Source organism: Hibiscus syriacus, unplaced genomic scaffold (assembly GCF_006381635.1).
Source record: "Hibiscus syriacus cultivar Baekdansim isolate YM2019G1 unplaced genomic scaffold, ASM638163v2 tig00116971_pilon, whole genome shotgun sequence".
NCBI lineage: Eukaryota > Viridiplantae > Streptophyta > Magnoliopsida > Malvales > Malvaceae > Hibiscus > Hibiscus syriacus.
The window spans coordinates 4,448,243-4,520,331 of NW_024063495.1; the positions used below are offsets into that span (position 1 = coordinate 4,448,243).

The window sequence follows — 72,089 nt, forward strand, 5'->3', positions numbered from 1 at the left end:
TGGTATGGTTATAAGGTAATTAGAGAGTTATGAAGAAATAGATGGATTTATGATATTGAGTGATGAGATGGATGTTACTGTCAACGTGATGAGTGACATTATATGAAATTTTAGAAAGGTCAAAGGAAAAATGCATAATCGAATGAGAGAAAAGACAATAATGGATTGATATTACTGGTTATTGTTTATATGATAAGCAACATAAGATGAATGTATAAACGAAAAAGATAGTTGGGAAACTAAAGAATTGAAAAGTAAGTTTCTAATGATGACAAGAAAGAATAAGTCAGGGAATCAACATAAGAATATTAGAAGATATGTTCTTATTAAGATGTGCAGTGAAAATTTGAGGATGAATTTTCTTATAAGGAGGGGAGAGTTGTAACATCCCAAACTATGGGTTAGTGACTAAATGGTAAAGTTTCAGAAATTTGGTGATTAAAGTAGAAGAATGGATTAGTTAAATGATTTATCTGGAAATAAATCCTAAAAGTTGTTAGTAATTATCGAATGAAGTAGAGGGCAAAATGGTCATTTGATTAATAAATGAATTAAAAATAGATATGATAAGGATATATATGTTAGAGGGGATAAGGATGAAGAGATATTCTCTTCATCTTCATCTTCTTCTTCTTCTTCTTCTTCTTCTTCTTATTCTTCTTCTTCTTCTTCTTCTTCATGTACGAGAGAGAGAAGAGCCAAGCTTATAAAGGTAAGATTCCTTGTTAGCTGATTATTTGTTAATTTTAAGAGTGAGTTTTTATCATTAGGTAATACTTAAGCTTATGGAAAGCTTAAGTTGTCCTAAAATCAAAAGATAAAGAAGTTATGAAAGATTAAAGAAAATGGGTTTCTTAAGGAAATTCTGGAAAAGTGTTAGTAAGTGAATTTTGAGAAGGAATTTGACTTTTCATCAATCTAATTAAGGAATATGGAGTGTTAGAATTAGATTTAAAACATGTTAAAAATCTGGTATGATTCTTGAAGTTAATAAAGAGGAGAGGATATTAAGGTTAAAGACGAGATAATTGATTATAAATGAGTTTAAACATGTATATGAAAGTTAGGAATATGAAAGGGGATGAAATATGAAGCATTTGAGTGAAGAGTTGATGATTTTCGGGTTCAAAAAGAGGTTCTGGGCAGAGTGCATCGATGCACATTCATAGTGCATCGATGCATCAAGGTTAAAACCCAGAAATTGTTTGAAGGTGTATCGATGCATTGGTAGTGCATCGATGCACTCTTTTAAAATAAAAACATCAAATGCAATTCATACATCGATGCATAAGTAGTGCATCGATGCATACCAATAATAATACAACATCGAATGCATTTTATGCACCGATGCATCAACAGTGCATCGACGCATACTTTTATTGAAAGATGAAATTGTCATTTTTCTTAGTCTAAGTAGTGAACCATTAGAGTATATTAGTTATAATACTAATATAGATCTATGTATGATGATGTAGATATAGAACGTGATCCCGTTCCGAATCAATTGAAGGATTATATTCGAATCAAAGAAAAGCTAAGGTGAGTGCAATTTAATTTGCACTTATATTATTGAATAAATATTTGGCTTGCGATGAGCCAGTGATGGAGTTACTATGGTAAGAAGTAACTCCTAAAATGTTATTTGATTGGTGATCAATGTTATGATTTGTGTGATTATGAGATATATAAGTTATATGGAAAGTATATGTGAAATAAGATATGAGCTTATATGAATATGTGATATGAATAAAGCTATAAGAAATGATTTATGTGAATACATGCATTTGTGATGCGTGTTATATGATATTAGATATATGTTTACATATACATATGGTATGTGACCGAAGAGAATGAACATGTGATTATAAGATCAATGATTACACGTACATTTGGTACGTGACTAAAAAGAAAAGATATATGTTCATAAGAGAAAGGATATGAATAAGTAAATTGAACGGTTATGAATGTTTATGCCCATGTTATGTGATAAGAGAACTAGTGGTATAGTTGGCATGCCAAGGGTCGAGGGTTTACCTATGTTCTTCGGGACATATGAACTGTTTACCTATGTTCTTCGTAACATATGGACTGTTTACCTATGTTCTTCGGGACATATGGACTGTTTACCTAGGTTCTTCGGGATCTATGGACTGGTCCTTCGGGACGAATACAGAACTAAGGTTCGGTGCCCCATGAGGGAATTGATACGAGCTGTGGTGACAACATTAGTGTACAACCTCAATGTACTCACATACCTTAAGTTCTCAAATGTATACATGGGCTAATGCAAGGGATTTAAAGATAATAAATAACTTGTTATGATACTATATATATGCTTTTTCGTGAAATGACATGGATACTCGATGGTGAGTATAGAAAGGTTCAGTATATGCTTACATGATAGAAAAAAATTAGTAATAATGATATGAGTACTGATAAGTATATTAATGATATATGTATAAGTATGCATTATGTTATATGAAATGGTTTGTGGTTTTATTATATGTTTTATATGCCTCACTAAGTCAATGACTTAGCGTGTAAGTGATTTACACGTAGGTATGGAGAGGAGTAAAGAGCGATGTGGAGTAAGACAGGTCAGTTCTCCTTACTCAATGTCAGATCAGAAAAGAGGTGATTAATATGTACTTTAATATATAAAGTTCTAGTTGGCATGTATTCAAAAGAATATATTGTATAAACTCTGAATAGTTTTGTAAACGTTTTGCATAAGTTGAATGTTATAAAAGTTTTTAAATTACTCAATATTTTATACGAATAAATATTTGAAAAGTCAATGTGACACTTTGAACTCGTATCCGGGTCAGATACGGGTTGGGGGTGTTACATTTAATGGTATCAGAGCTACGGTTTAGCCGATTCTAGGCTTAAATCGAAGTCAGAAGTGTTTTAAAAAGTATACATGCCAAATCAAAGTGAAAAATTATGATCTGATAGTGTAAGGAGTATGTTGTCTTGCTAATAAAAATAGATTATTATGTGATAATAGAAGTATGATAATAATAGCTTCGAAAGAAATGAAAGGTAATAAACCTGAAGGTAATAGCATTCACCTGCCCTGGTTAGGCAGGGAGAAGAGCGAACACCTCAGGAAGTGCCCGTATAAAATTTGGAAAATTATTCTTCATGTTGAAGAATGTTCTGATGTGTTTTCAATTTATACTTCTTTAACTCATAGAATGAATGTATCAAATTAGTTGATAAAGTTGCGAGCACCCAAGTTCAAGGGTGGATTTGAGGAAGGTTCTATTGTTATAGACCTTTGGTTGAATGATATGATAGAAGGTTTTCATTTCTTCAAAGTGGAGATGTTGAATTGAGTAGTTTTGTTACTACTTTGGTAAGTTAGAGTATGGTGGACAATTGTCACCATAAGAACGTTAAAAGATTAAATGATGTGATTAGAATTGTATAAGAGTTCAAGAATAACTGCATTGATGACCAGTTTATAAGACAGATGAAACTGGAATACATGAGCTTGAAACAAAGGAATTACACCTTGTATGAGTAATATTATAAGTTTAATAAGCTAAGCAGAATTGCTGCTGAGTTAATTTCGACTGAAAATGATACATGTGATTTGTTGTTTAGGACTTGCGCCTTAAATTAAAAGAGTGTTACTGGTTTTGAATTTGTAATCGTTTCAAGAAATGGTTAATTGTGTTAAAGCTTTAAAGAGAAAGAGCTCAGAATGAAAAGTTTGGAGAATAAAAATCTCATATGATGAAGAGAATTGGTGCTTCATAGAGTTCAGTACCATCAAAGAGAGGTAGAGATTCTGGTTTTTAACTTTAGATAAGGTATGAATTAGTTGTATTCTCTGCCAGAGAATCAAATCTGATGAGAGTCAAACAGACTCAATTAGTATGGTCTGGTACTGAAAGATTAAATATGATAAAGGGTTATAAGGAAGTGCAGATTATAAGTTTGATTAGAAGTAAGAAAAGTATGTAAGGTTATATGAAGAGATTATGTGTATCGTAATACAGACAAGGATGAAAGAAAGAGTAAAAGTTTGGATTGTGGTGAATTAATTATAAAATGAGGAAAGAAATCAATTGATTGATTTTTGATTTTGAGTGATAATAATTTATGTTACTGTCTACAGGATATGTAACATTATATGAATGAAATCAGAGTTATGAATTTGAAACAAAGGGATAGTATTGTGTATAAAAAAGAGTGTGGAGATGATAAGGATTTGTACTTTAGAATGAAAGAGTTAGCGTTGACTAACAAGATTTTGTGATGAAATTGTATTGGATATAGTTGTATATTTTGATTACGTAAATGTGATATAGTGAATGAAGTGAGGATTCGTATGGAAGTGTAAATGATAAGTTCGATATAGAAACACGAAAAGTGTACAAGGTGATGTGAAAATATTGTTTGACTCCTTAAAGTATATGTTTAATCACAATTGAAGAAGATTTAAAGTTGTGTTTTGGTCAAATGATGACGAAATACAAGTTTGGTATGGTTATAAGGTAATTAGAGAGTTATGAAGAAATAGATGGATTTATGATATAGAGTGATGAGATGGATGTTACTGTCAACGTGATGAGTGACATTATATGAAATTTTAGAAAGGTCAAAGGAAAAATGCATAATCGAATGAGAGAAAAGACAACAATGGATTGGTATTACTGGTTATTGTTTATATGATAAGCAACAGAAGATGAATGTATAAACGAAAAAGATAGTTGGAAAACTAAAGGATTGAAAAGTAAATTTCTGATGATGACAAGAAAGAATAAGTCAGGGAAGCAACATAAGAACATTAGAAGTTATGTTCTTATTAAGATGTGTAGTGAAAATTCGAGGACGAATTTTCTTATAAGGAGGGGAGAGTTGTAACATCTCAAACTATGGGTTAGTGACTAAATGGTAAAGTTTCAGAAATTTGGTGATTAAAGTAGAAGAATGGATTAGTTCAATGTTTTATCTGGAAATAAATCCTAAAATTTATTAGTAATTATCAAATGAAGTAGAGGGCAAAATGGTCATTTGACTAATAAATGAATTAAAAATAGATATGATAAGGATATATACGTTAGAGGGGATAAGGATGAAGATATATTCTCTTCATCTTCTTCTTCTTCTTCTTCTTCTTCTTCATGTACGAGAGAGAGAAGAGCCAAGCTTGCAAAGGTAAGATTCCTTGTTAGCTGATTATTTGTTAATTTTAAGAGTGGGTTTTGATCATTAGGTAATACTTAAGCTTATGGAAAGCTTAAGTTGTCCTAAAATCAAAAGATAAAGAAGTTATGAAAGATTAAAGAAAATGAGTTTCTTAAGGAAATTCTGGAAAAGAGTTAGTAAGTGAATTTTGAGAAGGAATTTGACTTGTCATCAATCTAATTAAGGAATATAGAGTGTTAGAATTAGATTTAAAACATGTTAAAAATCTGGTATGATTCTTGAAGTTAATAAAGAGGAGATGATATTAAGGTTAAAGACGAGATAATTGATTATAAATGAGTTTAAACATGTATATGAAAGTTAGGAATATGAAAGGGGATGAAATATGAAGCATTTGAGTGAAGAGTTGATGAGTTTTGGGTTCAAAAAGAGGTTCTGGGAAGAGTGCATCGATGCACATTCATAGTGCATCGATGTATCAAGGTTAAAACCCAGAAATTGTTTGAAGGTGTATCGATGCATTGGTAGTGCATCGATGCACTCTTTTAAAATAAAAACATCGAATGCAATTCATGCATCGATGCATAAGTAGTGCATCGATGCATACCAGTAATAATACAACATCGAATGCATTTTATGCACCGATGCATCAGTAGTGCATCGATGCATACTTTCATTGAAAGATGAAATTGTCATTTTTCTTAGTCTAAGGAGTAAACCATTAGAGTATATTAGTTATAATACTAATATAGATCTATGTATGATGATGTAGATATAGAACATGATCCCGTTCCGGATCAATTGAAGGATTATAATCGAATCAAAGCAAAGCTAAGGTGAGTGCAATTTAATTTGTACTTATATTATTGAATAAACATTTGGCTTGCGATGAGACAGTGATGGAGTTACTATGGTAAGAAGTAACTCCTAAAATATTATTTGATTGGTGATCAATGTTATGATTTGTGTGATTATGAGATATATAAGTTATATGGAAAGTATATGTGAAATAAGATATGAGCTTATATGAATATGTGATATGAATAAAGCTATAAGAAATGATTTATGTGAATACATACATTTGTGATCCGTGTTATATGATATTAGATATATGTTTACACATATATATGGTATGTGACCGAAGAGAATGAACATGTGATTATAAGATCAATGATTACACGTACATTTGGTACGTGACTGAAAAGAAAAGATATATGTTCATAAGAGAAAGGATATGAATAAGTAAATTGAACTGTTATGAATGTTAATGTCCATGTTATATGATAAGAGAGCTAGTGGTATAGTGTGCATGCCAAGGGTCGAGGGTTTACCTATGTTCTTCGGGACATATGGACTGTTTACCTATGTTCTTCGGGATATATGGACTGTTTACCTATGTTCTTCGGGACATATGGACTGTTTACCTAGGTTCTTCGGGATCTATGGACTGGTCATTCGGGACGAATACTGAACTAAGGTTTGGTGCCCCATGAGGGAATTGATACGAGCTGTGGTGACAGCATTAGTGCACAACCTCAATGTACTCACATACCTTAAGTTCTCAAATGTATACATGGGCTAATGCAAGGGCTTTAAAGATAATAAATAACTTGTTATGATACTATATATATACTTTGTTGTGAAATGACATGGATACTCGATGGTGAGTATAGAAAGGTTAAATATATGCTTACATGATAGAAAGAAATTAGTAATAATGATATGAGTACTGATAAGTATATTAATGATATATGTATAAGTATGCATTATGTTATATGAAATGGTTTGTGGTTTTATTATATGTTTTATATGCCTCACTAAGTCAACGACTTAGCATGTAAGTGATTTACACGTAGGTATGGAGAAGAGTAAAGAGAGATGTGGAGTAAGACATGTCAGTTCTCCTTACTCAATGTCAGATCAGAAAAGAGGTGATTAATATGTACTTTAATATATAAAGTTCTAGTTGGCATGTATTCAAAAGAATATATTGTATAAACTCTGAATAGTTTTGTAAACATTTTGAATAAGTTGAATGTTATAAAAGTTTTTAAATTACTCAATATTTTATACGAATAAATTGTTTGAAAAGTCAATGTGACACTTCGGACTCGTATCCTAGTCGGATACGGGTTGGGGGTGTTACAGTTTAGGCATCTGATAAATGCCTTAAAATTTATATTTATGTAGATATTGAGCCTAAACGAGTTCCGAAACAATTGACAAGTAAGATCGATCGAGGAAAATATAAGAGATCCGTATTGAATATTGAGGCCAGATGAGTGCATATGCATTGATACATGATGTGTATGTAAAAAGACTCGCTATGAGTTTATTTCCAATATTTGATTGCAAGATTTTATGAATGTTAATATGGTGATATGATTATTATGTATGCATGAATACATGAATATAGTCATAGGTGTTATATGTTATTTCATGTGTATTGGGTATAGATAATGGTGTGATGATACTATAAGAATATGAAATAAATTATATGAAAGAGATTGAACACGTGACATATGAATATGAGAATTGACATGAACTACGTGAAAAGAAACTACGTGATTACATGTATATGTGAACGAAACTATGAGCTTATATGAATATGTGATATGCTTATATGAATATGTTATATGTTTATATGAGTATGTGAAATGATAAATAATAATGCCCATGTTATATGTCATGCGGGCTAGAGGTATAGTTAGCATGCCAAGAGTCGAGGGTTCTACGTGGTCCTTCGGGACATTTCATAGTGGTCTTTCGGGACAAATTCATATGCCCCTAGTGGGAACCCATATGAGCTGTGGTGACAACATAGTGTACAACCTCAATAGACCCACATACCTACAATTCTCACATGTGTACATGGGCTAATAAAGAGATAACTTTGAATACAATGTAATATATATATATATATATATATATATATATATATATATATATATATATAGGATGTGTAATATGAATTGTATGGTATGATATATGTGTTATGGGTTATTGAATCTGTTACATGATACACATGAATGTATGTTAATGTATATATGAATGAATATAAATGACTTATATGATGATATAAGAATTTGTTATGATATATATAATATGAATGTAAGAGATCATATGAAGAAGATATAATAGATATAAAGGATAATAATATAAGAGGATGGTAAAAACATAACCGATGACATTTGTGTGTGTGTAATGGTTATATGAGAATGTATACGAGTTGTATGATATGATAGCATGAAGCATGCATTCATTGTAGAAGTTATAGTTGTATTATATGTTTTATATGCCTCATAAGTCATAGACTTAGCGTGTGAGTTTTTCACACGTAGGTTCTAGAAAACAAGAAAATAAGCTAAGAGGAGCAGGACATGTCAGATTCTCCTTTCCACAGTTCAAATCAGAAATGTGTTTAAATCATATGTATTTTGTTATAGTAAATGTAGTTGGCATGTATTTATAAATTTTAATTGAAGATGCTCTGATAGGTTTTGTAAACCAATTGATTTTAATTAATGTAAGTGAATACTTTCTTAAATTGCAAATTTTACCAATTTGTAAAGAAAAACGTTTTGAAAAGTCAATGTGACACCTCAGACTCGTATCCGGGTCAGATACGGGTTGGGGGTGTTACACCCGTTCTGGTGTAGAAAAGATGAGAGAAATGACATGTGAGAGAAGATATCTCGACACCGTAGCGAATACATTTTGGCTCTTCAAGTATATCAATGATCGTAAGTCGAGGTATATGCAACTCAGTGTACTCAAAGGTAAATCATGATTTTGTATGTTTGGAAGCAACTCAACGTTTTATAGTTAGAGGGAAGAGGTTTCTCCACGTTCAAAGATATCTCAACTATTTCACCCAGTGAGCAAAGGTATCTTAACACTCTATTAGAGAGAGCTCAATGTTCTTGATCAAAAGTAGAGACATCCTCACTATGATAACACAGTGAAGGTATCTCACGCTATGACAACACAACGAAGGATAATAACATACATGGGGACTTGACACTAAAGCGGAGGGTAAAACCTCCAATATCTACATGTATTATTTGTTTAAATATTACATGTTGTTCTAAAAGGAGGATTTATAAGTACATGAACTAGGAGTATATTGGCAGCTTCTCAAGAGTGTATTCTTACCTACACAAGTTAGTGATCTCACGTAATATATCAATGAGGAGTTTTCTTAATACATATGTTAAGAATACTCTTAACAATCTCTAGTCTTTTTTATTCTATAAGAACCAAAATTATTTCGATTGGAAATTTTGCCTTTGTGTGAGGCTACAATATTTGATGTTGTCTGTGCAAGAGGAAGAGGAGACATTGCATGGCTCAAATGAAAATAGTCTTGTTGCATTTTGACCATTTTCCCTTTTGCATGTAGTGTTCCCATCGCAAATACTTTCATTTTATGCTTCTCAATCTACCTTAAAATGTGTGTCTCAACGATTCGAATATTAAGGGTAAGAGCACTTTGCTCCTATTGATCGAATCTTTTGATGTTTGAGGTTAGGGTTGTACATTTGAGTTTTGCACATTAGAATCAAAGTTTAGGTGGTATTATGGTTAGGGAATTTTTTTTGCAAGGGTAATCTTAAACATCATAAAAAAACGAATCGGATTTATAGTCTGTTGGGTCAGAAAAGTCTTGTTGTAACTATTTAGAAAAAATATGTCTAAAGAGTGAATGGTTTGAAAGATTCATCGCGACTTATTCTGTTTTGATTGAGTGTTCTATGCTCATTGCACCAATTATTTATGTGAACAAGGGAATTACGTCGACCTTTGACGATTCACTCCTTATTTGAGTGAAGAGTTGCAACCGTAAAATGATGACTGTTAGCGGATGTTTCTATGATGGAGAAAAGAGAAGAGAGGTCGTGTATAAAGGATAGAAGAGTTTAAGAGAGAGAAATCCCCATAAGTCATAGTTGAGGTGTGTTTATAACGGCTTTGGTAGGCAGTGTTTGGCATAAGATTATCACGAGTACTCGTAATTTAATAGACTAAATAAATTTAATTATTAAATCATGAATTTCACTCTAAGACAGAACGAGTATATATTTATATTTAGATAAAAAAATTTATCCTAAAAACTAAATCAAATCAATTCTTTTTAAATTTATATCAAATCAAATAATAAACAAATATCCAAATAAAATTTAAATAAATCAAAAACTCATAATAAAAGGGTAAACCAATGGCATCATCAATGATAATAAAGAAAGAAAGAAAAAAGGAAACGAAATGGTCCCCATAATCGATGGTTTTAGGGAGGGAGGTGGGTCCCGGGTTAAGTTAAAAAGCAAAGTAAACGACAAAAGAATAATTGGAAAAAGCGAAGGCTAGTGACGTAAAGAGGTTGGAGTTAAAGTGAACCCAAAGGAAGCAGATCGTAACCGTTCGATCTCCTATCTCCCTTTTTACTAAAAAAACAAAGGTTTTTTTTTAAGACGCAAAAAGAGTTTCGAAGGTTTTCTTGGGGGCGAGTTTCTGACGACTCGTACCTGCAATCATGGCGCGTCGGGTGTACATTCTATCTTAATGATTTTAATTTCTACTATTATTAAAATAATAAAGAAAATAATATTTCCATCTTCTACTATTATAGATATGATGAGTTTTTGATCGAGTAATTATTTTTTGAATTCAGTTAAAGAGTTTTATTTTATAGGATAAATTATATTTGAAACTTTTTAGAGGCCAGTTTATGAATTTTAAATTGAATTATAAATATTTATAGTTTTATTGTATTAATTGATTAAAATTTAAACGATATACATATATATATATATATATATATTCATAATTTTTTTTTGATATAGGTATATCATACAAAGTTATAACTCAATTTTGAACTAAAAAATTAATCCACTAAATATCTAAAATTTCTAATTATTTAAATTTTATTTTATAACTCAAATTTTATTAGATATTTTTATGAGTGGATTCAAGATTATGAAATTATAAATTAAATTAATTTAAACTTTTTAACGTTAAATCAAGTTAAAAAAATTAATATTTTCGAGTCTAATCTAATTTTATTCACCCTAACCATAGATAGGTGAACTATTATTGGTTTTATTAAATTAGTTTATTTATGATTGTTTAATGCAAAATTAATCATTATTATCAATATTTATTGGTATAATTTATGCAGTTAATAAATGAATTCTACACATATATGATAATAAAATGTATTAAAAAATCATTAACAAAATAATAATAGATTATATCTTAACCTAATTTTTTATTACTCTAATCTTAACCCATTATTTTATATATCTTATTATGATTTCATTTTAAACTTGACTTAATATAAAAATTTAAAATTACAATTCTATTCTTAAAAGTACATGACTAGACTTAGCTCATAACGTTTGATTAAATAATCATTTTGATATTTTTTTTTAAGTATGTTGCCTAGTAACATTTCGTTTTAGGATAAAAGTATCATATTTTGGAGAGTTAATCATTTGTTAACTAACGACTTCCATTCATGGATGGATATTTTTGCCTCAAAATAAAATATTGGAGGTCAAAATGCTCAAAAAAAAAAATAAGAGTCACAATATCCATTTTAATAAACATTTGAAGCTAATTTTGACATCATACTTAAATAAAATACATCACAATCTTATAACTAAAATATTTAATCAATATATATAGTTAAAATATTATAAAGTCTTCTAAATGTTTAAAAAACTATAACTAAGATATGTAAAATTAATACATTTTATTATTATAATTCCAATAAATTACTAAATTTATTACGAGGAAAATGTAAATTAGTGTGAATTAACAATATTAATAAAATATTTTAATTTATTTTATTATTATAATCTAAGTTTAATTCTTATGTAATGTTTTTAATGTTTTTGGTACGATTTGATTTCTGACACTAATATCATATTTTATAAAAATATATAAAAGATTAAATGAAGATATTATAATAAAATTTAAAAACACAAAAAATAAAATAAATATTCTCTTGCTCCAATTAAGAAATCATTAGAAGTTTAATACAAAAAAAAACTATTATTTTGTAGTACATGTAACGTTTGATTCACTATAATGATATTATTTACTTTCTATTAATTTTAATACATATAAATATATAACTATTGTAACTACATAAATTTTATAAAAAACAATTAAAAAATTCTCATACTTTAATATAATTTTCAAATAAAATATTTTAAAAATATAAAATTAATAATAATTTAAATCAAATTTTTATAAATATATTTTTAACATAAAATAATTTTCCCGTACATCATAAACGGAACATAATGTAATTTTAATATATTAAATTTTATTAAAACTATCTCATTTGAGGTTTTATAATATATAGAATAAAATTTAGGTATTAAATTATGCATTAAAATTAAATTTATACACTAAAAAATTATATTTACATGTAATTATAATTAAAAATTGAAGAAAATGGTAGTTGCTCGTATTTAGTACAACTACTAGTTAGGGGTGTGCAAAATTACCCGACCTGGTTGACCCGACCTGTCGACCCGCCGACCCGGATCTAAAAAACCGGATAATTCTCTAAAAAAAAAATTATCCGACCGGGTCGGGTACCCGGCCTGACATTTCCCGGGTCGAACCCGGGTCACAAAATCTAGTTTTTCCGGGTACTCAAGTACCCGGTTAGTTTTTATTTTTTTATATATAATTATATAAAATATAATGAATTATTTATATTATGAATTATTATATTTTGTATTTTGAACTTTTAAATTTTATGTTCCGATATTAGAGTATGTATTTCGAAATTTCGAACATTTAAATTTGTGTATATTTTTTTTAAATTAATAATTTGAAAATAAAAAATTAAAAACCGGGTATCGGATACCCGATTATCGGATACCCGTAAAATTCGGATATCCGATTATCGAGTACTCATAACATCTGAATTAGGACACGAACCGAAAAATTATCGACTCGAAAATTCCTAGTACCTGAAAATCGGGTACCCGATTTGCACACCCCTACTATTACTATTAGTACTGGTCTTTGGAGAGACCCACCAAAATGTACGGTGGGTTCATTTTATGTTAACGCGCTAATGCACGAGCGTGGGGCTTCACCTCATTTATTAACATTAGAATATGGACACCGGAATTTATGGGACTTTTGCGGTTTTTTTAATGATTTATTATTATTAGTCCCCGAATACGACAAGACTTGCCCTTTCCTTCTTTTTCGCCCCCACTTCTTTCCCGAATCACGAAATTGCCATTTCCTCTCCTATATTTCACCATTTAAGAATACAATCAATACAATAGTTTCAAATAAATATAAAAAACACTATTTGCACCATTAGTAGTTTGTTTTGAAATTTTTAGAAATTTATATATTCAACATTAATTAAGCAATGCTATAAAAAGTATTAATTTAAAAATTATTTTGATGTATTGATGATAGATTTGTTTATAAATTATTTTTAATAATTTAAGTAATTACAAGATAATATATGTTTATATATTTTTTAATTGTTGATAAAGTACACATATCATAAAAATATAATTATTCGAATTAAATACCTCTAGAAAGAACAACACCCTTTCTCACCGCTAAAATCACTCAATAAATTCCACTATAATAAATTTAAGGATAAAGTACACAAATGATCCCTAATTATAGGGCACTGCTATGTTAAGTCATCTGATTATTAAAAGTTATAAAATGATCATTCGAGTATTCATATGTTTTGAACTTGACATTTTCTATTAAAAATTTGATTGTCGTCTGAACTGAACGTTAACTTGTTGACTAATATATGATAAAATTTAATCTCATAATCGTTTCAACTGTGCAATCATTTGAGATTATATGATCATATTTTATCATACCCTAGTCAACATGTTAACGTTCAGCTTAGACTGACGTTAATGTTTTAACGAAAAATGATAAGTTTAAAACATATGAATAGTTGAATGATCATTTGTAACTTTTAATGGTCGAAAGACTCAACAAAATAATACCATATAACCATAAGATCATTTTATAACTTTTAATAGTATGGGAATTCAATAAATCAATGTCCTATAATCGATGAACATTTGTGCACTCTACCCTGAATTTTAACTTATGAACAATTCTATCACTAAATATATTAACTAATCATAATAATTTTAATGTGAATTATTGTTATATTAAACCTATTTTTTTCAAAAATGAAAATGAGTCTAAATGAAGGACAAAAATGTCAATGTAAATAATTTGGGACCTGAGGGATGCAGGTATTTCGAGCCAATAGATTCACTAGCACGGATTCTTGAAAACCTGTAGTTGTTTTTATTTATTAATTTAAGTATTTAATTATTTTCTCTCAACAAAGAACAAAGCTTTGAGCTTTTCCCCAACTATAAAATCAACCCACCCACCATTCCTTCACCCCACTCGTCTTCCACCTGCCAACAAAGAACCCTAAAAATCAATCAATCCTTTTTTCCCCAGAAAAAAAGTTCAAAAATGGACTCTTCTGGACGTTCAAGGAGGCGTTGTTTCATTGAAGAAGATCAAGGCTTGGCTTCTATTGCAGTGATGGAGGCTGGATATTCGGGCACCCATTACCAAACCCAGATTCAAAATGGGTGTTTTCAAAGACCTCTTTGTTACTCAAGGAGAACTAGTTTGAGGAATCTATCATCATCATCATCATCATCTTCCTCATGCTCATCTCCAAGATTTGAGGATCAAATCCGTCAACCTCATTTCTTGGATTCCTGTTTCCTTTGCAGGAAGCCTCTTGGGGGAAATAAAGATATCTTCATGTACAGGTTAGTGTTTAAAGAGATCTGTTGAATCTTTTGTTAGTGTTGGAAACAAATATTCGTTTTTTTCATTTGTTTTCTAATTTGGGGGGGGTTTTAAAATTGGTATTTTGATTTGGTTTCTGATTGGGTTTTTTGCTGTTGTTGCAGAGGGGATACTCCTTTTTGCAGTGAAGATTGTAGACAAGAGCAAATAGACATTGATGAGGCTAAGGAGAAAAGCAATAGCCTTGCTTCCTCCATGAAAGCTTTGAGGAAGAAGGATCAAAGGAAAGTCACAACTTCTCCAACAAAAGCTAAGAACTATCCTTTTCGACCAGGCACTGTTGCAGCTGCATAAATATAATCGTTTCACAAACGAAATAAAGAGGGGAAAAGAAACATATATCTACCCTTTTGTATAAATTGTTGAAAAAAAAGGGAACAAAGGACATGGAGATCCAGGAATGAGGAAGGCCAAGGAGAGGAAGAACAGGAACAAGAAAGCATATTTGAGACTTAACTGTGAATGTTATATAAATCTGCTCTGTGATATGGCTCTTTTTTTTGGCGTGCTTTTGGTAGGATAATTAGATTTGGTATTTGTTCTCCCCATGTTAACTAGTGCCAATGAATTAAAAGTTCTTATGGGACTATTTTTGTACTAATTTTCTTCTTAACAGTTTCATTTACCATGAATGATGAAAGAGAAATGAAGAACATGAATGGAACTCTCTGGAAAAGCTGTGTTTTTTTTGGGGTTGATTTTTAGTTTTCATTGTTATTGCCTTTAGGATCTAGGTTTCTTTAATAAGGTACAGAGAGAAGTAAAGGTAGGAATTTTAGGTGGAAAAGAATTGATAGAAGGCAGGGATTTGTAGGTGCGGCTAACACACGGCTAACACACTAGCTCCCACTAGGGAAACAATTGCTGTTTTGTAAGTATAAGGCTTTTGTCATCATCATCATCTCTCCACATCAGTGTACTGTTTGGTATTGAGGAGATAATAAACACACTAGCTTAATGTTCGAACGATTTCTTTCTAGAGACGTCGTGTAATTTAGACATGTTCCAAATTATATTGACAACGTAATTTTATGTATCATCATCGTCTTAAATCCAAATTTATTATTGTGAATCATTAGGTTTAGGCCTAGGTTTTCCTTTGTGAGATCCAAAGTTTGTAGGGGAATAATTTGGATTAGGAAAGTATTCCATTAAAATAGTGTCATTAGACCCTATATTATAGGTTAGTAGTAGATTATACATGCATTCATGTTTGAATGCATAACAAATACTTAAAAAGAAAACCGGAGGTAATATGCAATTGTGAGTGGTGTGAACAAAACTCAAATTTTTAGAAAAAATCCGACAACGTAACATTTCTCATATATCTATGTTTAATTATTGATATCGAACTTGAAAAGAATAATCATTTTTATAATTTTAAAAATATTCATGTCTGAACTAATATCAAACATAAGTACATAAATACGAAGATATCTTCAAATAAATGAAATTTTTTTAGAGAAATTGAACAAATATCCGACACATATCTTTATCCAATATTCACACCCGAATTTAAGTAACAGATTTTTAGAGCATCAAAAGTTATTATAGCTCCAACCTTGATGTCCTCTTCTATCTTAGATAAATAAAGATGATAATGAACTATTATAGGATCAATTTATTATTCATTTATGAATAAAAGGATTTTAAAAATAATTTATTTTTGAATTAGTTAAATAAAAATATTACTATTAAATAGCAATTTATGTTAAAATGAGGCAAACCCGAATTTATTAATTTTTTTTTCGAAATATGCGTATGGATAGTCCACGGCCCATGATTTGTTGTAGGTTAGTTTAGATCAATACCCGATTTACTTGACCCAGTCGTTTCAAGTTTCTACAAAAACCCGAACCAGAAAACCCTAATTCCTCGTTGTTGTTGTTTCCTCTCGAAGAGCCGCTCCTCACCTTTCCGAACCAGACACACAGAAATCCTCTCAACAATCCCACCCATGGTATTTTCTTCTTTCTCGAATTGATGAACATTTCTTTTGCATAATCTATTTACGTGTTTGTTTTCTGAGAAAATGTTTATCCCTAAAACAATCCTGTTAATTGTGTAATACCAATGTTGAAATAAGATATTATTTCGTTCTATAGCTTCGAATTAAGATAGTATTCCGTTCTATTGCTTAATATCAATTGTGTTATGGCAACGTAGAAAGAAAAGGAAATGAGATTGAGATCTGAGAATCGTATTAAGACAGTATTCCGTTCTATAGCTAAAATGCTAGCGTAGCGATTACGTATCTATTAGGATTGATTGATTTGTTTGTGTTGTTTCGCGGTGTGAATAACTCCGTGATTTTGTTGACGTGCAGACAAAGAGAACAAAGAAGGCTGGAATTGTTGGAAAATACGGTATGTGCTGCCTAATTTGATGAAGTCTTGTTTTTCTTAGAGGATATTTCTGCTCAGAAAGGTTTGATATTGTATGAAAGATTGGTATTTGATAGCCATTTGAATGTTGGGAATAGTAACCTTTCCAATTTTTATCTAAATTGCTTGAAGTTTTTAACCGTTGTAGCTTTATACATTAAACGATTCTAAATTAAAATTTAATTTTAGTGTTTTGATTACTGAAGTTCCTCTTCTGATTCCTTGTTATGTTTTCCTTCTTAATGAAGGTACCCGTTATGGTGCTAGTTTGAGGAAGCAAATTAAGAAGATGGAGGTGAGTCAACATAGCAAGTACTTCTGCGAGTTCTGTGGAAAGGTATGGCACATTTGGTTATCTGTATGATACTGTTTCTGAGCTGCTAAACTTATGTTCATTTCTTTGTTTGTCTATTGGTGCGCTTGTTTATATGATTTGATCTTTTTGTTCTAACAATCTTCTGCTACTATACAGTATGCAGTGAAGAGAAAGGCCGTCGGAATCTGGGGATGCAAGGATTGCGGAAAAGTTAAAGCTGGTGGTGCTTATACTATGAAGTATCTGCACTGTACCCTATTTCAATTTCAGTATCGTTTCTTCGTATGCCCATGTAATTAACAAGGTACTTCATTTGTTATTTTATAACAAGGTACTTCATTTGTTATTTTACAGCACCGCCAGTGCTGTTACGGTGAGGAGTACTATTAGGAGGTTGAGGGAGCAAACTGAGAGCTGAGCTTACAGTGACGGCGTAATCAACTTCGGTATGATGTTTTTGCTTGTTTTGGCCACAAACAAATTGGGAAACATTTTGTTGAAAGTAATGTATTATGTGCTTAATTCTCAATTTTATATATCGACTGTTAACTCTGGTGTTGGAACTTTATCTCTATTAAAATATTTGAATACTTTTTTTCTTAATCGTCTTGTTACTTTGCATCAAATTATGTTGGTCTTTATCAATCCCTCTTCCTTTATTGTTCTGCAACGCTCTGCGTATTTAGCTATGGTAGAAAATCATAGGATTCACTGATAAACGCAGCCTATATACATATGCAATTGAAAGAAAAAGGGGGCAGCCTATATGGAAAACATGGTTCCAAGTGGGAACCTTGCAGTTTTCATTTCAAAAATTAAGAGAACAGCAGAAGAAAATGCCTAGATGGTGAGAAATTAGTCACCAAAACACCATTTTTGAAGGCTCCGTACTAGGCAATTGCAGTTGGTATTTCGTGATGATGCATCTGTTTTTGCACGGCTTTAACAGCCACCACTCTGGCAGCGTTGGCTGCTTTGTTTGCTGCTGACACAGCTTTATTCACTCTCTCATCGATCTTTGTGATGTCTCGAGCTTTCTCAGCAGCTCTTCTTGCTTCCTGTACACATAGAACAGCAAATTGAAAGAAAATTCTTAGTGGTTCTTTGTCTTAGAAAAAACACAGTAGCTTTTACTACAAGGCGCCTGAAACCCCCAAGTTTACTAACACAGTTTTTTATGCAAAGAGCGTAAAATATGGTTTATCAATTGATGATGATATTGTACATACAAGCGATACCTGGACAGCATGAAGGACTCTGGACTGAGTGTTTTCTGTTTCTGCATGAAGAACATCCAGAGCACCATTTTGCCAGTGACCGGATTGTGTCTCACCATTTCTGAAAGTGTATGTACCGAATCCTTGCCTTCTTCCTTCATGCCAGGCTCCCTCGTATCGGTGCCCGTTTCCAAACTGATAAACACCAAACCCATGCATCTTGTCGGAAAAATACTCCCCACAATATACGTCCCCATTCCTGCTTTCAAAATTACAAAACTAATCAGTCAATGAAATCAGAAATACCAGCATGTATGATCAAAGATTATTAAACGCAATGAAGAATTCACCTGAAATTGTATTGGCCAACCCCATGCTTGAGACCCCACTTGAACTCCCCTACATATTTGCTACCATCCTCGCAACTATGAACTCCACATCCATGGCACTGCCCATTAGACCACTCCCCGGCATAAACATCGCCGGTATAAAACCTGTAAACCCCAATTCCATGCTTTAATCCCTGCCGATATTGACCTCGATATCGGCTCCCTTTTGCCCATGTTTCCACACCATAACCATCATACTTCCCATCAATCCAATACCCTTCATACCTCCCTTTCATATAGTAGTAATATACCCCACTCCCTGAACAACTCCCCTTGTGGAACTCGCCTTCATAGACATCCCCGTTACTGTAAACCTGCACCCAAGTCCCTGAATTCGCCTTCTTCTCGGATTTCAGCTTCGACCCAATCGACCAAACAACAGTGTTGGAAGATATAGAAGATGAACTGAGTTGACTGAACTTAGCCGGCAAAGAACGGGCAAGAAGTAATTGAATCGAAGGCAATCGAGGGAGTGAAAGGTTAAGAGAAACCAAAAGGGTGAACAAAAAAGCAAGCAAAGCGACAAGATTCAACGCGAGAAACCGCCGTGGATAAGAAACCAAGAAATATAACGAAGGAAGAGAGAAGAAAACAAGAAAACGGAAGTGGAAGCAAAGAAAACGCCCACGGCTGAGATGATGAACAAGTTTGCTGCCAAGTTGTTGAGCATCGAAAGGATTAACCCTTTGGCGACGGTTCTTGAAAGAAGACAGAGTTGGGAGACGAGAAAAGGGATTATGGGTCATTATAGGGGGTGTTGAAAAAAGGGTATTGGAGTTGGAGAAAGAAGGGCCATTGGGTGTTTTGTGATGATGATGGGTTGTCGTGGGGATTTGGATGGTGAGATGAGGCTCGTTTCAATTGAATCGATGATGATCAAAGGAAGTAGTGGTTGTTTGGTCGGAATCGAAGAGATGCTATCGCTACTTACTTTTCCGATCTTCTGATGCTTCCCGGATTTCTTTTGATGCATTTAAATTGAGAACAACTAAATCCTCTTCTTGTTTTTGTCTGAAATTCTCTCTGTAAACTTTGTTTTTGTTTTTCTCCTTATTCAACGAAAGCTTGAAAAAGCCGAAGCAACAAATATATCTGTGGGTTGATAGGGCGATTGGCTACACCCTGACTTCTCTTATATTTTCTTAAATGCCACTGTCTCCTTTTCCTCTTTTCTTATAAAAGAATATGATAATATTGAATTGTTTTTATTTAACAACTAATCAAAGTGTTCGCAACGGTGATGCTATTAATCATTAAGAAAATTTTTATAAAGTGAAATGAATAATATACGAGAGAAAATATTCAGACCATTTAACATCTTTAGGAAGATGTCGAGAAGATGTAGTGTTTTCTGAGTTGGTAAGCTATTAAAATTAACATTCACACTACATGTAATTAAAAAAAAAACATAACTTTTAAGTGTCTTCCCAAAAATATAATGTGGTAAATTCTTTTACCACCATATTATCTCATCAAATTTACACTAAAGAGATATTTTAATTTCAAGAAAATTATATTTTGATTATTTATGATATCAATTTGTTTCATTTTTGGTCATTAAGCTATTAATCTTATTAGTTTGATGTCATGACATGTTAACAAAAGAGGCTTATTTTTAATTTAGATTTTGAATGTTAAAAAATATCAATTTAAATCTTAAATTTTAATTAAAATATTATTTTTGAATTTTGAATTTGATTTATCTCTTATTGTTCACCATCATCATCAATTGTCATTAGCCACAATCATCGATAATTATTGAATTTTAAAAATTTCAAGTCTCTCATTTTCGACTTTTTAAGTATAAATTTAATGATCATTTATAAAAAAAATATTTTAAATTCTACAAATCTAAACTAACTTTTTTTTATATTTTTTTAGAATTATATTATAGTAATAAATTTATTATTAATATTTTTAAAAAGTAAATACATAAAAAATATAAATTTATATCTTAATTAAATTCATAAAATTTTCAGTTATTATATTACCGTATGTGAATTACCAAAAATCAATATGACAAACAATAATACAAGTAAAAAAGATATTTAAGTGTTTTTTTTGGCTAGAGTATATTTTCATCCAAATAATTAACAAGTGTTTATTATTTAATGGAATGCAGTCGAACATATTATCGATAATTATAATTTTTTCACTTTATTTATACAATTTTTAATTTTTTAAAATATAAAACGAATTTTAATATTTTTATCCAAACTTTCTTCCTTAAAAAAGAATTTTCTATATTTTAATTATTATTATTATTGTCAGAAAACAAGATAGGAGGATAGAGTAGTTTCCACAAAGTAACCTTTAAATGGCCTATCACGTGCCGTCCAACACATTGCACATAAAGTGGGACCACTTTATTTATTTATTTATTAAACTTCAATTGACTGGTTTTCGTCAATTTTTTTTTTATTTGAACGATAATATTGTCGAAATTATTTATTTTTCAAATATGATGCTGAATCACAGCATCCAACGGTTAGTATTTGTTGCATTATTTATTAATTTATTTAAGTGCATACGTAAAGTGATATTAATTATAGTCTTATCTTAATGGTCCTTTGTCAGACAGGCTACAATCATGTGTTGATCCTATATAAAAAATGCTCATATTCTATTAAATAGTTAGAAATTAATTAATCTACCAATTAATCAAGTTTATATAAACTTAAGAGAGTGAGATTCTTTATATGATTCGTATATATATATATATATATATATATATTATGTAAATAAATAAGAATTATTAAATTATATTTCAAAAGATTAAAATATAAATATTATTTAAAATTATTAAATTGAGATGAAGCTTCGATATTAATCGACAAAGGAAATGGATAGCCCTTTTGCTTGGTTCTTATCCACGACCACCTTTCCCTTTGCTTGATTATGTAGTTATTTAATTACTAATATTAAATTTATTATACTTCTTTAATCATTACATTAAATAAAAATAAGACAATCTTTTATCTCTAGTTATATTAATTATTTTAATTCTGAAAATTTTGTTATTTCTATTTTAATCCTCAAATTAATTTCTTTAAAATTAAGAGCTTAATAATTAAATTATTTTGATTAAATAAGTGTTCAAAGCACATTGATTTGGAGATTGTTGTGGACCACATCCATCTGTTGTTAGGAATTATACAGGCCAAAAGGTGGAGTAAATTATTCAACCGTGTTGTAAATCGGTCGTAAATCGATATGTATTGATCTGAACTCGATTTTTTTTTTTAAAAACAAAGAATCATATAGGACCGGATTATTTTGCTGACCCTGTGCACCAGTGATATTTTTACCTGCTACCCTTGTAAAAACATTCCAGGCATTTCTTTCTTCTCGTAAAGACGCTCAACGTCGACGAATCAACAGGTCAATGAATCGAATATGCTAACCCTAGCACGTTTTCTCCATCCACGGCGAAACCTCGTCTACTTCGGTATTGAAAACAAAGCTCGGAAATGCCGTTGTTATGTCCCTGCATAATGGTTCATGTAACAAAATGGATGAGAAGGGTTTCTAAGTAAGCAAGCAGGCTCGGTATAGCCTCAGTGTTACGTACGTCAAGTATGGGAGGGTCATGACTTTCAACAACGACGGGTTACGGTATACAAAGGTCTTCCATTCGTTTATATCTATCTTTCCGTCCCCATCAGTGTCGGCATCCATGAAAGTCTGCTCAGAATCACCGAGTCACACCACAGAGTAAGCATACAAAATCACCAATGGTACCATAAACAATTGGTTGTAGGCAGCCATAAAACAGCAAGCTCTCACCTTATCGAGAATTGCCTCGATGACTTCATCAGATAGCTTCATTTCACCGTCACTTAGAAGCGCAGTCAGCATTTGCTTGACCTGACAAAATCACGAGAACGATACATATAATAGCACGATACACCAGTAACAAAAATATAAGGCCCAGTGTACCTCGTAACGTTCGATAAAACCGGTTCTGTCAACGTCATAAAGTTTAAATGCAACTGCAATGTAAAACGACCCGACTTAGAAAAAAGGGACGAAAGAGTAACATAGTTTGAATTCGACTGTCTACTTACAAGTCATTTTTTTCTCTCGTGTGGTGTTCGGGTGGAAGACATTGAGTGCTCGAACAAAGTCCGAAAAATCAATGACTCCCTTCTTATCAGCATCGAATAAATCAAAGATCTGCATGTATTAGAAGGCTACATGAGCAAACTAATTCAGATACTTGTTCCCAAGAATACCTAATTCCGAACTCTCATATTGGTATTGCATTAATGGTTTATAGAAGGAAACTGATATACCGAGTAAACTGCTGGACACAAACTTTAAGAGCTCAAAAGAAAGAAAAGACCATAAAAGACGATGTTAAAGATAGTTGGAAAATGTCAAAAGTCGAACATTTTGATCATAACGAAACGTCATTAAGCTTTTGAATTATATAGATAGTATTTCAGCAAGATAAATGTGATAAACATGCCCTCAAGACAAACTTCAACAACTCTATAGATAATCATGCATCCCGATCGCCCGTAGCCAGCACATTGCATGCCCATCAAACAAAATTTAGACAAAGCAAAGCAACACAAAACTCGAAGTAATATTTAATTTGCCATAAAAAGTATAAAGCTATGAAATACATTACCCGATCCGCAAAAATGTTTTTCTTATTATTGTGAAACAGAGCTAACTGAAACTCTTCCTGCATAGACAGCAGAACACATTAGTTGGGATTTAAATTGTGCACATAAGAGTTCAAATTCGACTGAAAAGGAACAAAGACAAACTAATAGTAAGTCATGAGAACCATGCAAAACATCTCGAGCTCACACATGATATCATGAGTAGATATGTGATAATCCTAATTCCGGACCACATTAAAGGAAAGCCGAAAGAACCGGTGGACATGGCATCACGGAAAAATTTATACCTTGCTAATAAGCCCATCGTCAACCAACGAACTGCTGATGATCTTATATAGCTCAAAAAGTGCTTCGACTTCACTAACACTAACTGCATATACAAGGAAAAACAACCAAATAGTTAAATTGATCGAATAATCAATTCTGAGACAATTGCAACGATCCGATATAGTAATTTTTCTACTCATTTGGCTTATAGGCTATGCTTTTTGAAACCCCAAAGCAAATTGCATTCGCACAAAGACAATGTGGAACATGCAATGAACAAACATTTGTAACAATTTGCAAAACTTACAAACAGTTTCTGCGGCGAGTGTTACCGGGTTTTCCCGTTTGGTGCTTCGGATTTTCTTCACCTTAGACTGAGAGCAACCCATTTACTGGGGAGCAAAAAAATATCAAAATTGAAATCAAAACAAAGCTAGTGCTAGGAACGAAGTGGGAAAACAAGGATTCAAGCTAAATCACAGTTCTCGCAGTCTAAAATGAAATGTTTCAACAACAACAAGAAGACGATACTATCCTAGAATTCCACAAGAAAAATTACAAGGAAATAATCACAATTCAGTCATAAATCATAAATCACAAGAAAATTTCAAATGCAACTTGAATTAATCAACCAAACCCCAAACCCAGATCCAAGTTAACAACATTAGAATTAATCAATCAATTAAAGAAGAAGAAAAACACCCAAATTACCAATCTTTACAAACAACCAAAAAGAAAACAAATAAAAACACAGGGATTTCATAAGCTTACCAACCGAGAATTTGTTTGGCCTGAAGAAAAAAGGCGTCGCTTTTAAATGACAGAGGAACGAAGCTGCTGAGAGAGCTTCAAATTCCTATGTCATTTTAAAAAGATCGACGGAAACAAGAGCAAGAGGGATCGATACAGGCTAAAGGCTCATATAAAGGAAGATAAGGGCTTTATCGGAATAAAAAACAACTTCGACGGCTTAATCCGACAGTTAAAGATCCCATTTTTACGCTGTTGTTATTGTTATTAATCTTTCTTTTTTTTTAAAAAAAATTTCTTTTCGTTTGTTGAATGCCAGAATTTTTGGATGAAACCGAAGTGAATTACGTTTTTGTGTTCGCGCCGTTTTTAAAATAGCAAGTGCTTTATTAAGATGGGTGAAATGCGTATCTGGTGCTCAAAGTTGTTTTTTTCTCATTTGGTACCCAAAGGAATTCTTTTAGCACTTTGATACCTAAAATTGTAAATAGTTATCTTCGTCATCCCACCGTTAATTATTTAAATAATATTTTTTAAGTAAGATTTTCTATATATTAGCATCCAACCTAAAATCTAAACTTGAGTCCGAATCAAATCTAAACCAACACAAACCTAAGTTTAAATTTGATCCAACTCTTTAACTTAGGACTAGCGGTGATAACTATTTGTAATTTCGGTTACTTCTTCAAACATTCCTAAAGCGTTGTCCAAATTGGGTGGTAATTTCTAGGGGTGGAGAAATTCACTCAACGCGAAAAATCAATTTTTTCGATTCTATTTGATTTGACTTCGAGTTATAATTTTATAAACTTGATTCGAAGAAATTTTAAGTTCAAATCGAGTTATAAAATATAACTCGACTAACTTGAAACTTTTAGTAATTGGTGAATTTATTTTCAAGTTTGAGTTAAATCCTTAATTTTGTATGATATATGTATATCACATATGAAACAAATATGAAGAAATATATATGTATCATATATGCTTATAAACAACCATTTAAATTGAAATCAAATAGTATCATAATATTATAAATATTTATAATTAAATTTTAAAAAAAACTCAAAAACTCGACTAAAAAAAATTTCAAATCACGTTTGAGTTTAAAAAAACTTTAGGTTAAGTTCAAGTACCTAATTGAGAAAAAAGTATAGGTACTAAATTTAACCTTGGACCAAATCCAGGCACTAAAATGTACATTTACACAAAATTAAAGTATTGGGATCAAATTTAAGTATAATGGAGGGGTCCAACACCATAATTTGACCATTGATAGTAGATTTTGACTTGTAAGCTCAACAAAAGAAAAAGACTGAAAAAAATGTTTGGACTGGTAGTAGTTGATGAATAAATAATAAATTAATATTCAATCCTTGATGAGTACTTCTCCTCAGATTCTCCCCTGTTTTTCACTAACAACCGCCTTCTCCCCAAATCCAAATCTCTGTCTCATTCCACAACCATCCAAACTTTCCAAATTCCTTTCTGGGGTTTCATCTTCTTCCCTCAATCTCCAATGGGTCGTCGGCTAAACGACCCAGAACACTCCCGTTTCGCCTCTCTCGTCCAGCTCTCGGTGGCTCTGTTCTCCTGTGTTTTGGTCTATGCAGTTGTTTCAACACTCTTGACCCCCAATGTAGGTTCCATCTTTGAGCCTTCGGAAATTATGGCGAATGATGATTTGGGGGAAAAGAAGAAGGATGAGTGTTGTCGAGGCATCGACAATTTGGAGCTATGGGGTCCGGCTGTGAAGTGGGGGTCTGAGTTCAAGTTCAATTCCTCTGTGGAATGTTGCCAGGCTTGCAAGACTATGTGTAGTGACAATGATGGACCTTGCTTGTGTGATACTTGGGTCTTCTGTGGGAACAAGGATGCCTGTGGGTCCAGATTTGGGGAGGTCAATTTTCCTTCTTTAATTCTTCTGAAGGTTTTGTTGTATTGCTAGATTTAAATTGCGGCTGTGTTTATCCTCTTTTCTTAATTGTTTCATGTTTATGTTTCTGATAGTGCTTGTTTTGATTTCATCTGTTGAATGCATTAGCTGATTGAGAATAGAAATTTGACAATGCTAAATTCAATATATATATATACACACACACACACACACACACACACGCTGATCTTGGCTTGTATAGTTCATTTCTGAAGAAGTTAGCTGGAGTGATAAAAAAAACAAATATACTTCTGATGTTATATTGCTATTGAATCTCACACTTCTATGTGCACTTTACTTAACTATTTGCATCCTTTTTCATCTTGTATCATGTCTTAATTCGATGGTGGAAAAGGTCGGTGCATTAGGTAATTCGAGTTTTAAATCACAAGAGCTATAGTCTTTATATATTTATCGTTTTGTTTCACCAGTGTTGGTTGAAGAAACAGAAGGATACCTTGTCCCCTGATCGGCAGGACGCAGGGAAGAGCGTTATTTGGACTTCTGGGCTCATCTTCGGGAAAGGAGAGGTGACAACATAAGTTCAATGATTAACGTTACTAGCTGCATAATCTGATTAGTACTCTTATTATTATTATTATTATTATTATTTTCACGAGGACAATTCTTCTTTAAACTTTTTTTATTGTAGAAATTTCATCTATCTATCATGTAAATAACACTTCTTCGGCATCGATGATCATCGTTGCATCTTCTCCATTCAGGGCATTGTTGGGATGGAAACTGAATATGGTACTCTTCATATAAAGGTGAGTACTTCCGTTTATGGAACACTAAGCTTCCTCTCCTTTTTATTATTGAGGATTGTGAGCATCAGTGTCATAGAGTGTCTGATTTTTAGTTACCGCTCATTCCGAAGCTATTATCGTTTATATTGTTTCATCCTTTTTAGCCCTTTTCGCAAATTACAGTGGGAAGAAACGTAGATAAAAGATAAATATTTCTGATAGTAGGATTAGTACCGGTTAATCTGATCAGCATGTGCCGTCTAGAATTCGTTTAGTCTTGTTTCTTCAATTTTTTTTGGTTGCCATGTTGAATGTACGGTGAAGACGATCCGTTTTGAAGCCACTGAATTTGTAAGAGCTTGAAACAATGTTGTGACCGATTATTATTTGTTTGATGCAGCTTTTCCCAGACTGTGCTCCGTATTCTGTGGCCTACATTCTCGAGTTGTTAACATTGCGCCATTGTGTGGGTTGCCAATTTTATCGTGCAGAAGGCCGAGGACAATATTGGGATTCAGAAGGAAATCACATAAAAGATGTAAGGAAATTTAAGGAGCATCTACCTGTTTCTTTTCTTTTGGTTTTTGACTTGTAAACTTGGAGCCAGCAACTTTCTACATTGAGCTTTATGATAGATTCATTAGCTCACCAAGCTCGATCTTGAACCCAGAATAAAGAGATGCAGACAGACCTTCAACTATGTTTCCGGCTCTTCATTTTTCTTGAAATACTTGTGTTTAACACATATCCTGAGATAGGGTATGAATGTCTAATAACATATACCACACTTGTACTCGAGTCTGAGTAACTGTAATCTTCAACCTCTTATATTTTATAGAGATTAAGATCGTGAATCGTTATACAAGTGTCTCAAAATCCATCACTGCCATGCTATTTGCATGTATTCGTTATCATATCAATTGACCGTACCACATGCTTCTAGCTATCGATGATTTTATATTTGCAATACGGAATTTGCAGGCTTCTTACGGTCCACCATTTGCACTGATTCAAGGGATTCTTGAAGCCCAAGGAACCCCATTCAAAAATATGCCAACTGAGGCTTGCCCTACCATAAGAAGGGGATCAGTTGCCTGGATCGGATCTGGTCCGGAGTTCTTTATAAGCCTAGCGAACCACGGAGAATGGAAAAATTCATACACCGTATTCGGTTCTGTTCTTGCTGAAGACATGGAGATTGCGGAGAAAATCGTACAATTCCCGACCAAATCAGATGTGTGGAACAACATTAATGTGTCTGTCCTGGAAAAGCCTGTTCCTTTGATTCTGCAAAGAATCAAGAAGAGGCTGGGAGATCTAAATTCAAATGTTAAATCAGAGTGAAACTGGTATGTAAACGTACGCGCCTGTGTGTGTATATATATATATGTGTGTATTTTAAATATACTCCATTTTCTTTTTTGTTAAAAGCAGTAACATTAAGTTCTCATGTCATTTCATTGTTCTCATTTAAAGGAATATTTTTTCTCTGCTTTTAACCGCCGGCAAAAATTGTAGTTCTTTGACATCTTTTATAGCAATTCAACAGATCGGCACATGTGTCTCATCATACTTTATTATTTATCGATTTGTTTTAAAAAAATAATTACAACTCATGAAATTAAATTTAAAAATTTATTATTTTTAAAGTTTGAGAGCTCTCTTAAAATTGAGGGGTTTGAGATGTTCATTTGAAGATTCAAATGGCGAAAAACATTTTTTCGAGAAGACAAACAATATATTTCTAAACTAGCATCATAAGATGATCGGCAAAGGGGATTAGAATATAAAAAATAGAATCTTTAGATGAAATTTTGTCGATTTTGAGTGGATTTCATAGAAAATCAATTTGAATAGGAGAAGAGAAAAAAAATAGTAAAATGTGAATATTTTGATACAATCTTGATGTGTGATACATGCACCACAAGGCTCATATCAAAGGAAGATGGACTAGATCTTCCAATTGATCTACACATCCAAACCTTGTAAAAGAAGCTTAGAACAACACTAGACTTGTGACTAGGGCTGAGCAACGAAATCGAGAAAATCGAAAAACCGACACGAATCGAGTAAAACGGTTCAGTTCGGTTCGGTTCGACCTTATACGGTTCAGTTTTTGGGTTGGTTTAAAGTCTCAATTCTATTGATTCGGTTCGGTTCGGGTTTTCCATATGAAACCCATTTGTTCCATATTGAACCGAATAGACAATTTTTTTTAAAAAATTTATAGTTTCAAGTGATTTTTTCATTGAAAAATCGATAAACCGAACCGAACCGAAAAAACTGAACCGTTAAAAAAACCGAACCGAACCGAAAAAATCGGTTTCGGTTTTTTAACCATTCGGTTTCGGTTTAAATTTTGAAAAACCGTTTATTTCGGTTCGGTTCAATTTTTGGTAAAAAACCAAACCGAACCGAATACACCCCTACTTGTGACGTCTTTTTGAATGAGGTTCATGTGTTATTTGGTCAACATGTCTTTTGGAGATACGATCGTCTTTTTGAATCACATCAATCCGATGTCAGAAACTAAAGATACATCCATTTTAGTGAAGATAACACATGCAAAAAGTCTTATACGGGATTTTGTAAATATTACGAATTATCAATATTTTTATTGATAATATAGGATGATGCATTATCTTTTAAAATTAGATTTATTATTTTATTAGGAATCTAGATCGAGTTAAAACATTATTATTAGTTTAATATTATTTTATTAGAAATTAGAATTAAAACATGTTTAGTTTATTATTATTTTATTCATTAGTTATTTAAGACTTTTAGAACTTCTCTCATATATAATATAAGAGAGGTTTCATTTAACTTTGTAAATCAGATTTCTTTTATTAATAATACAACGAGAGTTCGTTTTTGCAAGTGTTGATTGTCTTATGCCTTCGAAGCATTATTCATCATTAAGTTCTTTCAAGTTCTTCGTGAGAGCGATCTTCACACTCCAGTTTGCATTCTTATTTCGATTAGGAGGGTTGTTTAGAGTCGATTATCGAGTTTTCCCAGTCAGTTATGGCTAGGAGGGTTCGTAGGACAACTATCAATCCATCTTCATCATCACCATCATCGTCTCACGACAACTACATAACCATAGCCATCTTCACATACCAGGAGAAACTTTCAATTCGAGTTCTTTCATATTTTTAATTATCTTTTCGTAATTATTTTACCTATTTATCATCGTTATTATATTATTTTTCTAATCATAATCTTCTTGTTTGACTTCTAGCAATCTCCCCACTCAAGAAATCTTAGTTTGCCCGAGGAAACCCTAATTACATCCAATCCTATTCTTTGATTAAGTCTAGATCCCTAAACTTGATTCTTTGACTTCGAGCAACATTCATCACTCTGCTGCCATCCCCTATCAATGTGAATGACAACTATTGATTGACGATGATAATTAGAAGAATTGGTTTTTTCTACATAAAATGAGAAAGATAACGATTATATTATCAAGTCATTAATGATTTAGCGGTCCGATGATAAATAAAATAATTTTAGAAAATTAATAGTTAAATTTAAATATTTTATAATTTAATGACATCCTAATGTGGTTCTGTTAATACAAGAAAATATAGTTGTTAAGTTTATCCCAAGAAGGTGCAATTTGATGGCTGATTTTTTGGCTAAACAGGCAGCTGGTTCAGTTTCTGCCCAGGTGGAGGTTTAATATTAAGAGGAGATTGATGTTGTCTGGTGCAGTGCAGTGGGGATTACATTCTGTTTGCACTCTATGTTGCTGTCTGCTTTCAATCGTTTTAGCATGTTGCAGTTTGGGTAGTTATATTTAGATCTTGATGCAGCCTGTTGAGGCTTTGGATATGTTTCTTCGAACTCTTTTTTCTTCAATTAGGTTTAGGGAGGTTTTTTTTAACGAGGTCTATAATAATATTTTTCTTATATTATTTTCATTTTAATAATATTATTCCCTTTCCAACAAAAATCAAAATCATATAATTTTCTCATAGATTTTATTAATATTATAAAATTTTAATTCAAACACAAATAGTGGGGACTTGAAATCAAACATAAAAACCAGATGAATGAAACTAATCTGTGGAACACAATCCAACTCAAGCAGAAATCGGACTGAATATCTCGCAAAGTATAGCAACTAAACGAATGTGAGACAATACATGAAGCCAAACGTTGTCGGTTATGCATAGGCGAAGGGAAAAATCCAACAAATATGAAATCAATTTTGTTCGCTGGGGAGACGTGAAAGCTAGAGGATAAGCTAGCGAACACCACTGTCGGGAAATCGTTCCTTATTCAATTTTACGTTGAACGTCCTAATAGGTGGAACAGTCAAAGTGAATAATTGTGACAATGACATGTGACGAAAGTATCATAAGATTAAGTGAAAGAGAATGTCACGTCTTTGAAAGGTAGAAATATTAATTTCACGTCAATTTTTTTAAAATCTAGAGTTTAAAAATGATAGCATTGTACATTCTATCTGTAACATCATATATTGGTGTTCATTTTAAGACATTTTTAAATGTCCTAATCTTTAAACTTGACAACTTTTTAATGTCCTAATCTTTAAACTTGACAACTTTTCTTGAACTTGAATTTGTGATCAATTTTAACGACCTGACATCATGTGATTGTGTCACATTGTCAAGTTTAGGGACTAATGCGGATAAAAAGATTTAGAGACCAAATTAGAAAAAATTACCAAATTTAAGGACTAAATGTTACTTTATTCCTAAAATAAAAGCTGGAGCAATAATGACTCATTTGCATGCGTTTTTTCACTCTCTTTTATTCTATTTCTTAATCACTCAGCAAAACCAGACCAAAAGGGTATATATAAAGTTCATGTTTCCAAGTAGACAAAACTACATTTGCATATACATACCCTAGAAATGACCCACCATTTCTGCACTTCTTGAGCTTCTGTATATTACAATAATGTTGTAAACCTCTACAACCACCAAAATTCATCCCTCAACATTCCAAGTTTGAACAGGTCAAAGCAAAAGAGAAATCACGAAGCTCATTCACCGAAGGATTGCGGTATTCGGTGTGCAAAACATGTTTACACCACTCTGGGGATCTTGCTGAAGGAAACCCTTGTATAGTTATAGTAATGAATAATCACGTCTAGGGATGGACAAGATGTGGGGTGTGTGTTTGCCGGTTGCCCGAAACTTACGAGTCATGGTGCCAGTGGGAATGAGCCATTGGATGGCACATCCAGCAGCAAACATTGTTCAGAACTTCCATCGCTAGAATCAAGCGTGGTGCTACCATCATGCGGCAAGGCGAATCGGCTCCTTGGACTAATGAAAGAATCATTGTCTTCTTTGTTTTCATGAGTAACCTTCTTCATCGTCCTTCTGGGGACCTTTAAAGTCCTTTCTTCTGAAAAAAGAGAAAGCATAATATTCTTGAGCAAGATGCCAATGTAACTCGTATGATTAACTCTCAACCTTTTCTTCTTATGGCTTCATGTTATTAACGTTGCTTCTTCGAAACAGTTCAACGAGATTTGTTTCATATGGAGAAATAACAGCAGAGAAATATTCAAACCTGGGAAATTTTGGCATTGGCTGTCACGGGATCTCTTCATTGTCGTCACCAAATTATTCGATGCGATGGCATTTGGTCCTCTAGCAATTGCAGACTCTCCAATACTAATTTTACATTTCTGCAGCCAAAAAAATGCTAAAAATACTTGGGCATCCAGTGAGCAAACTAAGTTCATGTCATGATATTCTATTTAAGAAACCGATTCAAACCTTAAGTACATGACGACCTTCCACCGAATTGGATTTCGTCAAATTGAATAATAGTACGAGTCTTTTCAAAATCTTACAGTCTTCAGATTTCACTCCTGGGAGGGAGACATTAAAGACCCCTTCCTCTAGAAGTTTCTGGAAGTAACACAAGTTGTTCTTGAATTGAGGGCTTTCAAACATGTTTTCGAGACTGCAGTTGCAAGGACAACTATCAGTTATTACACATCATGTTTCCATCATTTGCCGTTATATAATCGGTGAATGTATTACATTATGTACAAAACATGAACTAAGATGATTTATTTTCCCCGTCTTGATGGAAAAGTAAAAAAGTTACCTATCCGGAAATTCGGCAAAGTCGAGTGGAGGTAGATACTGCAGCAACTGCTGCTGCTCCTTGTCTGTTAAACGTTTCACATACTCCTCAAAGTTGATAACATCCTGCTTGACGCAAAAACCTCATCACGTAATGGAAAATGAACATACGTGCTGCAACGAACATCGAGTTCTAAAGTGTTTCCGGAAAGAACAAAAATTAAAGAAAAAAACAAGGGAACTAACATTCAAATCTATGTTACACAGTGGTGAATGGGGACTTTCCAGCATTAGTGATTTTTCATGTTGAACAGTGTCACTGCCAAACGACTAAAAGAAAAAAAAATTATTAATCAACAATAAAGCACCATTCTCCAATTTCTCCACCATTTCAAAGCAACTATGCCTATAAGTACCCTGAAAAAATGCAAGGTCAAAGACATTAGTAATTCCTCGACTTGTTGTAGGAAATGTACCTTCTCCATTCCCAAAAATATATTATCTTAAAGTGGTCATGATAAAATTCCATAATATCCGAGTTAAAAAGACCGCATGTGATGTAAGGCTATCCAAACTTCTTCAATGATGGAGAAGTTGGCAGCCTTGTTTTTTCCCGATCTAGGAGAGACATCGAATGCTACACTTGAATTATAAGTATTCTGCACAAAGTAATGAAAGGAATGATTAATGGAATAAGAAATGAATGAAAGAAATGAATGAATGAAAGAAATGAATTTAAGAAGAAATAAGGAATATAATGGTTATCAAAGTGGGCTGCAAAATGATGAAGAAGTATCCTTCAATGGATCATGAATTGGCCTCCAATGATGTTGATGGACGTTGCTTCAATGATGAGTGAATGACGGCTTCAATGATGTTGATGGACGTTGGTTCAATGATGAGTGAAGGACGGCTTCAATGATGATGAAATGGTGATGGTGTTGGCGTGAAGATGTTGGTGATGGTAATGGATTAGAATAGTATCTTAAATAAGCCAAAGAAGAAGAAAAACTATAGAAAGCTTATCCCCGTTCTCTATAAACTTAACTAAAGGATGGTAGGATAGGATTTGAACCCTCTAGTTATAGAAATTAGGAACTCAAAGTATCAAGGAAAGGGATTGACGCCACAAACTTAGAAAGCTTGCTTAATCGATAAAGTTCTTAAAGAACTTGCAAGAGAGGAAATCTCACAAAGAGTTTATATTAATCAAAAGGGTTGTCTTGAATATACCTTGCACTAAATACAAAATGTATATAAGTTACAATGCTCAAGGTAATGAATAAGTAATAAGTAACATTCTAATATAACACATGATTCCATGTCTAATATAATAATGCAATTGATATGATAACATAAGTAAGGAATGTGTAACATATGCATGAAACAAGCTAATTAAAGATGTGACATGCATGAATATCATATAGGATACAAACATAGGGCAATATATGAATATTAAAGCATAGTTTAGAATGTCAAAGAATGCTTATAACACATATAAAGCATAAATGAGTAAATAAGTAATAAAATAAGGTAAGACTCCCTTAGAATTAGCAAGGTAGAACGTCAATAAAGTGATTATGTGTTGAAGAAGCTTGGTCATTGGTATGATCGCATCATACATTCATGAAGATTTATTCACTGAATTCATCATACATTCACCATTGACCATACATTGTATTTCCCTAAGGGATGAACATTCATCCATGAATGTTCAATCATTAAATCTTGTATGTGCATCCTAGACATACTTAGGGCTATAAATAGTTTAACTCTCATTTTGTATGAAATCAACTTTGTTTAATCAAAACTTGTGAGATTTTCGCTCTTTCTAGTTCTTTAAGAACTATATCGACTTATCAAGTGCTCTTGTGCTTGTGGCGTCACCTATGCTCTATCTACCTTGATACTTGTGGTTCCTATCTCTTTATAGATAGTAGGTCCAAGTCCTTTGTTACCATCCCTTAAAGAGATTTGTAAGACTGGGTCTTTGCTCATTGTAGCACTGGTTATTCCTTGGTCTTTCTAAGATATTATCCTCACCAACCATCATCTTCCATTTTCTTTCATAAACTTAACCATAACCATACCATCATTCCACCATACAAGTACTTCTCTAAATCCTTTCAAACATATAATCATCTTCATTTATTCCGCTACCATTTTTATCTTACCAACTTATTCATTCATACTTAACCATTTTTCTTTTAATTCTTCTTATTTCAGTAACATTTACTGCTTTCCTAGGTCCTACAATCAAAGTGCAAGTCTTACCTCACTAAGTGGAGTAGGGCGTGCTTGTATCATATGGTATTCAGAGCTATGGTGGAAGCAAGCAAGTTGTGAAGTATTGATTCAACGAATCAAGCAAAACAAAAAGGAAAAAGAAGTGCTATTCAAAAATCGTTGAAGAAACGTGTAAAAAGAAAGCAAAAGGAAAGACAAAATCAAAGCAAGAAAGAAAGAAAAAGCAAAGGTTGTTTCCTACATCAACAAGTGCCAACAAGCCTAAAGCTCTTTTCAACACTTTGATTGTGGCTAAAGAAGGTTGTTAGTGTCTTGTAGTAAGAACCCCTTTCCTTTTATCAATTTATTTCCTTTCTTATTAAGCCAACCTTTTACCATCTATTTGTTCTTTTTTTCCCTACCTAACATCATTTCGCAGCAAACGCCTAAGCACTTCATTTGAAGGTCTTGAGTTAGTTCTTTTAGAACTTAAAAAGAGAGAAATTAGTGGAAAAGGCATAAAGAGCGTGTGAGATCATAAGGGAAATTACAAGAGCCAAAAACATATTTCCGAGTGAAACACGAGTACTTGAGTGGAGTGACATCACAATTTTTTTTGGAGTGACCATGAGGTTTTGTTGTGTGAAATTTGGTAAGGTCATATTTTTCGCATTTCAATTTTTTTTATTAACAATGTTACTTGATCTTTCCTCTTCTCAAGCAATGGAGAACATTTAGCAAAGAGAGAATGCATTTCATACTCGTTGCCATGTAAATGGTATAGTATGTCTTGTAGCCATCGAAAGTGGAAGTTGTGTAAACCTTGCTAGCACATATATGGTAGAAAAGTTGGGGCTTACAACGATCAAACATTCCAGCCCATACGGATTGCAATGGTTAAACGACGAAGAAGAGTTGAAGGTCACTACTCCACTTGGTCATGTAAGACTTGCACTTTGATTGTAGGACCTAGGAAGGCAACAAGTGTTCCTGAAATAAGAAGAATTAAAAGAAAAATGGTTAAGTATGAATGAATAAGTTGGTAAGATAAAAATGATAGCGAAATAAATGAATATGCTTATATGTTTGAAAAGATTTAGAGAAGTATTTGTATGGTGGAATGATGGTATTGTTATGGTTAAGTTTATGAAAGAAGATGGAAGATGATGGTTGGTGAGGATAGTATCTTAGAAAGACCAAGAAAGAACCAATGCTACAATGAGCAAAGATCCAGCCTTACAAATCTCTCTAAGGGATGGTAACAAAGGACTTGGACCTATTATCTATAAAGAGATAGAAACCACAAGTATCAAGGTGGATAGAATATAGGTGACGCCACAAGCACAAGAGCACTTGATAAGTCTATAGAGTTCTTAAAGAACTAGAAAGAGAGAAAATCTCACAAGTTTTGATTAAACAAAGTTGGTTCCTTACAAAATGAAAGCTAAACTATTTATAGGCCTAAGTATGTCTAGGATGCACATACAAGATTTAATGATTGAACATTCATGGATGAATGTTCATCCCTTAGGGAAATACAATGTACGGTCAATGGTGAATTTATGATGAATTAAATGAATGAATAAATCTTCATGAATGTATCTTCATGGTTGAATTATTCCTCACATGTGTGAACATGTTGATTTGTATTCTATGGATGAATGTTCTTGAATGTATCTTGGCTGAAAATCTTCCCCCTTGTGTGAACATGACTATTTGGCTTCTTGCATGATTATGCATGAATGTGTGAACTTAAAAGCCTTTGAAAGAAACCTTGCACCTTCTCAAAAATGTTCTGATTCATTTTAATATTATTTTCTCATCCATGAATGTTTCCATTAATGCCTCTCATGCATAAATCCTTTGAAGGAGATGAATGGCTGCAAATCCCGTATTTATTTCAAGCCTACATTATCTTTAGTAATCTGGCCATATCTTGAGCTCCCAATATCGGATTGATACAATTCAAAGTTCGTTGGAAAGCTAAGAGATAGGGGATTAAATGTTAAGAAGACTTTATTACCCAAAGATTCTTGTAGCATGTTTAAAAGTGGCGATCAATCTGAATGACATACAATGTTCATTGGTGATACAAGCACTTGGACCTACTATCCATAAAGAGATAGGAACCACAAGTATCAAGGTGGATAAAATATAGGTGACGCCACAAGAACAAGAGCACTTGATAAGTTGATATAGTTCTTTTAGAACTTAAAAAGATAGAAATGAGTGGAAAAAGGCATAAAGAGAATGTGAGATCAGAAGGGAAATTACAAGAGCCAAAAACATATTTCCAAGTGGAACACGAGTACTTGAGTGGAGTGACATCACAATTTTTTTAAAGTGACCTTGATGTTTTGTTGTGTGAAATTTGGTAAGGTCCTATTTTTCACATTTCAATTTTTTTTTATTAACAATGTTACTTGATCTTTCCTCTTCCAAAGCAATGGAGAACATTCAGTAAAGAGAGAATACATTTCATACTCGTTTCCATGTAAATGGTAAAGTATGTCTTATAGCCATTGAAAGTGGAAGTTGTGTAAACCTTGCTAGCACATATATGGTAGAAAAGTTGGGGCTTACAACGATCAAACATTCCAGCCCAAACAAATTGCAATGGTTAAACGACAAAGAATAGTTGAAGGTCACTAAACAAGTACTTATACCGTTCTCAATCGGATGATACAAAGATGAAGTATTATGTGATGTTGTTCCCATGAATTCAAGCCATCTTCTTTTCGGTCGACCTTGGCAATTTGATAAATGAGCAACACATAATTGCTTTACCAATCACTTCTCATTCATCCATAATGAAAAGAAGATCACCTTGGTGCCAATGTTGCCAAATCAAGTGCATGAAGACCAAACCCAACTGAAGAAAAACATTGAAGAACATCGTGAGAGAACCAAGACATTTGGAGTTGAAAATGAGAGAGTGATTTTACGTGAGAAGGCCATTGGAGTAATAAAAAATGAGAGTAAGAGCATCAAGAGTGAAGATGAGTGTGTTGTAAAACATGAGAGTGAGATTGAAGAGAGAATTCAAAACAAACATGATCATGAGAGAAAAAATGTGAGGAGAATAAAGTTTTACTTTATACTAATCAATCTTTTCTTCATATTCTTACATTTGATTTGCAGGTTATTCCAAAGGCTATACCATTGCAAATTGATGAACCCATATTTGTCCATTGAAGTTCCAAAGGTTGTGACATTTGGTATTCTAAAGCATGTGCTCTTTGACATTCGAAGTACATTCACTTCATATTCAATATCCAATGAACCTTATGAAAGAGAAGTTTCAACGAACCAAATTCCATTCACGAACCTTAATGAATCATGTACATTCATTCACATTGTTTATGATGTTTCATGTTCTAACTTATTTCTATTTTGCAGCACATTGAATCATTTACGTGGAAGTGTTCTTGCTTGTGATCATCAATTCAAGGAAAAGAAAATAGCATCATCCAACTATTCAATATTCATAATATGGAAGGGTACAAAGACTAAAGTTGGCGTGACTTACCTACTCGAAGGATTCAAAGAAACTCATGCATACCCTAATAGGCATAATGATCTTCATTCATCCTTTATTACGCCAATGGATCAATCAATGATAGAAGCCTTCGATTTTAGGACAAATCCTTCTAAACAAGGGGGATGATGCGATCATACCAAGGACCAAACTTCTTCAACACATAATCACATCATGGACGTTCTACCTTGCTAATTCTAAGGGAGTCTTACCTTATTTGATTACTTATCTACTCATTTATGCTTTATATGTGTAACAAACATTCTATGACATTCTAAAATATGCTTGAATATTCAAATATTTCCCTATGTTTGCATCAAATATGATATTCATGCATGTCATATCTTTAATTAGCTTGTTTCATGCATATGTTACACATTCCTTACTTATGTTATCATATCAATTGCATTATTATATTAGACATGGAATCATGTGTTACATTAGAATGTTACTTATTACTTATTCATTACCTTGAGCATTGTAACTTATATACATTTTTTATTTAGTGCAAGGTATATTCAAGGAAATCCAATGGACAGTGTACGTCAGTCAGATTGATCGCCACTTTTGAACATGTTACAAGCATCTTTGGGTGATGAAGTCTTCTTAATATTTAATCCCCTATATCTTATCTTTCCAACTAACTTTGAATTGTATCAATATGATATTGAGAGCTCAAGATATGGCCAGATTACTGGAGACAATGTAGGCTTGAAATATATACAGGATTTACAACCATTCATCTCCTTCAAAGGATTTATGCATGAGAGGCATTAATGAAAACATGCATGGACGAGAAAATAATATTAAAATGAATCAGCACATTTTTTAGAAGGTGCAAGGTTTCATTCAAAGGCTTTTAAGTTCATCCATTTATGCATATTCATGCATATTCATGCAAGAAGCCAAATAGTCATGTTCACACAAGGGGGAAGATTTTCAGCCAAGATACATTCATGAACATTCATCCATAGAATACAAATCAACATGTTCACACATGGGAGGAATGATTCAACCATGAAGATACATTCATGAAGATTTATTCATTTAATTCATCATACATTCTCCATTGACCGTACATTGTATTTCCCTAAGGGATGAACATTCATCCATGAATGTTCAATCATTAAATCTTGTATGTGCATCCTAGACATACTTAGTCCTATAAATAATTTAGCTTTCATTTTGTACGGAACCAACTTTGTTTAATTAAAACTTGTGATATTTTCTCTCTTTTTAGTTCTTTAAGAACTATATCAACTTATCAAGTGCTCTTGTGCTTGTGGTGTCACCTATATTCTATCCACCTTGATACTTGTGGTTCCTATCTCTTTATAGATAGTAGGTCCAAGTCCCTTGTTACCATCCCTTAGAGAGATTTGTAAGACTGGGTCTTTGCTCATTGTAGCACTGGTTCTTCCTTGGTCTTTCTAAGATACTATCCTCACTAACCATCATCTTCCATTTTCTTTAATAAACTTAACCATAACCATACCATCATTCCACCATACAAATATTTCTCTAAATCCTTTCAAACATATCATCATCTTCATTTATTTCGCTGCCATTTTTATCTTACCAACTTATTCATTCATACTTAACCATTTTTCTTTTAGTTCTTCTTATTTCAGGAACACTTTCTGCCTTCCTAGGTCCTACAATCAAAGTGCAAGTCTTACCTCACTAAGTGGAGTAGGGCGTGCTTGTATCATATGGTATTCAGAGCTAAGGTGGAAACAAGCAAGTTGTGAAGTATTGATTCAACGAATCAAGCAAAACAAAAAGGAAAAAGAAGTGTTATTCAAAAATCGTTGAAGAAACGTGTAAAAAGAAAGCAAAAGGAAAGACAAAATCAAAGCAAGAAAGAAAGAAAAAGCAAAGGTTGTTTCATACATCAACAAGTGCCAACAAGCCTAAAGCTCTTTTCAACACTTTGATTGTGGCTAGGGAAGGTTGTTAGTGTCTTGTAGTAAGAACCCCTTTCCTTTTATCAATTTATTTCCTTTCTTCTTAAGCCAACCTTTTACCATCTATTTGTTCTTTTTTTTCCTACCTAACATCATTTTGCAGCAAACGCCTAAGCACTTCATTTGAAGGTCTTAAGTTAGTTCTTTTAGAACTTAAAAAGGGAGAAACGAGTGAAAAAGGCATAAAGATCGTGTGAGATCAGAAGGGGAATTATAAAAGCCAAAAACATATTTTCAAGTGAAACACGAGTGCTTGAGTGGAGTGACATCACAATTTTTTTTAGAGTGACCGTGAGGTTTTGTTGTGTGAAATTTGGTAAGGTCCTATTTTTCACATTTCAATTTTTTACTAACAATGTTACTTGATCTTTCCTCTTCCCAAGCAATGGAGAACATTCAGCAAAGAGATAATGTATTTCATACTCGTTGCCATGTAAATGGTAAAGTATGTCTTGTAGCCATTGATAGCATATATGGTAGAAAAGTTGGGGCTTACAACGATCAAACATTCCAGCCCATATGAATTGCAATGGTTAAACGATGGAGAAGAGTTGAAGGTCACTAAACAAGTACTTATACCATTCTCAATCAGAAGATACAAAGATTAAGTATTGTGTGATGTTGTTCCCATGAATTTAAGCCATCTCCTTTTCAGTCGAACTTGGCAGTTTGATAAACGAGCAACACATAATTGCTTCACCAATCACTTCTCATTCATCCATAATGAAAAGAAGATCACCTTGGTGCCAATGTTGCCAAATCAAGTGCATGAAGACCAAACTCAACTAAAGAAAAAACATTGAAGAACATCGTGAGAAAACCAATACATTTGGAGTTGAAAATGAGAGTGTGATTTTACGTGAGAAGGCCATTGGAGTAATCGAAAATGAGAGTAAACGCATTAAGAGTGAAGATGAGTGTGTTGTAAAATATGAGAGTGAGGTTGAAGAGAGAAATCAAAACAAACTTGAGCATGAGAGAAAAGAATGTGAGGAGAAGGAAGTTTTACTTTCTACTAATCAATGTTTTCTTCATATTCTTACATTTGATTTGCAGGTTATTCCAAAGGTCATACCATTGCAAATTGATGAACCACATTTGTCCATTGAAGTTCCAAAGGTTTTAACATTTGGTATTCTAAAGCATGTGCTCTTTGACATTCGAAGTACATTCACTTCATATTCAATATCCAATGAACCTTATGAAAAGGAAGTTTCAACGAACCAAATTCCATTCATGAACCTTAATGAATCTTGTACGTTCATTCACATTGTTAATGATGATTCATGTTCTAACTTATTTCTATTTTGTAGCACATTGAATCATTTACGTGGAAGTTTTCTTGCTTGTGATCATCAATTCAAGGAAAAGAAAAGAGCATTATCCAACTATTCAAGATTCATAATGTGGAAGGGTACAAAGACTAAAGTTAGCGTGACTTACCTACTCGAAGGATTCAAAGAAACTCATGCATACCCTAATAGGCATAATGATCTTCATTCATCCTTTATTACACCAATAGATCAATCAATGATAGAAGCCTTCGATTTGAGGACAAATCGATCTAAAAAATGGGGGGTGATGCAATCATACCAAGGACCAAACTTCTTCAACACATAATCACTTCATGGACGTTCTACCTTGCTAATTCTAAGGGAGTTTTACATTATTTTATTACTTATTTACTCATTTATGCTTTATATGTGTTATAAGCATTCTTTGGCATTCTAAACTATGCTTGAATATTCATATATTGCCCTATGTTTGTATCCTATATGATATTCATGCATGTCACATCTTTAATTAGCTTGTTTCATGCATATGTTACACATTCCTTACTTATGTTATCATATCAATTGCATTATTATATTAGACATGGAATCATGTGTTACATTAGAATGTTACTTATTACATATTCATTACCTTGAGCATTGTGACTTATATACATTTTGTATTTAGTGCAAGGTATATTCAAGGCAATCTAATGGACAGTGTACGTAAGTCAGATTGATCACCACTTTTGAACATGTTACAAGCATCTTTGGGTGATGAAGTCTTCTTAACATTTAATCCCCTATCTCTTAGATTTCCAAAGAACTTTGAATTGTATCAATACGATATTGGGAGCTCAAGATATGCTCAGATTATTGAAGACAATACAAGCTAGAAATAAATACGGGATTTTCAACCATTCATCTCCTTCAAAGGATTTATGCATGAGAGGCATTAATGGAAACATGCATGGACGAGAAAAGAATATTAAAATGAATCAACACATTTTTTAGAAGGTGCAAGGTTTTATTCAAAGGCTTTTAAGTTCATCAATTCATGCATATTCATGCAAGAAGCCAAATAGTCATGTTCACACAAGGGAGAAGATTTTCAGCCAAGATACATTCATGAACATTCATCCATAGAAGACAAATCAACATGTTCACACATGGGAGGAAGGATTCAACCATGAAGATACATTCATGAATATTTATTCATTTAATTCATCATACATTCACCATTGACCGTACATTGTATTTCCTAAGGGATGAACATTCATCCATGAATGTTCATTCATTAAATCTTGTATGTGCATCCTAGACATACATAGGCCTATAAATAGTTTAGCTTTCATTTTGTAAAGAACCAACTTTGTTTTATGATACGAGCACGCCCTACTCCACTTGGTGAGGTAAGACTTGCACTTTGATTGTAGGACCTAGGAAGGCAGCAAGTGTTCCTGAAATAAGAATAATTAAAAGAAAAATGGTTAAGTATGAGTGAATAAGTTGGTAAGATAAAAATGGCAGCGGAATAAATGAAGATGATGATATGTTTAAAAGGATTTAGAGAAGTCTTTGTAAGGTGGATTGATGGTATGGTTATGGTTAAGATTATGAAAGAAAATGGAAGATGATGGTTGGTGAGGATAGTATCTGAGAAAGACCAAGGAAGAACCATTGCTACAATGAGCAAAGACTCAACCTTACAAACCTCTCTAAGGGATGGTAACAAAGGACTTGGACCTACTATCTATAAAGAGATAAGAACCACAAATATCAAGGTGGATAGAATATAGGTGACGCCACAAGCACAAGAGAACAAGAAGCTTTCATTTTCAGCCATAATATCCGAGTTAAAAAGACCGCACGGTACACTCTTCACCTAGTTTCGTAACCGGCAGATTCGGTTGCTACTTTTAAAATATTACAGTGAAAAGATGTACCTCTTACGTTGCTCAGGCTGCATCCCTTGTCCAGATGTCCTAGCCTTTTCGGCTTCATGTCCTGAAATGTTGATGCCCTTGCTATCATTATAAGCTGGGAAGCTTGAACAATGTGAATAGGCGTCGTTCACTGAATATTGTTTGTTTTCAACTGAAATGGAGCTATCTTCTGATTTCTCTTCTCGATCTATGGAGCTTGGATGTCTAATTAGAACACTTCCATGTCCAAATTCAAAAGAAACCATTGGTGTTTCACTCTCAAGAAGCAAATCCTGTTCAGAAGATCCAGAGAAATATGAGGACTGTTGTTCGTGTAAAATGCTATATAAATCTTTTGCAAGTTTCTCGACTGGAGATGGCTTTGGACGATTTACGAATGTTCTTTTCTTAGAAGGTACCGTTGAGTCCCACACATTAGATTGAGCAGGCCCTGGAGAAAGACAAAGAGAAGACAACTTATATCAGTATTTAAGACCATTCTTGAACTACAAACATTCAAGTAGAATGAAGCCATTGGGCATTGGAATCAGCCAAGATGAAGCTATCAACGAAGATAAAATACGAGGATGAAAAAGGAACAACCAAGATGGACTGAGATATTCCATTGAATTTACAATGAGTTCTCATTCCTTAAAAAATATCAATTTACTCTCATGCAGTAAAACTCAAACTAGCACCGAGGAACACTGCTGACATAGTGTCCAACCTGTCAAGTCATTGGCATCTGCACCGCCAAATTGGGCACAGCTTTCAGAATTAGATATGGCTGATTCAGAACTTGACCTGTTACTTGTATCCTCGTCCACGAACTTACGGAACCCTTGGTTATAATCAGAGGCAACTGCTGTATCATAACTCGACTTTCTTTTCAGAAGTTTCACTTCTTCGTTCTTATTTATAGACATGCTCTTCATTCCAGAATCCCTATGATCCTCAAAATCATCAGGTTCAACCCGAGAGTGAAGTGGGGTATAGTTTGAAAGTGTCCCTTTAGTTCTCCACCGTGAACCACAAGCATTGCACAATACTGGCTTCTCGGGAGGTCCATTGCGCCAAAGAGGAGTGCCTAACACAGTGCATTGTTGTTAGTATATATAAAGATATTATAATTTGATAATGCTTATGACAAGAGCTTTGAAGGGACAAAACATTGAGGTGCGAAAAAAGGGCAAAGATTGTAGTATATTATTGGCCGAGTTTTAAGAGAAAAAACACCATCACATAAATCTTCTTCACAATATGGTCAATAGGATAGGCATCATTAGCCTATCGAGGACGGACAAGAGTAAGAACCAAAAACAAGATGAACTTGCATTCGTCCTCAAAAGCTGACATTTAACAACAACATTTTAAGCACTTAACGTTGGAAGCAATTCCTTGAACAAATTCAGATTTGATGCTCTTCTCCTCAGCAAGGCAATAGCTTCCATTTACACTTGTAGTTGACATAAAGTTACACTCGTATCAATGACCAGAAAAATTAGAATATAGCTGAAACAAGTTGAATTGCAATAGTTGTTGTAAACATACTGAGTTCTAAGGCTAATAAACATTTTGAGTGCTTGAAGAATGATGCAATGAATTCAACCTTGGAAGCCATTTAGAGTGTTTAAATGCTGAGGTTGAACCATTTAAAGGCTTATGAGGGGCAAACGATGAACTTCAAACAAAATTGGAAGTTACAAAACAATGGTTTAAAATGAATGCAGTTCTTGAAAGCTGGTTTTACATTTCCAGTCTGATGGAGGTCGGCATTCATTATCAACAACGATCAAGAAATCATTTACTGCTAGCATCAAACTACTTGCTCTCATTAGCATTCAATTCTAAACAAGAGCTTATACAAAAAAAGAGAAAATATCAATTGCAAGTGCAACTATAAAGAAGTGGAAACGCAAAAACAATGATATATTTAAGAGGACTGAATATATTTAAGAGAAAATACCAATTGCAAGTGCAACTATAAAGAAGTGGAAACTCAAACAATGCTGCAATGAATTCGAATTGAATCGAAGAGGACTGAGGTTTGACTTGATATATTAAACTTACAAATATCTATGGAGCAATGGATAAGCAACACAAATTCAATGTTGAATCTGAAAATACAAGAATTCAACAACATAGGCTCTGTACTTGCACATAATTCACACAAATAAAAAAACTCAAGTTCAAAGCTTTACATGGAATAAGAAAAAGGATCCATCTTGTTCAAAATCCTCATAAAAAACATAATTAACAAAAAGAACAACAAACTTATCATCTTTAACCATCATGTAATATTTTCTCCTTCCTTGCATACAGTTATTTCCTTACAAATTCCAGTGGGAAAATCATTTATTCAAGCACATAAAAGCATACAAAAAGAAGAAGAAGAAAAGAATACTGATATATAGAAAATGGTTGAACATCTACATAAAATTCCAGGACACAAAATTCCTTTTCCTTTGTAAACTTTATATCCAAAAGTTAACTGGAGAATCAAGAACTCACTTGTAACTCCACAATGATAGCAAGGTCCATGCCTGCCCATGTCTCTTTCTTTTGCTCAAGAAAGATAAATTAGAAAGAAAAAAAGGAAATAATTGAAAATAACAAGAGACTAAAAATTGAAACCTTGTATATATATATGATTGGTTTCTTCAAGCTTTATATAAGAGCAAACAAGATTGTTCTGAAACAGCCCAGAAAGCTAGTTTAATTAGCAGAATGAAGAAAAAGCCAACAAATGAAAAGTACCCACAAGAGTTTTTATTTCATTTCTATCTGTCCAATAAACAAAAATCTAAGGAAAAAATGGAAAATTTCAGAGAGATTGGTATATGAAGTTGGAATTTGTACATTGAGATGGAGATCTTAAGGAAAAGAAAAGAGGAAGGAATCTATTAAATGGGCTGTGAAAAGCAGAAAGTGGAAATGGAGAAAGAATGAGATAATAGCTTTGTGTGTTTCTTTGTAATTTGCAGCAAAAATGTTCTTTCTTTTGTATTTATTTATTTTTGTGTGTATATTGACATTTTAATTAATAAAATCCTTAGCGGAAGATTCACTCATTCACGATCAAATATGTGATACGAGTTGATCTAAATTAATTAAAACAAAGTCTTAAAGAATCGAAAAGGTAACAAAAAAAAACTAATAAAAGATTAAAATTTTAAATTATTGAAAGAAGGATAAGGGAATATTGTTACATATATCCTTTTGAGGCCTTTTTCAACTTTGTTGATTTTCATTGAATAATTTTTCTCACAAAATCATAATTTTTGAAATAAATTATTATTAGATATGTTGATTTTTATTCGAGTTTAAGAATAAATTTAAATTTAATTAAATATAGTTTTATCATTAAAAGTCCATAACGTGAATTTAAAATAATATGACTTGAGATTGACATAAACGGAGAATAATTTGAATCCAAAACGATTCTAACAAGTACTCTAAAGTGACTTGAATTCAAATAGATTGTATTTTAAAAAAAATGATAAAAAAATTAATTTATAACTTGTAAGTTATGATTATTATTTTGAGTTAATTGCGTCAAATACTCTTAAACTATACATAATCTCGATTGATTCAAAATTTTAAAACATTCTAATTAAATTCTCTAACTGTTAATATTGTTTTAATCAAATTCTTCTATTAATCTGATAATATGTTTGAGCATTAAATATCAACACACACTGAGGAAGATGTTTAAAATACACACATCAAATTTTAAACACGTGTATATACTACGTGGACACTTTTAAATATAACATATTAAAAAAATAATTTATATCAATAAGATTATTCTTTTAACATATTGGATCTATAAAGTAGGTAGACACTATTTAAAATTTGATTCGCATGCTTAGTTATGCTCCATGTCATATCCTCTATCTGTTATTATTAGACTAACAAAATTGATCCCAGTTTTTAAACGTTTCAGTTTCATCCCAAACTATACCTATATATCATATATAATCACATCCCTTGTTATTAAACCAAATTATGTTATATGTTTGAAAAACATAAATTAAGTTAAATTGTGGTTAAAACCATTTCATATTTCGATAAATTTAAAAATGAAATTAAAATATTCAAAAGTTTGAAGATCAATTTAAAAAGAGGAACATAGTCTAGGGATAAAATTAAAGTGTTCAAAATTTAAGAATTAATTTAAAATGAAAGTCATAATTTGAGAATGAGATTACGGGCCAATTTAAAATGAGTTATAACTTGAGCACATATTATGCAATTAACTCAAATTGTATTCAAAATCTAAAGAGATTTCCAAGTATATTCACAATATGTTTTAAAATAGAAGGGAGAGTACATTGGCATTGCAAAGATCTTCACAAATATTCTGCATTTATACAATGAAAGTCGACAAAAGGTACTGATGGGATACATTTTGTTTTGAAAATGTGCACTAACCGATACCACCTGCAGGCCGAAGACCGGGCACACAACATTCCGGCATCGATGAAGACCTGACACACAACATTCCAGCATCGATAATTCCATCGCCACCACAGGTAGGCAGAAAATGGGGACCTTTGTTAAGTGCAAAGGTGCGACATACAACACAATTAGCAACAAGATATTTTAATGCCATTTAATCTTCCCTTACATTTGCAAACATAAAAAACAACCCTATTGAAGCCAGGAGAAAACTCAAATCGTCAGCAAATAGAGATTTAAAAAGATAACATGAATGCCATGTCTCAAACTCGGACAGGACCGACTACACCGTCTTAACCTAAATAGAATCAAAACTGAACTGATGCAGCTATTTCTCAGTCGTAATAATGAACTGTCTTCTAATTTTAACCAAAAATAGTAAAACAAAACAAAGTATGTATGCTTGCATGTCAGGAAAAGGGCAAATTATCTAAATTTACACTCGAAAAACAGTAAAGGTTTGCAGCTCCTGACTATCGAAAGATCACAATGAATTCCCAAGAGAAAACCATTGCGATTGCAACGGTGGGGTACTCATTTGCCACCCAATGAAGGGAAGTGCCCAGGGTCTTCGATTGAGGGGGCTGACGCATTGCTTATTGTATTGCCTCCATATCCACCTCTAGGACCGCGGCCGCGGCCTCGACCACGCCCAGGTCCATAGTACCTCTCCCCTTCAGCTGGCTTCAAGAACTCATTAATGCTGACAGACTACACCAAAACAACATTCATGCATAGTTATAATAAGAATAGAATGTGAAATGCATGATCAGCACCAATAACGGGGATTATGGCAGACAATGCAAAGATACCACTTCAAATATCCATCGAATATTGCAAAAGTTTTCAAGTTTTCACATAATATGCAATTATATCACAGTAAGAGAATATTAGCTGGCCCATACACATGGTTTTGCAGATTCATTTTCATGTTGCTTAACAACCATTACCCCGTTAAACGAACAGAGAGTGTCCTCAATCAGTTACCATTAATGCCAAATTAGTTCAAACTCATTGCATTGCCAAAGGAATATAGACCACGACAAGGGGACAGTGAATTAAGACCCGAACTCCGACGATGCATTCATACTTCATTAAACAAAATGAATAGCTATTACTTCATAACGCCCAGTCAAGTTACAAAGGTCAGAAAGCATACAAAGAACACTTAATGAAAAATGCAAGACTCGTCTATCCCAAATCAGCTAATGAGCAATAACAGGTAACAAAAACATGCAAACCTTTTTGACTTTTTCTTCTTTATCAGCATCTTTGCGCTTGTCCTTTTCAGAACCCTATAAACCAAAAGCTAAATCAATATACCAGTATAAATTAAATATATGAAACCATACAAAACAAAAAGAAGCTAAGAATTCTTGCCAGTTTAATAAAGATGTCATCATTGCTCTTCTTGTTGGAAAGTTGCTGCATGGACTCAAACACTTTGGTATCAACTTTCCTTTCTTCACTCGTCTTGAGGGCAAGCAGAGCCTTCCTCTTCTCCTCCAGAATCTTCTCATATTCTTCTAAGGTCATCTCCTATAATTTTAGAAAGAATTACAACATTAATATAAAGCAAGTCTCACTAACAAAAGCAAACGAAGATCCAATCTAAGTTGATTCAGCATTACAAATCAAAATCATTGAACATAAAATTTACCCAACATTTCAGAAACAACATAATTTCATCTCAACACATATTACATAGTTTTAATTACAGCTAGACCACCGATGCCATGCACTTTGAAAGGACTAGAAAAATACTAATAGAAGCGATGTTATTTGACACATGGTCCATAAATTAAGTAAATATATTTCAATAGACGACTAAGACAGTTTTAAAAGAAGATATCTCAATACATGCTGCTCTCTAATCACTAAATTTCGGGGAAACAAAGAAATAGTTTTGTTGCCCCTACCCACATCTCCACAAAGCAAACGCATTAACTGTGAAAAAGAAAAACTACCTTATTTTCAGGCTCCTTCTCCTCAGCTTCATTTGCAGTATTCTCCTTGCTAGCATCCACAGCATCCTCGTCTCCAGGCTGCTTCTCAGTGCCAATGTTCTTTTCATTCTCAGGGACATTGTCTCCTCTCTCCCTTATTTTGGGCCAAAATAACATATACATATATATATATATATATATATGCAGATGAGTTCACATAACAAAATAAGTATGTATGTACAGTGCATAATTACAAAAAGTGCTTTGCTGTGAAAGAAAATATGTTTGTTAAGAGATTGGCAAAACAGATACTTACGGGTCAACTTCATCAGTAGGGCTACCCCAATTACCACGTCCAGCGCCATCACGTTTGAACTCATTCCTGGTTATGCTTACAGTCAGATAAACAATGTGATGAATGACAAAAGAAAACAATGTAAATTAAAATAACAAAATAATACTAACCCGCGTCCAGTCCCACTATGGCGATCATACATCCTGCGAGGACGTTCCCGTTCTCCAGATTCTTCATCATTAAAACCACCATGGCGACCGCCACGGAAGGAACCTCGAGGGCCACCATAGCCACCACGCCTTTCAGTTTGCTTCCTTTCTTCTCCCTCTTCAGAGGGTTGGTACCCTCCAGAAAATGCATTGGAGTTATCACCGACATTGGAATCGCGATTGAACCCTCTGCCACCATATCCACGTCCACCACCACCACGGCCTCCTCCACGTCCAGACTCATTCCTTGCCTCTCTCACTGCATAAAAGGCAAACATGAGGGAAAATGATGCAAGATAAACGAGTAGCACACTACACTTCAAGGTGCTTGTCAATAAACCAAAAAATGTAAGCAAAACCTAAGGCAAGGGTAAACAATAGAACCATATCATCCATGATAAATCACATAATGAACTTCAACATAAAGTCTAAACTTCACAGAAGAAATCGATGGAATTTATAGCAAGACAACCTGAATCAATAGAGTTTAACAATGTGTTACTTTTGCCTCATTTTCAATATCAAAACCCATACAACTTCACAATCGACTTAACCGAAAGATTTGCTCTAACGACAGAATAAAAAACTAAAAAATTTAACAATCTTCATAAATAAGTGAACGCGACATAAGATCAGATCTAATGACAGATAAGAATATGCAGAAGTGTCTGTCGTTTTACTTCAATTTTCAATCAAATAAACATCCATACATCAACCCCACAACCAATCACAATCTGAAATAGCACATGAAATCCAAAACCCAAGAATCTTATTCATTTTCTGGACATTACATTCAAAATAGAGCATGGAATCAAACGGATTTGTGACCCAAAAAAAAGTTACCAGCTTGAGCAGGAGGAAGTTGCTTGCTGGGGAGCTTCGCAGACTTAGCCGGCTGAGCTTGAACCGGGGCCGAACCAGGAGCTTTCTTAGGCTTTTCAAGCTTCTGCTGCTCGGCAGCGGCAATAACCAAACTTGGGTCCTCCGTATCATCATCCAAGAGATCGAAAGGGTTCTGGGTTGCCATTGGTTAATTAAAAGAAAATGATTGAAAATATTTTAGCTTTTAAGTTTTAAAAAAACGAAATAGCCACCGAGAGAGTGCTATTGTATGATTAAAGCCATAGAAGTGAATATAAATGAAAAATGAGGAAGATCTAAGGTTGGTGTTTGGGAGATAAGAAAACTGAGAGAAAATCGAGAGGGATCGCAAAACCCTAGCCAATGCGGCAGAGAACTGAGAATGAGGCTAAACCTAATCTTAAAAACCCCAATTGGTTTTGTTACTGTGTGGGCGAGTTCATTTTAAGACTTGAGCATTTTGATTGATAACTGGTAAGAAAGACAGGATGACATAGACTTGACATTTTGGTTGATAATAACAAAGTTTTTTAATCTCGTTTTCGTCTTACAACGCTTAAATATTAATTTAAATTATTTTAATTGAAGATTATATAGATTTATGGGAAACTTTTTTAAAAATATGATAATATTTATTATTATTTAAAAAATGATATTTCTTAATTAAATTAGTATCCAATTAATTAATTAATAATATTGACCTAATAAAAAATATATGTTAAAAAAGTAAGTATTTAATTTAATTTAAAAAAATATTTATTGTTTTATTTAAAATTAAATATCGAATATAGTTAGATAGTAAAGGGTAAATTACAATTTTGGTAATTGAATTTTACTCTTTCTCTTTTTTCACTCATTGTACTTTAAATCTTTTCAATTTCCTCATTGAACTTAATACAATGGGTTTTTTTTTGTGTCAATCTATCATTTTCTCATTAACTGCGTTATAAATAGATTATTATATACATGCAAAACAACGTCATTTTGATGAAAATTTTATTTCTTTAAAACGGTGTCGTTTTAATGTCGTTAACTATTTAACGGTAGAATGACAAAAAAACTCAATGTATTAAGTTCGGTGATGAAATTGAAAACTTTTAAAGCTCAGTGAGCAAAATAAGAGAAAGAGTAAAGTTCAGTGATGAAATTTGTAATTTACCCTAATTTAAAGCAATATTTTTTTAAAAATAAAAATAAAATAAAAAGTGTGAATATGTCCTAGGTATAAGCAAAGCTTTATCTACTTATTAATTTTAACATTTTTCATAGAAAACAAATATTATATGATTTTTATTTGAGGTATCAAATGTAGTTGAAAAATTAAATCACTGAAAAATTTGATTGAGTTTTTTTTTTCAGTTTATCAAATAATATTTTATTTAATGCAACTTTATACTAATAATGAAGTATAGGATTAAGTTGATTTTTAATTGTATGATTAAGGGTCCGTTTGTTTCATTGAAAACGTTTTCCGAAAAATATTTTTTGTAAAATGAATTACATCTTCTGAAAAATATTTTCTGAAAAACGTTTTACGATGTTTGAAAGATATTGTTTAAACTATTTTTCTGCTAGTTGATGAATTTTTTAAAAATTATTTATTACAAATATTAAATACAAATAATATTATTTATCATAAAACCTAATATTTTTATTTTTAAAATATTAAAATAATTTATTTATAATTAAAATATTATTTTTATAATTTTATTAATAAAAATATTAATATTGGTATATTTTAATGAAATAAAAATATTATAAATTATATTAATTATTTATAAAAGTAATAGTGTTATATTATATTTTAAAAATATTAATTAGTATATTTTTAATATCTTTATTAAAATATTATTATATTAATATTAAATATATAAATAATATTATTCATTATTAATAATTTAATAATATTATTTCTATGAAATTAATAAATAATATAAATTTTATTAATAATTTATTATATATTATTAAAATAAAAATATAATATCTTATATTATTATAATATAATTGATTATTTTATTATAATATTAAAAATATAATATTATATTATTAGAAATATTAATAAATATATTTTAAATATTTTAATAATTAATATTTTGATTAAAATTATATTAAAATATTTTATTAATATTAAATTCATAAAATAAAATTATTTTGAGTATTTATTCTTTGAAGTGAAAAGTTCGGAAAATGACTTACGGAAAATCAGACCGTATGTCATTTTCCAGAAAACACAAAGGAAATTATGTTGACCAGAAAAATGTTTTACGTTGACCAACCAGTTTTCTTCTAACCAAACACTGGAAAATGAGGAAATCATTTTCCGGAAAACGTTTTACTTGAAACAAACGGACCCTTAAAAATTTATATTAAAACGCGTAAAATCATAAAATAATTTATAAGCAAAATATAAGTTCATACTCAGTATAAAAATCAAATGTGACATACATGCCCCTAATTACATTTGTACCGTACTTTTCAACCCAAACCAATGGAATTCCCATTACAGATGTCGATAATTACACTTGATCAGTTCTTTTAACATGAAAATGAAAGTAAATGAGTGAGCTTTGGGAAGCTCAGTAATAAGAACTACCAAGTGATGCTGAAGGCCATGCAAATAAATAGAAAAGCATAATTTTCCCTTATTGAATCAGACGTCTATAGGCTTGCGAAATGAGCTGAGGTTCCACTGATATTTCTTCGAGTAAAATATGTGAAGATTTTAGTTCAGCGGAAACATCCAGATGACCAAGTTTAGGAGATCAGAATATGATGTCTAGTATGTTCCAACAAAACAGAGTAACATATATGAATCCTTTAAAAACGTTTTTAGTTTAAAACATATTTTAAAAACACAGTAATACCCTCCAACCGAACACCGTTTGCAGTTCCTCATAACTGCATCCATAAGGACTTACCCTAAGCACACAGCGAAGGAGCCATCCAAAGGGAGTACCTCGGGGCCTATGGGCCTACCCAAGGGTCTCCTTAGGTCTGTAAGGATTTACCAGCTTGATCAGAGTTGAACCTCCATACTCTAGAATCCTACCCATACAATATCCATAAGAAATCAGATTTATCATTAAATTGTAATATCAGGATCGTGAATCCAGTAAAATCTTGTAAGAGTGACAATGAAATAAATCATATAACTGATATCCACCCGTACACCATATGCAGTCCCATGATTTACCCAAGGGAGTGCCTTGGGGCCTGAGAGCCTACCCAAGAAAGTTTCTCGGGGCCTCGAAGCCTACCCAAGGGTTACCTTAGGTCTGTAAGGATTTACCAGCTTGATCAGAACTGAACCTCCATACTCCATCCTACCCAGATAATGTCCTAATAAAACAGTTCAATTAGTATTCAGTAGATCACATGATCCATAAATTGGGAATGATTATATTTTCCAGTGAAAATAGGAAACCAAATAGCACATTTCAGGTAACCATAGTTCATAAACCAATAGATTTCATGATCCAAAAATCAGGAACAATTATATTTTTCTGTGAAAACAGGTAATCGGAGAACATATACCATGTATCCATAGTTCATAAGCCAGTAAATCATTAAATTAGTGATTTCGAAAAATCACGTTTTAAAACAAGTAAAACATTTACATGTCACATAAAGAACACACTAGAGGATCCAGATATTCTTAAGAGTTACTTGGTGATCAGGAAGGTATTCATAATCTTTTTGCATCAGAGTTACTTAAGATTTCAAGTATGACATGAGTGATTCAATTATTCAAACAAACAAGGGTATTTCAGACATTTTTATTTTTTGAGAGTTCTCAGTAATTTAACTCAATAAGGATAGAATAATGATTTGTGGTATTCAAGATTATATATTGAATTATCAAGATTTTGAGTCCAATTGAACTGCAAATCCCAATACTGTGATACTTGTCAATAATTCGGACTGTGATATGTTACTATTATTCACTTCTTTTTACTGACTGCACTAGTTAATCTGATCAATATCAGAATCATCCTTGATCTTTTCATGAGGAGGCAAATAAGTATTATGTTGGTATTTATTTCATTTCCATGTTGTAATAGTATTCAGAATGTCCGACGACTTGGGTTGTGCTCATTAACCTTTAAAGGCAATATATTATTTAGGTTCATCGGTGTTCCCATAGTCTATCGGTAACACCCCCTACCCGTATCCGACCCGGATATGAATCCGAGATGTCACATTAACTTTTCAAACGTTTTGACTCTTTTAAAAGTGACTAAAACTTGACAATAAAAGCAAAACTTAATAAAACATATTTACAAAACATATCAGAGCATCTACGCTTTAAACATTTATGGTACATGCCAGCAAAATTTCCAATAACAAAATCACATATTATTCAAATTTCTCTTACTTCGAACGAAACTCACTTGCTTTATTTTCTGTACTACATTAAAATCATTTTCAAATATCCTCTGCAACATTGCAATTACTTCTCCGACTTACTTTTTCAAACTATCAATTTCCAACTGATCTTATTATTACATACATTGCATTTCTTTGTTTCCTACTAATCTAAATAACTATTGCCTCATTTACTAATAACTTGCTTAGTGGGGAGGGGTCTTTGACAGTTTCTCTATGAAATCTTCCTTTTCTCAACTCTTTTTTTCAATCATCATAATCTTATAATCCTTTCGAGCCTTTCTAAATCGTTAACTTCGAACAACCATCTATTATGGCTTAACAACGAAAATATCTAATCTACAACCAAAATTATTATAACTCCTTAATAGCGACTTATATGTTATTTATCCTTGCCTTTGGGGCCCTAAAATATTTTAATCACCACTCTATATTGATATCCTTGTGTTGAAGAATCGGGAAAAGTAAACGAAAGAACACAAGAATTTTAACAAGGTTCGGCCATGTGCTTACGTCCTCGGTGCCTAGGCGGCACTAGAAATTTTATTCAATGTCTCATAGGTTTAGGTTACATCTCTATTTATAATAGAAAACCCTGGTACATAATTAAAAAATTAACCATATCCTCTTTACTGGTATATTTATGAGCCATACCTATCACATTGTTTTTCCAATTAAGTGAACTTTAGTCTCATTTCAATTTACTCTTTACCGGTTGGCAGAACATTCTTTTTTCAACATAAAGAAAATTTCGTACGACACTAACCTTTTTAAGTGATCAAAAGATTATCAATCCTCATAATAGGATATTTGTTCTTCTTTGTTACCTTACTTAATGGACGATAATCTATCCATAATTTCATAGACTAATCTTTCTTTTCACAATAACACTAGTGTTTCCCAGATGACACACTTAATCTTGTAAATCTCTGGTCTTAACAATTCTACTAATTATGTTTTTAATTCTAAGAGCTCAGTCGGAGTCATTCGATATGGCTATAAAATAAACATAATACTGATAGCATCTCTAATTTTTCTTTCTACATCTCAATCTAGAGATAATTCAGGTAACTCTTACAGATACACAATTGGATACTCTCAAACAATGGAAATATCTTTCAAATTAACTATGAAAGTTTGAGTATTCACCTCATCTACTAAGAAGTCCTGACAACCTTATAACAATAACTTCATAATAGTTACTTCCAAAATACAAGTAGGGAATATATTTACTCTCTTTATCACATTAATCCATCATACACGTGCTTGACCTCTTAGCAGTGAGACTACTCCATCAAACTTCTCCATTTCAGAGCAATGGAGACCATCCAATATAATTTTCTCGTCATTTAGCCAAAGATCAGTACAAATAGGATATTCCTCAGCTTCTCCCTCAAACTTGGGTGCTCCTAAACTTTTTAACTCTTTAACAACATTCATTCTAATAACCGGGGAAGTATACGATTGGAATTACTTCAGAATCGCGTCTAACATCTGAAAAATACTCCCTGAGGCGTCTATTATTCACTTTGCCTAATTACTACTTCTCTCATTAACTATATCTCCCGTTTCACTTCGGGAGACCTCTTAGTCTTACATCTATTAAGATATAATCAATTAATTATACTAGCAAGGACAACATACTCATTACACTATCATATCATAGATTTTTATTATTTCGTTGGCATGTACAAATCATATATCTTTGACAGTCGATTGGCCGGTCTATTAAAAAAAACTTGACTCAACCTAAGCTTTGATACCAATAAATGTAACACTCCCTACCTGTATCCAACCTGGATACGAATATGAGGTGTCACATTTACTTTTCAAACATTTTGACTCTTTTAAAAGCGACTAAACCTTGACAATGAAAGCAAAACTTAATAAAACATATTTACAAGACATATCAGAGCATCTACGATTTAAACATTTATGGTACATGCCAACAAAATTTCCAAATAAAAATAAGATACTATTCAAATTTCTCTGATCTGATACTCTTCAAATATATGATGTCATGCACTTGCTTACTCTGTTTACTCCTCTGAACTTACGTGTGAAAACACTCACATACTGAGTCTTTGACTTAGTGAGGCATAATGAGTATAATAAAATAATAAAACATTTATGTAAATATTTCAAAAGAAACATTAAATACAAAAACACCATACACTTCATAACATATAACATATACTATTAAGCATTGTTTAATTTATATCCATTTGTTTAATTAGCCCAACATATATCACTGAAAACTCAAGGTATGTAAGTATATTGAGGTTGTGCACTATAATTGCAGTTGAAACTGCCACGTAGAATTTACACCAAGGTACCACGTAGAATATGCACCGAAGTGCCACATAAAATTTGTCCCGAAGGACCGCTTATAATTTGTCTCGAAGGACCACTTAGAATTTGTCCCGAAGGACCACATAGAATTATTTCGAAGGACCGCGTAGAACCCTCGACTCTTGGCATGTCAGTTATACCTCTAATTCTCATAACACATACTTTGGACTTTAACCATTTAATTATTTCACATAGTATTATTCAATTTATCATTTGTTCACATAAAACATATACTCAGAGTATTTCACATAGCATTACCTAAATTTATTATTTATTCACATAGAACAATTACTCATAGCATTTCATATCGCATTACTCATCTTATTATTTATTCACATAGAACATATACTTATAGTGTTTCATATAACATTATTCAAATTATCATTTGTTCATATAGAACATATTCACATAAATCATATACTTATAGTATTTCACATAGAATATATATATACTCATATCTATGAATTTAGAACAGTGTTTTTAAAATAAGATTTAGCTAAAAACATAACATAATACAAATCATTTTGTTCAAAAACATTTGAGATTGACTCATCGCAAACAATCCTCCAATAGTGTATAAAATAAGTAAGTAGCACTCACATTTGTCTCACTTAAGCCCTAAACAACTCATTTTCACTTTCACTATATCTTTATACGTCAATTCGTTCAACACTTGCTTTCAATCGAATCTACACGTTAACATGACCACGATAAATATCGAAACTCAATTAATTGATAACAAATTAGCATTTACATAACTAAATAAAACGCCTAATTAACAATTTCAGACTGAACAATATTGGTACTCTACACCCAATATCGGTACTCTACACCTAGTATCGATACTTCCCTTCTATGGTATCGATACCTACCTTAGTATCAATACCCAAATTACATTATGGAATTCCTTTTTCCATTATAGTATCGATACCCTATTATTGGTATCGATACCCCAGTATCGCTACTACCCTTTCAGTACCAATGTTTGTTAATCTGATTCATATGGTATCGATACTGTTCTTCCAGTACCGATACCCTTGCCCAGATTTTACTTATTTCAATTTGAATTTTACCCAAATCTCACTTAAATCTCATACTTTTAACTTCATTCATACCCTTAAACTCAATATCACTTATCACAACCAACTTACATCAATTAAATTCCCGTTTACATCCAAAATTCTCATTTTAACACTTAAAACTAAAAATCACACTCATTTTTCAAACATGTTCCCAATCTTTTCTAATACTTCAAACACCTTATTTAGACCTTCGTCAAGTCAAATATGCCTTTAAAATCCAATTACTAACCAAATTTCATCAATTATCCTAAAAACTCATTTTACTAAATCACCATAAAATCCTTAATCCCTAAGTTTCTACTCATCTTTAAGCTTTCTTAAGCTTCTATATCACCCCAAGAACTCAAAAAAAAAAAAAATCAAAAATGAAAGAAACAATCAACTCCTAAAATATTTACCTTAGCAATAGGAGTACACGGGGAAGAGAAGATGATGAGAAAGCTTCTAGGATATTATTTTTTATTTTCTCATTTCCATCACATGTTATATAACTTTATAAATGAATTTTAAATTCATTTCTTGCCGAAAAGAACTTTTTGCCCTTCCATTCTTCAATCTTTGAAAATTAATCCTAAACAAAAATTCCAAATAAATCCTTAAACATTTCGATTTATCAAAATTAAACCACTAAATTTTAAATTCTTACACTTTAGTCACTGACCCGATATTTGGGATATTACACTATCCAAAGACATTCACTTAATCCAAGTCATAAAGGTATTTAGGTCATCTCAGTATTCAAGGTTATTTTAGTTATTTGGGGTCCAGACACATTAGTTATTTCAAAACTTCAGAATAATCCATCATTTAATTATTTCAGTGACGTGTCGCACTTCCATTAATCTAGTATTTGAATGATCATTCAAAAATAAGGAGATCGACATATTAAGAATTTTCAAATGTAGAAGTTGATTTTTAGGGTTTTTTTTTCAAATATATCAAAAATTTAATCGGTGATTTCAAGGTTCAAGTGAATCAAAATATGAGTTCTCAAGGTACTTTCGTTCTCAGGTCAGTCCGGGTCATTTTTACCCTATATGGGTAATTTTGTAATTTTATAATTAGGTTATTCCGGTATTAAACATTTTAACGAAAATAATTAGAATTTAATAAATCTGAGGTCATTTTCTCTTCAGATTAATCATTGTACTAGAAATCATTTCTTACTAGTCTTCCAATTCATTTATATAATTCAATAGAGTCTTAACCAATTTATCACTTAAACCATATTTTGTTCGAGTTCATCCATAATCAAACATGCATAATAGACCAATCATATACATCCATGCATTTATCCATTATCAACATGTTCCATAAAGCATGCAAAGAGGTAGTAAAGTATTACCTCAATTTTTGTACTCAACCGATCGAACGTTTAAACTCCATTCGATCGCTCTCGAACTTTAATTCCACGACCCATAATGTCTCGGATACATAACAAATGAATTTACGACAGAAACTGAAATTAATCGAAAAACCCAAATTGAATTCGAAGATAAATCACTGAAAAACGACATGCATACAGATGGATCGGGAGGTACTGGGTCGAGCTTCCAATTTTTCTCTCACGAACCCAGACCATAAGATATACGAACTTGATTCCAAGCTAATTCCCCATGTGATAAAAAATGATTATTAGAAACTAATTTAATAGTTCATGAACCCAAATGATAAAACTAAAAACTTCTATAGTCGTTAAAATATTTAATTACTAAAATCAGGTACTAAATCGAATTAATTTAAACTATTATAGCTTGGTTGAAATTTTAGTAAAATTGAAGGACAAGTCAGAACCTTACCAAACATAGAGGACTGAAACTATGATTTGCCTATTTTACTTTCCCAATACCCAAAAACACGTGATTTTTAAAAGCAATTATGAAACTTTTTCTTCATTTCACGCAGCCTTCCATCATTTCTATTTTTTCTTTTATTCCCCTGTGCTCTTCATATCTCAAGAAGGGATATTCCAACGGACTATCATCGATCTCCATTAATCGTCGGTGGTCATCACATTGGTCGTCGTCGTTGACCGTCGGTCGAAACTCAAATTATACCGTTCAAATCGCCCCATTATCCTTATCACAAATCTAGCCTCTGATTATCGAGAATATTTATAAATAGCTGCAGATCTACAAAAAATGTTTCAGTTCCCACGAACTAAAAACACCTCTACTGTCGTCGTTCACCTTCCGATGGAGCTGGCTTGGAGATATGTGCTTCACATCACCAAGAGAAGTGTTCTCACCATTGGGATCTCTAAAATAATGCTCCAACATCGAAAATGAAACCTCCGGCTCTTTCCGACATTCAACTTTATTTTCCTTTGTCTTGAGTTGATACACTATAGCTGCTAATAGTGGTTCTACAGATGGTGAAATGGTACACAGGATGGAGCTCACATCGTCGATCGTTGGTACTGTTGGAGCTCGGCTAAGCTTGGTGGTAATTTGCATCTCGATTGCTGCAAGGATGTTGATCAGAGGCTGTTGTGGTTCAACGAGATGACTTAGCACGTTTAGCTTGATAGTATATTGGTTTGGTCGATCTCCTACTTTGGTTCACCGTTTTGGAGAACCAATGAAGTAAGGTTAAAGATTCCTACTTCATCATCCTCATTCCCAGTTTTTAAAACCAAACTGCTCCCTTATTTGGGAAAAATATCTCTTATTGAGTGGCCCTCAATTTTTTTAATAAAATAATAGTTTTATAAAAAATTATTTGCCAACCAAACATATCATTTCACAATAATAAAACTAACATATTCTAGAAATCTCTTAAATTTATAATAACCAAGGGAGGGAAAATTATAATTAAAGTCCATGAATTTTCTCCATAATTCTTTTGAACCAAAATCTTTAATTAAACTGTTATTTTAATCTTCATATTTAATCTAGAAGAAACATAACCCCTAAATTGGGATGTGACATCAACTCAATAAAAAAATAAAATTAATAAATGTCATGTTTTCTAATAAACGTTTAAATTATACAAATTAAGAAATATTTAGGGACTTAAGTGGTAATTTTCTCAAAAAGAATTTTTATTCTATAAATTTATAGTTTAATATTGAAAGTGGGGTTTATTGAAATCATATTCTTGATATGGAAATTATGTTAAAAACTAGAAAGTGTTAAAATCCGGTAAATCGGATCGAATATAAATTTTGAGAAAAATTGAAGGATGGTAAATTAGGCTTAAAAATATTATGTCCACATATTAAAATGATGAAAAATAATATAAACCATTGGATTTGAGGATTTAATGTTCATGTTAAATTTGGATCGTTGGATTAAAGTGGCAAGATTGCAATTTTTGAAAAATTGCATGGGCAAATCTGTAAACAGGGAAATAATTTGTTCATATTTGAATTTTGGAAGATAATAAGGTTGAGGTGTCTTAGTTTATGATAAATATGAAGTTTTATTAAGGGTAAATTGGTATTTTCTCAATTAAATGAATAAAATATTCATTTAAGCTTAAATTTAAGGTAAATTAACATGAAATTTACCTAACATTTCATGAAACTTGTTCATCTTTTTCCTCTCCAGGACGAGAGCTTCTCAAAAGGTGAGAGAAAGTTTCTTTTCAATTTTTGAGTAATTTCCTTTGGATTTTGAGTTATGCCGTGAAATAGAAAATTATTCTACGCGAAAAATGCTATCTTTTGATACCATTTTTGCTTTCTAATCTTGCTTGATTTCAATGAATCCAAATTATAGGGTTTATGTTCATATTAGGGTTTATGGATGATGAATCTTGATGTTTTTGAGGTTGTGGATTCATTTTTAAGCTTATTTGATGACTAAAACATTTTCAATCTTCCTAGAAATGTTTCTTTGATATTCAGCCAAACTATAAGTTGGGGAAACTTTGTGATTTGATTAAATTTGATTACGGCTTTGATTGTAGAGATGTTATAAGGTTGGATGGAAGTTGATTTCATGCTTGAATCGAATCAAAATCGAGCAAAATCATGAAAACCCTAGTCTAGGAGATTTAGAGCATTCAACCATGGCTTGTATAGATTAGGAAAATTTTGGAAAAATTATGTAAGGGCTGGTAATGATGTAGGAAGTATTTTACAAGCCTTAGAAAAATTTGGGGATCATTTGGTAATTTTTGAAAAATTAAGGGACCAAAATTATGAATTTTGGAAAAATGGTGGGTTGTTGTGTAATTATTATATAGTTGATGTACTATGCTGAAAATTTATGTTTGGGAATTTAAATGAGTGTTAGGATGTGAAATTTGATTATTATGGAACTTTGGAAATTTTGGTGATTTTTATGCAATATTCGAATAGTTGGGGTGTTTAAATGTAATTGTGCCTTTGTAAATGTACTTGGTTGGTAATAATTTCAATGTTGTAATTTTTGGTATTGAAATTTTAAGTGGTAAAATGGTGAAGGACCATTTTATATAATTTGGAAAAGGTGGTGCCGATATTAAAAGAATTAATAGGTGTTGAAGTATTTTGGTGGTGAATAAGTTTCAAGTATAATTATGGATTTTGTTTTGGAAATGTATTTATGTTAGTACAATACTTACATATGTATCGATATGAATTTGTGATTTTGTACATATCTCGATTGACTTTGCGTTAGAAGCGAATTGAGTATAAAAAAGATTAAGTTTGGAGCATAGTGAGGCAAATATTTTGATATATATAAAAGTGTCAAGGTGAGTGCAATACATGCATGACATTGTACATAGATATTTTATACATCATCAAGAAGACTTGCGATGAGTTTACCTTGTTTATATCAGCATGATATTATGTCATTATTCATAATATCAACATGACCTTGCTATGTCAAAGTGTGAAATTATAATACATTGATCACTGATAAATATGATATTTTACCATGAATGTTATTTCGGGTATGAATCGCCTTAACGTTAATTTTATGGATATACACAATGCCATAGATGAAATAAATTATACTATATGCCCAAGTAAGTTGTTGAAGGACGTGGTATAATTGGCATGTCATAGAGTACAGCAGCTGCATATTTATATTAGCACTAGTGTGTAAAGACATTTAATGCAACACTATAGTGTGTAAGGACACTGAGTGCATATGGTAGGCACGACCTTATGTGTATTAACACTTCAGTGTATATATTACTCGAATACTCAGGGTCTTCATGGGTTTACGTTTGGGCTATAGTTATTGGTAAAATGATTATATTTATATCATGTCATTTTGATTATTGTAAAATATTAGATATGCAGGTAAGGTGATCTTATGGCATTGGAAAATGACATTTAATTTCATGCATGAGTTGTATTGCACTATTAAATTGCCTCACTAAGTATGTACTTAGTGTGTGATGATTTCCACGCGTAGGTAAAGATTAGGAGTAGGAGTAAGGAGTACCGAGAAACACCAAGCATCGAGGAGTATATTACAATATCAATAAGACATCCTTTGATGTTATTTTGACTTAATTAGTGGCATGTGCTTATGAATGTCCTAGTTGCTCTCTTAAACTATTTTGGAACTGGTTTATAACAGTTAAACTAATTTTTTTTTTACTTTATTTCATCATGGATGGTATTAACCAGTATTACTTTTATAAATAGACATATATGATATTAATATATATTTTAATTATCATTTGATAGTTTTATGGGATTTAATATTTTTATATTATCACTTACAATTTGAAGAAAATAAATTTTAAATACTTTTGAGTTGGGAAATGTTTTAAATAATTAATGTGACATCTATAACATGTATTGGCATAAGTATAAGGGTCGTAGGTGTCACAGTATCTCTTTATACCACCTTTGTATTGAAAAGATACTTCATGAATCCCAACTATTTCTTTTATATACATGAGTGTAGGCGGGACAACAAAAAAAATTCAAATCAGAGTATTTTAGAGGACTTCCCGACCATACATCGTGCAGAGTTTTCTTTTCAATGACAGTTGAATGAGACATGTTAAGTAAAAAACATGTTAAGGCAACTTCAGTCCAGAAAGACTTGGGTAAACCAGGCATTGGATAACATACAACAAACTCTCTGTTATTGTTATATCCATCTGTTCTGCGACGTCGCTTTGTTGCGGGGTTTGTCGCATTGTTAGGTGTCTTACAATCCCTTCCTTTTGACACAACTTATTAAATTTGTTAGAATAAAATTATAAGCCATTGTTAGTGTGAAAACATTCTACGTACTTTCTTATTTGTTTCTCGATCATTGTCTTTTAATATTTTTTTTTATTTATTGTCTTTTAATATTTTTTTAATATGGGGTAAGTATAAGACGGTATCTGTTTAAAGATACTCTCAACTTCTCAACATTGAACACTCATATCCCTGACATCTATAGTGCTCGAACCCGGGTTCTCAAAGAATAAAATAATGCCGAGGGAGAGAAAAAAGGCACAAACCTTCCGAGGGAGAGATATCATCAATGATCGTTGACATATAATTTGTTAAGAAAAAAGACACAAATCTTTTAATAATTCATTTATCACATAGGCCACTCGGTTCGTGCTGTCTTTTAATATTTAAATGTAGCGAATGCACTTTTTTATTAAGAAAAAAGGCATAAACCTTCCGAGGGAGAGAAATCATCAATGATCGTTAACATATAATTTGTTCCTCCTTAAAGTACTCTAGACGAACCTCAAAGATCAGAATGTATATAATTTAGAGTGCATTTCGTATTATGAATTTCTCTAGTTAATTGGATCCTTTTTCTCTGTCTATTTTTTTTATCAAAGTAGATGTTTAACATTTCATTTCATAACTATTTTAATATTGATCTATTACCACTATAAAAAATTATTTTTCAATCAATATTTAAAACGTGTCACTTATTCATCTTCTTTCTTAACTCATTTTTACAATTTATCTTTTTTTTTCCTTTCAAGAAGACAAACTTAAAATTTTGAAAATTTTGAATAAAATTAAAAAGAATGTAAAATTATTATGAGAATTAACACAAATATCAAGCACTTAAAATCTTATTTATATTTCTTCATTCTCTCTCTTTTTTTTAATGAAAGATAAAAAATTTTGGGTTCTAAACATTAATTTAACATTTTAATTTCGAAAACTCGTCTAATCTTACAATAATTATAGAATGAAATATGGAATACAGATTTCGACTAAAAAGCTAATTAATTAAAATAAAACTTGAACATTTATTCTATGATAAAATATTTAAAATATTAGAAAATTTAAACTATAACATGATATAGTTTGATTATTAAAAACTTGTTTTGATCAATAGTTGTTCAAGTAAAAGTAGTTTGGTATTACTTCAGCAGGCTTTGAGTTCGAGATATTGTGTATATAGAAAATCCTCGTCAGAAGACTCACCCACTAAAATCAAGTGTGTAACACGGATCTATTCGGATTAATCGGGACTTTATCAAGACAAAATTATGAAAAACCGGAAGGGTAAAAAACCACTTGCTTGAACAAGAACTTCGAGTCTTATTTTATGCATTTCTCATATTTGCCAATCAGAGCTCCATACGCAAACTTAACCAAGAACTTCAACTTCTTCTCCGATGACCAGCAGGGAAAATCCTCAACATGTGATGGAGACGGTGCGGCAATTTCCATGCATGTTCCTTCGTTATAAACTCCTTTAGGGTACCTAAATCTAAACACTCATTCAAAGATGTAGAGATGTTGCACCCTTTTCGGATTTCTTCCGCATGACAATCCATGTACAATATCTTTGCATATTCGTAGTGAAAGCACATAAATAACACCTCCGAGTAGGATCCCAAACGTATAACATCTTTACATCTTTTGAGAAGTCACAATCTTTTGATACGAATTTTTTTAGATTCACGTGATTTAACAGAACTAAATTTATGGTCAGCTAACTATAAATGTTGAATAAATCAACCTACGTGTAGTCATCATAATACTACGCCTGACAAAGATCATTATAATATCTCTTAGTTAAGATTGAGAGAGATCAACACCTTCACCACCATTTCTCACCTATATTTCTCTTCTCATTCTTAATGAAACTAGAAGATCTTGACATCGATCAATTTTATATAACCATTGGTTATGATTCTCTATTCAAATTAAAGAAAACGAAATTTCAAAGATCTACGTAACACATTTTCATTCGGTTATTGGTGAATGTAAAAATAAATTAAGGTGGGTATATGCCTACCTTGAAATTTGAATTTATTTATATTAATTGTTTATTTTATTAATAGCGTCCACACTAAAATTTTATTTATGTCCACCTTATACAAAAAAAATTTACTAAAAAAATATATACTTACCCTCAAAAGTATTTCTGAATCTGCCACAACATTCGATAATGCTTAAGGGTTACAACAAACATCAAGCAAGGGTCCTCTGTCCTTAATCTTACTATCCCTAAAGAAATCCAGGATGGAACAACGTTCCACTCTCCAAACGACACCTTTCCCGAATACATTCCAAATATTGCACGAGATGGGCGAGGTTGCTTTGTTGCTTGTATGTGCTCTCCTGTTTCCTATGCAAGTGACGTTTTGAGGTTAAGTTGAAATCTTTATTGATAATGTAGGTTTGAGTTAATTGTATCACATGTCTTTAAATCATGACTCTCATTTTAAATTAGTCCTTAAATTTTTGAATATCTCAATTTCATCCTTAAACTATAGCTCATATTCTAAATTGATTCCCAAACTTTTGAGTCTTCCAATTTCATCTCCAAATTCATCTAAATATGTAATCGATTTTAACAATAGTTTAACCTATTTTTTTCCAAACATATAATAATATAACTTAGCCTAATGATTATATTAACTAAGGATATGATTAGTATATACGCATAATAATATGGGGTAAAATCGAAATGTTTAAAAAGTTTGGGGGACTAATTTAGAATGAGGATTATAGTTTGGGGATGAAAATAAAATGTTCAAAAGTTTAACAGTTTAGAGAGTAATTTAGAATTAAAATAATAATTGAAGACCAAAATTAAATAGTTTGAGGTGATTATAAAATAATATTTATTTATAATTTTTTATTTATTGAATTCAATCATTATTTTTTAATATATATATATATTAAAGTTAATTATATTTTTCGTTATATGTTAAATATAAAATAAAAATTACTAAATTTGGTTTATGCATCCAGGGTATCAAATATCGTTCGCGGTTACGTTTTCGGTCACGTCGCATTTATCACAGTTGCAGACATAACGGATGTTATCGTGTTCATTGCGGGTGTCGCGGTCATGAATTTTTTTTTTTAAATTTTGCACAACTTATCTTAAAACATAATAAAAATAATTATAATTATAATTATAAGAAATCATTTTTAATGATTTTTAAAATATTTTCTAAGCGAAATTGACATATATATAATATAGTTTAACCAAATAGAATACTTTAAAAATATGATAATAGGATAAGATAATTAATTAACGATGACATTGTGAATACATTATTATTTAAAAGAAATAAGACTACCAAGAATCAACATAGGAAAAATCTAAGAAATTAAAATGGATTAAAATAAATTTTGCTATAACTATGAGATAAGAAATTATTTACCATTTTATGAAAAAGTTATTCTTCACTGAAAACTCAAAAATAATATATATATATATATATATATATATATTAACAATATACATCTCAAATGTAAGAAAAAAAGAAAAATACATGCCTCATGTAATATCCCAAAAATGGGGTTAGTGACTAAAATGGAATTTTTGGAAACTTTGTGCTTAATTTTGAAATAAGTTAAAAGTTCAAGGACTTAAATAGAAAAATTTCAGTGTTATATTAAATGGTAATTGTGGAAATTTTGAAGGGTATAATAGTAATTTCATAAGAAAGATTATTTCTCTTTTATATAGGAGATGGCACGTGGAAATGGAGGAAAGAAAATAGAAAAGTCTGGAGACTTTGGTTCAACCTTCTTCTTCTTCTCTTCTCGTAAGCTCCATGGCAAAGGTAAGTTGATTCCAAGTTGATTAATTCTTTTGTTTTAAAGTTGGTTTTGATTCTTAGAGTGATGGAAAAGATTAAGGAAAGCTTAAGATGGATTAAAACTCAAAGATTATCAAGTTATGAGAGATTGAAAATAAGAGGTTTCAAATTGAAATATTGGAAAAGAGTTAGTAATTGAAGTTGGAGGTTAAATTTTACTTGTCAAAGGGTTAGTTAAGAAGTTAGAGGTGATAGAATTGAATTAAGAACACATGGAAAATTTGATGAAATTCTTTTATTCAAGAATTATGGTGAATTATGAGGGATAGTGAAGTGTTATAATGTTATAAGAAGGTTTACATATGTATTGAAGAGTTTCATGGTATAAGAAGGGGTTAATAAGTAAAATTTGAAGACAAAGTAAGAATTTTCGGGCTCAAAATGGAATTTCTGGGTTGTGTGCATCGATGCACTCTCAAATAAATGAACATCGAATGCAATTAGTGCATCGATGCATAAGGAGTGCATCGATGCACCCCCTTAAAATGAAAATATCGAAGGTGATTTGTGTATCGATGCATGGGTAGTGCATCGATGCACATGTTAAAGAATACATCGATACACTGTAGAATGTATCGATGCACTTCAAGGGGAAAATAAAATTATACCTTTCTTTTGGTCTAAGAAATGATAGATTAGAATACATTAATTGGATACTGATATATATAAATGTATGATTATATAGATATCGAGCACGAACTAGTTCCGGAACGATTATCAAGTTAAGATTTGATCGAAATAGAGGAAAATCATAAAAGTGGATTGGAACGTAGTGAGGCCAAGGTGAGTACATACTAGTTAATTTATGGTGCTAAATGGAAACAAGACTTGTGACAAGTCTATTTCCTATGTTAGAATGTATGAATATATGATTATACGTATATGGATGACATGAATTGTATGTATGCATGATTATATGTGTTAACATGCTTTTGTATGTAATGATATAAGAAATATGTGCTATGTGATGTATATATATGAACATATGTGAAACCGAACTATGTGATTGCATGAGAAAGATATGAGCCATATGACATGATATATGTGAACATGAGAAAACAAATTATAAGATATGAGCTATGTGATCCTATGATAATATGAAAAGAAGCTATGTGACTACATGTATATGTGAAAGAAACTATGAGCTTATATGACATGTGATATGTAAGTGTATATGTGGAATGATATAAGTGAAAATGCCCATGTTATATGATACGAGAGCTATATGTATAGTTGGCATGCCAAGAGTCGAGGGTCTACGCGGTCCTTCGGGACATACAGTGATCCTTCGGGATATTTCATAGTGGTCATTCGGGATAAATTTCATAGCCCCTAGTGGGACCCCATACGAGCTGTGGTAACAACATAATGCAAAACCTCAATAGACTCACATATCTACAGTTCTGACAGATGTACATGGGCTAACAAAGAGATAACAATAAATATATATATTACATGTAAAGTATATGCTTTTGTGATATGAATTGTATTATATGATATATGAGATGATGTGTATATTACTTGATTAATTGAATCATATGTGGCTTAAAAGAATGAATATATGAGTATATGATTATGAGACATAAATGATAAGAATATGGATAGTGGAATAAGGTTAGTAATGGAAATAGTGTGAGATATGTATATGTGTATATTACATTGTATGCAATGTTAAATTGTTTTGGTATGACATCATGAGATGATGTGTTCCTACATGTTTAAATAATTAGAGTTCTTTTATAAATGTAATGCCTCACTAAGTCATAGACTTAGCGTGTGATTGTTTCGCATGTAGGTTACAGAAGTGAGAAGAGTAAAAAGCAATGTGGAGCAAGACATGTCAGTTCTC

The 72,089-nt window shown here is 32.1% G+C and overlaps 6 protein-coding genes and 1 pseudogene across 7 annotated transcripts; 3 read left to right on the plus strand and 4 right to left on the minus strand.

The window, feature by feature from the left end:
• The first annotated feature begins 14,486 nt into the window (after window positions 1-14,486).
• Window positions 14,487-15,341, plus strand: LOC120192007 (FCS-Like Zinc finger 2-like). The gene is made up of 2 exons (XM_039194853.1): window positions 14,487-14,978; window positions 15,123-15,341. Exons 1-2 carry the CDS (start codon window positions 14,671-14,673, stop codon window positions 15,310-15,312), a joined length of 498 nt encoding a protein of 165 aa, XP_039050784.1. The 5' UTR covers window positions 14,487-14,670; the 3' UTR covers window positions 15,313-15,341.
• A 1,500-nt stretch (window positions 15,342-16,841) lies between these two features.
• On the plus strand, window positions 16,842-18,318 carry LOC120192008 (60S ribosomal protein L37a-1). Its single transcript, XM_039194854.1, has 5 exons — window positions 16,842-16,978; window positions 17,345-17,384; window positions 17,651-17,739; window positions 17,875-17,957; window positions 18,073-18,318. The coding sequence occupies exons 1-5, from the start codon at window positions 16,976-16,978 to the stop codon at window positions 18,134-18,136; spliced, it is 279 nt and encodes a 92-aa protein (XP_039050785.1). The 5' UTR covers window positions 16,842-16,975; the 3' UTR covers window positions 18,137-18,318.
• A 281-nt stretch (window positions 18,319-18,599) lies between these two features.
• LOC120192006 (phosphatidylinositol 4-phosphate 5-kinase 8-like) lies at window positions 18,600-20,327 on the minus strand. The gene is made up of 3 exons (XM_039194851.1): window positions 19,286-20,327; window positions 18,957-19,194; window positions 18,600-18,776 (listed from the first exon to the last, which is right to left on the minus strand). Exons 1-3 carry the CDS (start codon window positions 20,068-20,070, stop codon window positions 18,609-18,611), a joined length of 1,191 nt encoding a protein of 396 aa, XP_039050782.1. The 5' UTR covers window positions 20,071-20,327; the 3' UTR covers window positions 18,600-18,608.
• A 2,295-nt stretch (window positions 20,328-22,622) lies between these two features.
• Window positions 22,623-24,614, minus strand: LOC120192074 (calcineurin B-like protein 1). The gene is made up of 8 exons (XM_039194927.1): window positions 24,533-24,614; window positions 24,246-24,328; window positions 23,961-24,017; window positions 23,392-23,500; window positions 23,264-23,316; window positions 23,111-23,191; window positions 22,896-23,008; window positions 22,623-22,811 (listed from the first exon to the last, which is right to left on the minus strand). The coding sequence occupies exons 1-8, from the start codon at window positions 24,612-24,614 to the stop codon at window positions 22,730-22,732; spliced, it is 660 nt and encodes a 219-aa protein (XP_039050858.1). The 3' UTR covers window positions 22,623-22,729.
• A 1,753-nt stretch (window positions 24,615-26,367) lies between these two features.
• Window positions 26,368-29,112, plus strand: LOC120192073. The gene is made up of 5 exons (XM_039194926.1): window positions 26,368-26,872; window positions 27,340-27,438; window positions 27,634-27,678; window positions 28,058-28,195; window positions 28,639-29,112. The coding sequence occupies exons 1-5, from the start codon at window positions 26,492-26,494 to the stop codon at window positions 28,999-29,001; spliced, it is 1,026 nt and encodes a 341-aa protein (XP_039050857.1). The 5' UTR covers window positions 26,368-26,491; the 3' UTR covers window positions 29,002-29,112.
• A 3,607-nt stretch (window positions 29,113-32,719) lies between these two features.
• On the minus strand, window positions 32,720-47,527 carry LOC120191833 (annotated as a pseudogene).
• A 1,793-nt stretch (window positions 47,528-49,320) lies between these two features.
• Window positions 49,321-52,869, minus strand: LOC120192065 (RGG repeats nuclear RNA binding protein A-like). Of its 2 annotated transcripts, XR_005522754.1 has the most exons (8): window positions 52,419-52,869; window positions 51,537-51,834; window positions 51,388-51,453; window positions 51,093-51,225; window positions 50,506-50,664; window positions 50,367-50,420; window positions 49,479-49,836; window positions 49,321-49,444 (listed from the first exon to the last, which is right to left on the minus strand). XR_005522754.1 is itself a non-coding variant. In XM_039194920.1 (7 exons), the coding sequence occupies exons 1-7, from the start codon at window positions 52,600-52,602 to the stop codon at window positions 49,660-49,662; spliced, it is 1,071 nt and encodes a 356-aa protein (XP_039050851.1). In that variant the 5' UTR covers window positions 52,603-52,869; the 3' UTR covers window positions 49,321-49,659. The 2 variants fall into 2 exon arrangements, 1 of the variants encoding a protein (XP_039050851.1); XM_039194920.1 differs by having other exon boundaries at window positions 49,321-49,836.
• Window positions 52,870-72,089: the final 19,220 nt, after the last annotated feature.

Excerpts from the sequence above, each read along its gene's own strand:
- LOC120192007 (XM_039194853.1), top strand. The coding sequence starts at position 14,671 with ATGGACTCTTCTGGACGTTCAAGGAGGCGTTGTTTCATTGAAGAAGAT. Across the intron at positions 14,979-15,122 it reads AAAGATATCTTCATGTACAG|AGGGGATACTCCTTTTTGCA; the intron begins GTTAGTGTTTAA and ends CTGTTGTTGCAG.
- LOC120192008 (XM_039194854.1), top strand. Across the intron at positions 17,385-17,650 it reads TGGAATTGTTGGAAAATACG|GTACCCGTTATGGTGCTAGT; the intron begins GTATGTGCTGCC and ends TTCTTAATGAAG. Across the intron at positions 17,958-18,072 it reads GGTGGTGCTTATACTATGAA|CACCGCCAGTGCTGTTACGG; the intron begins GTATCTGCACTG and ends GTTATTTTACAG.
- LOC120192006 (XM_039194851.1), bottom strand. The coding sequence starts at position 20,070 with ATGACCCATAATCCCTTTTCTCGTCTCCCAACTCTGTCTTCTTTCAAG. Across the intron at positions 19,195-19,285 it reads GTTGGCCAATACAATTTCAG|GAATGGGGACGTATATTGTG; the intron begins GTGAATTCTTCA and ends TTTTGAAAGCAG. Across the intron at positions 18,777-18,956 it reads GAGTCCTTCATGCTGTCCAG|GAAGCAAGAAGAGCTGCTGA; the intron begins GTATCGCTTGTA and ends CTATGTGTACAG.
- LOC120192074 (XM_039194927.1), bottom strand. The coding sequence starts at position 24,614 with ATGGGTTGCTCTCAGTCTAAGGTGAAGAAAATCCGAAGCACCAAACGG. Across the intron at positions 24,329-24,532 it reads ACTCGCCGCAGAAACTGTTT|TTAGTGTTAGTGAAGTCGAA; the intron begins GTAAGTTTTGCA and ends TTGTATATGCAG. Across the intron at positions 23,501-23,960 it reads AAAACATTTTTGCGGATCGG|ATCTTTGATTTATTCGATGC; the intron begins GTAATGTATTTC and ends TAATACATGCAG.
- LOC120192073 (XM_039194926.1), top strand. The coding sequence starts at position 26,492 with ATGGGTCGTCGGCTAAACGACCCAGAACACTCCCGTTTCGCCTCTCTC. Across the intron at positions 27,439-27,633 it reads TCATCTTCGGGAAAGGAGAG|GGCATTGTTGGGATGGAAAC; the intron begins GTGACAACATAA and ends TTCTCCATTCAG. Across the intron at positions 28,196-28,638 it reads AAGGAAATCACATAAAAGAT|GCTTCTTACGGTCCACCATT; the intron begins GTAAGGAAATTT and ends CGGAATTTGCAG.
- LOC120192065 (XM_039194920.1), bottom strand. The coding sequence starts at position 52,602 with ATGGCAACCCAGAACCCTTTCGATCTCTTGGATGATGATACGGAGGAC. Across the intron at positions 51,226-51,387 it reads CCTACTGATGAAGTTGACCC|GGAGAGAGGAGACAATGTCC; the intron begins GTAAGTATCTGT and ends GCCCAAAATAAG. Across the intron at positions 49,837-50,366 it reads AAGAAGAAAAAGTCAAAAAG|TCTGTCAGCATTAATGAGTT; the intron begins GTTTGCATGTTT and ends GTTTTGGTGTAG.